Source organism: Moschus berezovskii, chromosome 15 (assembly GCF_049115385.1).
Source record: "Moschus berezovskii isolate FMDL1 chromosome 15, NW_MosBer_1.0, whole genome shotgun sequence".
Classification (NCBI taxonomy): Eukaryota; Metazoa; Chordata; class Mammalia; order Artiodactyla; family Moschidae; genus Moschus; species Moschus berezovskii.
In genome coordinates, this window is record NC_142474.1 from 31,084,243 (window position 1) to 31,144,961 (window position 60,719).

A 60,719-nucleotide genomic window follows, 5' to 3' on the forward strand; every position below is an offset into this window, starting at 1 on the left:
TCTGCCACTTCCCAAACTTCCCTGCTGGTGCAGTGGAGTGGGATGAAGAGAGGCTGGTTACAGGAGTGTTTCCATGGCAAAGCTCTTCTTTATGCCCCTGTGGAGCAGTGGGTTTGCGTTTGGCCTCAGACCACCTGTATCAGAACAGAATGCAGGGAACTTGCTAAGAAGCTTATTCCCAGGCCTACCCCAAACCTGCTGGGCTGACTAATCTGTCTTTCTTACACAATTAATTCTGATGCTCATCTGAGTTTGGGAACCAGTGACTTAGAAATAATTCTGACCTAGACAGAACTAGCCTCTTATTTCTTAGATGAATAGACCTTTCAAAGTGTAGCTTATGTGGAATGTAGAGGTGATAATAAGAGCTACTATTTATTGAGCATTTACTATGTGCCAGGTAATTTTCTAAGTGCTTTATGTTCATTTCACTCTCAAAACAATCCCACTGAAGAGGTAATATGATTGTTTACCCATTTTACAGATGAAAAAGGTGAGGCCCAGGGAGTGTAAGTTCTGTTATACAATGTTGCACAGCTAGAAAGTGGCAGAGATAAGATCTGCACCCAGATCCACTCAGGTGGGGGCCTCAGAACCTGTCCTCTTACTGTTAAGCTAAAGTCAGGCTTTTATCTTCAACTGCCGCCCCACCCCCAACTCCAGCCTTATCCTAAAGTCCAAATCTGGTGGAAAAGGAAGAAGCAGGCACAAGTTGCCAAACTCAAGGGGATCTTCGCTAATGGAGAGGGATGCATGGGCTGGAGAAGCACAGGAACGGGACCCCAACCCAAGATGGGGAGCTTATTGGAAAAACCTCCTTAGAGGAGGATCTGACCGATGAGCAGGAGTTTGCCAGGCAGAATGGTGCTCTTACACAAAGACAGGGAGGCATATTCAGAGAAGTACCATGACAGACACGTGGTCCTGGGGCAGCACTTGATGACTTAGGCTTTCAAGTCTGGTTATGGAGTTGGACTGCACCCCAAGGACACCTGAAGTGTCCCTGAAGGGTGGGGGATGAGCATCACATTCAGAAAGCCTGGCCTATGGCATGGAGAGGCTGGACTGAAGTCGAAGAGTCTGCAGGCAGGAAGACCCTTGGCTCAGGGAGCAGGTGGGGCTGGGCTGGAGCAGCCACAATGAGAATGGGGCAGATGGACTGACTGGAGAAACACCTCTGAGACAGACCAGGTGGGGCTGAGCGACTGTGGAGAGGAAGGGAGGCAAGCAGAGGGCGTGTGAATGTTCCGGAAACCGGGAGTTCAAAGACACAGGAGAAAAGCAGGTAGGGGAGATGGGGAGGTCCTTTACAGGCACTTTGAGTCTGAGGGTTACTAGGAGGGGCATTCAGGAAGAAGGTGGGGATACTTGAGTGGGAGTCGTCAGGGTGGGCAGAGCTTCAAGGCTGATGATGGGTGAGGTCACCCACTGAGAGATGAAGTGAAGTGGGGGGAGACTTCACCCACACGGGGTGTCCCACCCAGACTAGACCTCTCCCTGCATAGTCTCACACCATTTCTCTCCCTACATTCTTGACTGGGGAAGCGTGGCGGAGATGGATGGGAGGGGGAGACATCACTTGTCCTGCGGCCTGTCCTCTGAGACTCACACCGTCATTTGGAGGAGATCTGTCGTCTTCTCTCTGGTGAACTTCCAGGTGTCTTGTACATGCTTGAGGCACTAAACATGAACTGGTGATTCTGGTGGTGTGGGGTCATGGGATGGAAGTTTCCAAGGGAGCAAACTCTGGGGACTCTCCTACCCCCACTGCACCCCCACACTCATACGTCTACCCTCCTGGGCTCCCCGGCAAGGGCACAGAGTCTCACTTACCATCAGTGAGCAAGTTGCCTCCTCGTCTTCATCTATACACAGACGAAGCACTAAATAGAGAAACAGGGTCTAAAGAGATCACAGACAAAGCCCTTCCCAGGAATGAATGGGAAGTGGAGTCAAACTGTGCAGTGCGTGTCCAGACAGACCTTAACTGGACACCTGTTTGAGGGCAACACAGACGTCTGTCTCCCAAGTCTGCACAATGCAGGTCGGAATTGCACACAATCATCTGAAGTGGAAAATGCAAAAGACCCGCACACAGTGGGCTCATTGTATGGTAGCTAGAAGAAGGGTTGGTGACTGTCTTCCTGGACCCAAACACCGCAGGGACTACTGTTGGGGGGATTCCCCCAACCTGGTCTCAGCTGGAGACTGGAGTGGGAGGCCCATGGACTAGGTAGCAAAGAGAGATGAGCTGTGGGGAGCTGGCACTGGCAACAAAAGGTATTTGCATCAGATAATGGGTAAAGTGTCTTGTTATTCCATTAAATTGTGTAGCAACGACTGCGGCAGACAGAAGGGAGTGTTGCAAACCCACAGGGTGGGCAGGAGCTGAGATCACTGATTAGCAATCAGACTGGGGGCTTCCAGGGGGCTGAGCAGCCTCAACAGAAGCTGCAGCAGGTGGCCCTTGGACAGAGGCGTACAGGCAGAGCTGGGCTTCATCCTAGACCCTCAAGACTGCTTCAAGGTTGGAGACCCAGCTGGAGGCAAAGTTGAGAAGTACATCCCTGGTACCACTGCACCAGCCATCAGGGGCAGGTCTCAGGGAAAGGGAAGAGCAAGCTCAGAGCCCCAGGCTGGACTGGACCAACATGTTCAAGGACAGGAACAAGCCCAGTGTGGCTGTAGCACGGTGGGCAGTGAATGGTCCCACCTCATGATGGAGAGGATGGAGGGACAGGGCACAATGAGCAGGGTTCTAGCAGCCCAGCCTCGGAGACTTTGCACTTGCTGCTCCCTCCTCCTGAACCTTCCGGTGACTACTCCTCTCTCTCGCCCCAGCAATCTTGCAGAGGTCTGCCTGTGGAGGGGTCAGTTGTAGAACTTGGGTTTGATTTTAAGCACCATGGTAGGCCCTGGAGGTTCAAAAGCAGGGAAGAGACATAATCCTATGTAGATTATTCAAAGGCCTTTTGGAGGCTGGTTGGAGATGGATTGCAGGGACCAAAGTTGCAGGAAGAGAATTGCTGAGAGGAGGATGGTACAGTGTCTGGGTGTGAGCAGATGGTGGGCAGTAAGAGTAGTCCTAGGGGAGGTGGAAAGAGGCAAATGGACCAGAACTGGGTTTTAAAGGTCAACAAGACTTTTAAATGGCAAAGGGTGTGAGGCAAAGAGGGGACAGGGATGATGGATGAAATGAGATTATGGATGTGGGTAAAGGGTTTATTTAGCATGGTACCTTGTACACAGTAAGTGCTCAGTAAACACTGCCCATTATAAGAGCCAAACGTTCTGCACCAAGCCTAGCCTGCCACACAAACCCTCTCTGCCCACTCTGCAGGTGGAGTCTCTGCTTGGTTTCCTGGGTTGGGTCAGATAACCTCTAAGAGAAGGAAGACTCCCTTCGCTGGCAGGGGTCAGGCACTCATGCTAAGTAGTAAGTGCAGTGCCCGTGTGAACACCAGGCAGGGGCTTCCCCGGGTCACTGGGCTTGACAGAGGCAGAGAAAGCCCTGGAAACCAAGTCTCCTGATCCTGGAAATCCCCTTTGGAATCTGGAAAGTCAATGACGCCCAGGCATGAATTCCCAGCACCACCTTCCCCCAGCATCCGCTGAGACACTGGCTCTGAAATCCATTTCCTGACTCTTCTCTGGACCGCAGTGGTTCTAGCAGCCCAGCCTCAGAGACTTTGCACTTGCTGCTCCCTCCTCCTGAACCTTCCCATGACTCCTCCTCTCTCTCACCCCAGCAACCTTGCAGAGGTCTGCCTGTGGAGGGGGCTGGCCTCACAGCCTGCAGGATTTCCCAGGATTGGGCAGCTGCTTGGGCAAACCCAAAGGTCGGGTCATTACCATTGCCTCATCCTCTTCCACAGCCCACTTGGAAGGACTCCCCAGCCCTATGCCAGGAGAGGCCAGCACAGCTGCTAGCACCCATTCTGTGGTGCCACCAGCCCCCACATGGACTGGCCCAGGACTGTGGGGGCGGAGCCACACAGGATAGACCCACCTTTCCTGCTGGGATGCAGCCCAGGCAGAATCCCCCTTTCTTCCTTCTTGCCCAGCTAGAATATGAGTCAGAGAAGGTCCCATTGACATTTTTCCTCTCTCCTCCTCCCCAGCCCACGAGGGCATGAGCAGGCACAGCCCTACATGGCAGGGAAGGGAGGTGGAGCCAGCTGGATTCAGTGCTCAACCTGTCTTGCCTGGTAAGGTCATCCAGGAGCTTCAACCCAGTGGGCAGTCCTTCCTTCTGTCTCTGAGGCTACTGCCTTATGCTGGCTCCAAACTCAGGATATGGGCTTTACACTTAACCCCAGAGCAGTCCCTGACTCACTCAGGGCCAAGTTCAGACAAGAGGCAATCAGGGGCTTAAGTGGCTGCCAGAGAAGGCCAGCCGCCTAGTTATTAAATATTAAGTGGCAAGAGCCTAGGAACGTATAATTGCAAATAAGACTTTGAAGCAGATGTTGCCAATGGCTTGGACCAGCACTCACAGTTTGGACCAACAGGGGATTGCAAGTCACTAAGCTTGGCTGATGGCAACTGCCCTGTGTTTACTGGGCACCTGCTGGGTGTCAGGCTCTGAACTGGATGCTGCAGGTAAAGGTTAACCAGACATGATCTCAGCTTCAAGGGGTTCCAGGTCTAGTAAGGAGACAATGCAAGCAAAGACCCACAGCCTCAGGTGGTAAGGGTTGGAGAATAGAGGAGAACCATTTCTCCAAATGGTGTAGGATACTTTCAAGCATTTGTTGAATACCTACTGTCTGCCAAATATTGTTGTAGGTTCTGGGAAATCAAGTATTAAATAAGTCAAACTTTTTCCTTCATGGCACTTAAAATTGAGTGGGAGCTTGCATTCCATGGATGAAAGAGCATGCACCATGAAGAAGAGGCAGAGGGGAACAAGCCCATGCAAAGATTTGGAGGCATGAAGATGTAAAATAGATTCAAGGCGAGTAGGGAGTTCAGAGCAGCTGGTTGCATGTGGGAGAGAGAGATGAGATGGTTAGTAGTTGGGGCCTGAAAAGCCGCCATGCCAAAGAGTTTGAGTCCTGGAGTTCAAAGTAAGTGAAGTGAGCTCCCTCAGGGACCATCCGTGGCTCCCAGGATCACTGGGATAGGACATAATCTGACCTTTGAAGCTGTCGTCTTGAGAAGAGTGGAGTGGAAGGAGACACCTCAGTGGACATCCTGGTGTGGGAAGTAGCTGCCTGGTTGGTGACCACTCCAGTTTCCACTGCCCGGCCTTCAGAGGAGCCCTGCCACTTGGCTCTCCCCACACCTGCAGCCTGTTACACCAGTTCCTGAAAGGCTGAAAACATAGCCTGGGAACATAGGCGCCTTTGTCTCAGTCCCTGCAGAAGGTGAAGGGGTAATATGAGCCCAAACCATTCAGGAGACAACTCCTTGCCAAAGGAAGATTCCAGTTCAACATCCCCAAGAATGTCCCAGTTGACTGGGCCTCTCTCTCCACGTCCCTACCCTGATCAGGGTAGAGTGGAGGTCTAGGTGGAAGAGATGAACCTTCAAAGTCATTCCCTGGCCATGATTCTATGCAAAGAAAGGCAAAAGAAGAATGACCTTTGAAGATGCTAATCCAAGAGGATTAGAGTTCTTGAATACACTTCTGAGAGTCTAGAGTTGCATAAGGCTGAGGTTCTAGAATTCAGCAGATTGAAAATTCTAGGATTCTAGGATCCTGTGATTCTAAGCTGCTAGCTTGATTAGGGAGAGGAAAAATTCAGCCATCATATCCTCTTAATAAAAATTATGCATCTGGAGAGAACCTCAAACTAACACTGAAGCCAAGGAGGCTTGTTTTCCCCCTTTCTGCCTTTAAATTGTCTTCTCACTCCTCCTTGGTGTCTGCTCATCTGCATACCCCCACCACAGTCCCTCCTCCAAGCCTGGCAGCCACACATTTGCCATCTGCATATAACCCAGTGATTAGCGCAGCCGAGCAGGAGAGGAGGGGTGTGAAACCCTTGCTGCCTGCCAGTCAGGCGGCCTGAAGTCGACCAGGCTGCAGGGAGTCACCCAGCTCCCTGAAAACGGCTGAGCAGGGGAGGAGAGACACACTCACGCAGACACACACACAGAGCAAAACACACCAAGAAAGGCCCCAGATACACAGACACACAGAGACAGAGACATGCACACCACACCTGGACATCTGCAGACAGCACACACACGTGAAGCACACACATGCAAACAAACCAAAGGAAGACACACAACCCTACAAGTGACACAATCCTGAATACACAGACATGCAAAGATTCAGAGGAAGACGCGTACGCACACATGGATATTTGCAGTACAACACACACATGCACACTCACATACACATCCATAGGGACATGGCCACAATAGCAAGACACACAGTGGCACTCACACGAACACCTGTGTACAGACAAGCACATGAAAACAAGTGGAAACAAATAGACGCATACTATATAGGTGGATACACGACCAGGAGGACACACTACCACGTTGTTAGTGAACTCGCCACCCTTCCCATCCCCTTCTCATCCCTCGCCTCTCCCTCTCATTCATGGGACATTATTGAAGGTATCCTATGCACACAGCCTGGCTCAGGGCCCTTGGGAGACTGCAGAGTTATGATGCATGAAGTGGTAGGGAGCAGTTCAGTTAGACTGTGGGAGCTCAGAGTAGCTGAAACACAAGTAGGCACTGAGTTTAAGAAACTGTTTCCAGAGCTGCAATGGGATTGCCCAGAAAGGTAGTGAGCTCCCCACTGCTAAAGGCAATCTAATGGAACAGAGAGATTTGCACATCAAATCAGAGAGGGAATGATGGGGGAGCTGAAGGCCTTTGAAATTCCTTCCAGATCTAATATTCTCTCCCAATTTCACCAGACTTAAAAATCAGTCATATTTTAAAATGTTTTAATCATATTCCCATTAGTAAAAACATTTTAAATATGCACCCTAATGTACATTTGTTTATTTTGTAAATGTGCTATATACTTTTAGACTAATATGTACTTCATAGAACAGACACGAAAATAGAAAAACTTGAACTAATAATATGAAAATACTTCTTATTATACACTGTAAAGGACAGGCAGAAATGGAGGGGGTGATGTAACATTTATGGAGTACCTCCTGTGTGCCAGACTTGTTATACATATTATTTCTTTAAATCTTCAAAATAGCCCTCTGAAAGGGCGCAGTACTTTTTCCTTTTTACAGATGAGAAACTGAACACGAGAGGCAAAGTCCCTTTCCTGAAGGCACGTCACCTGCAGCTGGCATGGTTTGAATGTGGACCCCAGCAGGCTGGCTCCGGAGTCCACTGCTCCCACATCATGCAGGCAAAGGGATGGGGCTTGCACAGAAGGAAAAGACCCCTTGGTTCTTGTGGACAACAGGCCCACAAGTTCAAAGGGCACCCCAATGATTTAGGCTTAAAACTGAACAACAGGTAGGATTCTCAGGCCACGGGCATGGATGGGCACCTGCTGCTCAAAGTGTGGTCTGTGGACAAACAACTACAGCTTCACCCGGGAGCTTGTTAGAAATATAAGCTCTCAGGTCCCATTGGGACCTACTGAGTCAGAATCTACATTTAACTGGGTTAAAATCTGGGAAGCCTTGGTGACGTTAAACTCCCCTGGTCTGTGATTCCGTCCACTGGAATGAGGAGAAACAAGTTTACCCTTGGTCGCTCTGGGGGCTTCCTTCTCAAGAGTTTGCTCAGTTCCAGAGTATTAGAGAGGTGGCTTCCAGGAATCGGTCTACACTGCTTTCCCTCTAGCTCCAAGTAAAAACTGAGGGCTTTGCCTTGCCTGTGAGACTGTGAGCCCCACTTCCTGTCCAAGCTTGCCTCCCCACCACTTCCTCTGCTATAGTGTCCTGGCTGCCCATGTCCTTGACCTTGCCACCCCAGGGCCTTTGCAATGGCTGCTCCTTTCATTTCATTGCTCTCCCTCTCACATCCACCAGGAAACTCCATTATCTGAGCAAGACCTTCACTGCCACCCTGCACAAGCTAGCAGCACCCCCTCCCACCATCAGTCTGTGTCCCTCACCCTGGTTCCTTTTTCTCGGCAGCTATCACTGTTCACATGACATGCAGTGTATTTCAAAACTCACACATGCATTTTTCCACCTCTCGCACTAGAATGTGAATGCCTCCAGCACCCAGCACACCCCAGCCCATGGTAGGTGCACCATAAATATCTATTGAATGAATGCAGGCCGTGGGTTGTCCCACCCCAATGGCCCCACTGGCTCAGCTGTGCTGTGGGGCTGCAGGATCTGTGAGGAGACCGGAGGCCTTGGTCAGCCTTCCTGGGGCCACCAGGAAGCCTGCCCTGAGGTCTTGCCCTGCCCCCACCATCCTGCTGGGGGAAGGGCAGCATCCTCTCCTGTCTGGGACCTGCCAGCAGCCAAGTCCAGTACATCTGTCTCCCTCCAGCCTCTCCCACTTTTCTCTGGCAATTTCTTCAGTTTCAGACTTTACAAAAACCAAGGCCTTACTCTGGGTGCCCTTCTGCCAAATCCCTACAACTCCTGTTTACTAAACCCCAATATTTGCTTGAAACTGGGGAGCAGAAACACTAGGAGAACAGCACAGACCAATATCTTCCAGTTTGGCCAGCCAGGCAGCTAGGGGGGGACTTTGGGCCACCCCATTTCTCTCTTTGCCCGCCAGTCCTCTTATGCATTCCATGGGGACTGTTACTACTTTCCTCCTGGTCAGGGAAGAGAGTAGATTGGGGATGAAATGAGGAGTAAAGGATTTAGTATTAGAAGATCGGGGTTCACCATCTGACCTCCACTGGCCCAGCAGTCTCCGCCTCTCCTGAAGCCTCAGTTTGTTCATCTGTACCAATGGGTAGACGTAAGTGGGACAAATTCCAGCCAGGTGAGGCTGACATCCAAGCCCAGTCTTTGCACAGCATGACTGTGAGGCTCCCCATGAGGTAAGAGGCCCAGGAGCTCTGGAAATGAGCTCTGGGGGTCCTCCATCCCACCACCCTCCTTGCTCCAGAAACATGGTACCAGCATGGCCACCTGCCACCTGAAGCCACAGTGCCAACTCCTCAGAAGCTAGGGGCAGAGAGAGTGGTATGGGTTGCTTTGGCTTCCCCTGAGAGCCAGGCCACTTCCCGCCTGGGGACAAATACTTCCTCTTGGGAATAGGAATGAGGCCAACTGGAGTCCTGGCCTCCCAGCCTGGGAAGGAAACCCAGGTTCAAGGAAGACATCTGTTTCTTGGGGAAACCCAGGCCAAGCAGGGGCAGGGACAGAGGAATCTGTGCCACCCGGTGGAGCCGCCAGCACCTTGTGGACAAAGCTGCTCCCTGCCTGGCTCCTTTCACTCTGCGGGCAGCCACTCTGTGCAGGCACGGCTCCAGGTGCTAGAGAGCAAACACAGAGTCAGGGTGGAGCTCGAATCGGGTCGGAGAATCTCCAGCAACCGAAGAGGGTGTCATATTTACATGCTACCAAGAAAAATAAGAAATGATAGGAGACTTTTAAAAAGAGTGGTCAGGACAGGCTTCTCTCAGGAGGGAACACCTGAGCAGAGGCAGAGTGAGGCTGCTGGCTGGGAAGAGCAGGTTCTAGGCACAGAGAGCAGCAAGTGCAAAGGTGGGCGCCTGCTGGGCGGATTCCTGGTTCAGAGAAGATGAGTATGGCTGGACTGGAGTGAGCTGGGGGAGAGGTGGTAGGTGAGATCAGAGAGGGGGCAGTGGGTGAGATCATGAGGGGCCTTTGCGGTTTATTCCTCTTTCCCTCCCTCACTCCCTTTTACCCATTAATCCTGACCTCAGCCTGTTTCCAGAAGAGGAAATGCAGGCTGAGATCCACCCAAGATCACATAGCTAGTGAGGGGCAGAGCCTGAGTTGAAAGCATGCTTCTCAGCCACTGACCAGTATTGTCCCATCACAACTGGAAAGTCAGACTCATCTGCCGATTCTTTATTTCATTCACCAGATACTTTCATTTCTACGACACATCAGCAGGCCTGGTGCTCATCACCAGGACCTGGAAGTCAGCAAGCCTCTTGGTGTGATGAAGACCCTGAGAGGGCACTCTGGGGCCTCCAAGCTCACAGCAAAGTAGAAGGCAGAATGTGCAGAGGTGAGGAGCAGGGGCTGGGGGATGATAACTCCTGGATCCAAAGCTTAACTCTGCAACTCACAGGCTGTGTGTTCTTACACAAGCGCCTTAACCTCTCTGAGCCTCAGTCTTCCCATCTGTGAAATGGGGATAAGAATCATGTTCACATAAGAGAATTGAGTGAGAAGCATGAGAGAATCCACTGAAATCCTTCAGGCCTGGGGCTTAGTAAACAGTTCTAATATTTTAGCTATTATTCATGGTATCATTGGGCTGAGTCAGCACTTGAACTGAGGTCCCCTAGTCATGCTGAGTCAATCAACTCTGTCCTGATGCCACCCTTGCACCCCTCAACACTGCAGGGGACCCTGCCGCCCAGAGGGTTGAGGGAGGTTAGGTTCTGCACAGTTGAGCTCAGCTCCAGACAGAGCCAGATCTCCAGAGCCTGAGAACAGTGTTTAGGGCCTGACAGTGCGTTCCCACCCCTGACGAGCTCAGGCGAGCTGCCTGCCTGCCTGCCAATCTGCTTAGTCGCTGACTTCCCCTGGAAAGCACTAATTACAGCGCGGCTCTCTCAGGCCCTGGCTCTGTGATCTGTCACAGCCCCTCAGCTTTGGGAGCACTACCTGCAGCCTCTGAACCAGTACTGTTACCCGCTCTGTTTTCCCCTAGGTGGGGAGGACAGAAAGCAGAAGGACAGACAGACTGCAAACCAGCCAATAGGAAAGCTGAGTCTGGGCTCATGAAACAGCCTGACCAGTCTATTCAGTGGTCCTACCAGTCTATCCACAGGACTGCAACATCAGCATCACCTGGGACCTTGTCAGAAATGCAAGTTCTCAGATCTTACCTGATACCTATCGAATCAGAAACTGGGATCCGTCGTTTAACAATCATTCCAGGTGAGGATGATACCTGGTCTGTGGCGGGAAGGTGGGGGCTGTGGCGAGGTGATTATAAAGTAGAGTGCATTGAAGCACAGGCTCAGAGAAACACTTCCTCAAATCCAGACTCTGCCGATGGATGTTTTAGATGTCTTTAGATTGTGGGCAGGTCACTTTTGTAATTGAATAGATATTTATTGATAACCTACTGTTCACTATTAAGGCCCTGGAGCCTCAGTGCTGGGAGAAAACTATAGCAATAGCCAATATCTTCCCGCAGATTAACTCATGTTCCTTACTAGAGACTTTTTAGGTCTGATTCCATCAGTTCCTGAATCTGGGAAAGTGAGGCAGAGACGGTCAGAGAACCTTGCCCCACAGCTGGTCGGAGGCAGCGCTGGGGGTTTCACCATAGTATATGCTCCCAAGGCTGGGTACTGGGCCCAGGGATAAGCTGACCCGTGGCTCATTAAGGAGACGGACAACGTGCAGGGCAGAGGCACAGTGCTGGCAGCTTGTGATGCCTGTGATGAACACGAAAGAAAGTAGAGAAGGAGGCAGAGCACACTGGGGCAGGGGAAGGGACTTTTAAAAGGATGGTCCAGCAAAGTGACCCCTCTAAGGCAGCTTAGAGGAATTCTTAGTACCTAGGTGTGGTTTGAATATGTCACAAAAAACTTGCCAGTAAAGCGCAGCAGGAGGCTTCTCAGGTGGCTCAGTTGTTAAAGAATCTGCCTGTAATGCAGGAGACCCTGGGTTTGATCCCTGCGTCTGGAAGATCCCCTGGAGAAGGAAATGGCAATCCACTCCAGTATTCTTGCCTGGGAAATCCCAAGGACAGAGGAGACTGGCGGGCTATGATCCATTGGATCACAAAAAGAGGTGGCCATGACTTAGCAACAACAACAAAGCATAGTAGATGCTGAACAAATGGGAACTGCTATTATTTGGAGACGTGAGTTCAAATCCTAACTGGCTTGGTCGCTCACTAGCTGTCTGCCCCATGTCCGGAGTAAGTAACTCCATCCATTTGAACTGTAGTTTCCACAGCTATAAAATAGCTGCGTGACCCCTAGAGATGACCCACCTTCAGGTCAGAGAACAGGGGGGCACAGTGAGGACACTTTTTCCTTCAGCCCCCACCAGCTTCTCTCCAGCCCTTCAGCAGCTCCTCGCTGGGGCAGTTGGTTCCCTGGTCCAAGTTGCCCAGGAGTCCTTGCTGTTTTTATTTTTATTGTTCTGGCTCCACAGCTGAGGCCTCTAACTCCAAATGGCTCCTCTTGCCCAGAAAAATAGGTCGTTGGCAGCTTCGGCCTCCTGACAGGCCCCACACAAAGGCGGCTGGCGGGCCTGCCTGCTGACGCCAGCCCAGGGTGATGGGAAACGAGGGGCAGAGCCTGCAGGGCTGGCGCCTGGCAAAGCTGGGTCCCTGCAGGCTCCTGCAGGCCCTGGCAGAGTGACCCTGGTCCAGTCGCTTTCTGTCCCTGGCCTTGCTTCCTCACCTCTGGGGACACAGTGGAATTTCTGAGGCTTTGACAAGACGATCCCTGTAAACGGGCCTGGCACACACAGGGGCGCCATCACCCTACCAGCAGGGACAAACTCCACAAATGCTCCCACAGCAGCAGCTTTCACGTTTGTGCCACCATCAACCCCTTGACCAGGGTGGACCTTGTTGTTCCTGTTTCACAGATGAACAGACTGAGGCTCAAAAAATTTTTTTCCCCAAGTTGCATGAGTCAAATAGGCAAAGTCTTGGCTTCAAGACCCTGACCCTTGCCTCCTTGTACTCGTTCACATCTTCTTTCCACCAACGCTGGACAACAGGAGAGGCACATGGTCTGACCTCTGGCTGCTGAGTGGAGAACACACAGGTGGGGAGGACTGGACCCGAGTGGTAGAAGGAAGGGGCTCAGGAGTGCTTTGGCTCTGGATGTGGAAGGATGGTCCAGCGGGGGATGTGCTGACGTGTTACACCAGGGAGTTACAGAGTCAAGGACCAAAGCCTGATGGAGCTGCCTCTGGCTCCATCTCACATCTTTCAGGTCTTTGCCCAAATATCACCTGTTCTGAGGCCTCCCCTGATGCCCTCCCCTCTCATCATCAGTCCCGGGCCCCTACCTGCTTCATTTACCCCTGTAGCCTATCCCCCTCTGACAGACTAGCTACTTTACACACTGACTTGCCTGTCCTCACAAGACTGTTAACTCCTTGGGGGTGAGGTTCTTGTCTGTTTTTCTCAATTGCTGCATCCCTAGTGCCCAGACTAGTGCCTAGCACATAGAAGACACTTAATAAACATGGACGAGTGTGTGAATGAGTGGGAAAGGGGCAAAGCCATTTTGACTTTAATCTGGGGCAGCCCAGGATGCTTCCCATGGAGGGGGTTGATTCACCTCAATTATCTGCCATAATCTGCGTGACCTCAGGCAAACTGTCCCTCTACCTCAGTATATATCCAGATGCCCATTGGTCTCAGTGATCTCCCAGCCCTGGCAGTCAGCCAAGGGTGATTTTTATGTAGATGCCGATTCAGGAGAACAAGGCCCAGACCCCCTCCTGGTGAAGAAGGGAGGCTGTTGGGAAGCCCTGCTGGGTGCCCTGGCCGAAGGTGCTACATAAATAGCAGCTGGTTCCATTATTATCCTTCCCTAATCCGCAGGTTCCTAATCCCAGGCAGGTCTGTGTGTATGTGTGCACTGAACAGCAGAGCCTTCTGGAAGCCCAGGCCAGGAGGCTGCCTCATCTCTGACCTTCAGCAGCAGCCCCTGCCCCGACTCCCACCCAGATAGATTCGGGTGATGGATTTACCCAGGAGCCCCACTTGTTACCTTCATGATTTCAGTCAGATGTGGCCTTGAACAGTTGGAGACTCCCTATCCTCAACTCAGATACTAGGAGGACCCCAGAACATCTCCGAGATTCCACACTCTCCTCCCTCCAGCCCACTTTCCACTTGTAGCCACAGTGGCCTTTTAAACACATAAATCAGACCATGGCGCTCCCCTGCTTAATAGTGCCAATTATTTCTTCCCTGCAGAATAAATGCAGGTGTTTTACCAAGGCCTGCGAGGTCACTCATTTGGACCAATCTTCCCCATCCTTTGCTCACTCCCCTCCAGCCAAGTTAGCCCCCGGGCCTTTATACGTGCTGGTCCCTCTTCCTGGAACAGCAAATCCCCAAATCCTCACCTTGCTGCCCTTTTTTTGTGATTCAGCTCCCAGTCTCAGGAGGACTTACCCTTATCCAAATCAGCGCACCCTTCTCACTGTGTAAGCTCGACCTTCTGTTGTTCATTAATAATTTCTGCTTGTCTACTTATCTGTCTCCCCACTAGAATGTAAATTCTTCGTGGACAGGGACATGGCGTAGGTCCCCGCTGCATTTCCTGCACCCAAAGAAAATCCCCTTACACTTCACATACTGCCCAGGCCTGTAGGTTCCTGAGGACTGCTGTCAAATGCTTGACTTATTTATCAAATGCCATGTGGCAGTTTTTAAATGTTGTACAAATACCAACTCATCTAATCCTCACTCCAGCCTTTTTAGGTTGATATTCCTGTTGGCTCAGGAAATGGAGCCACAGAAATAAGGTATTTTCTCAAGTCTACACAGCTCACAAGAGGTGGCTGGGAGGATTTGAACTGAGGCAGCACCCTGCCTTAGCACCACATCAAGACCAGGCATTTAACAGGGAGGCTGGGGTAGGGTCAGGGAGGGATGAGGGTGTCACTGTACAAAGATCTTTAACCTGGGAATCAGAAATTCAAATCTTGTTTCTACCCCAGGTCTTGCTGTGTGACCACGGGCAAGTCCATACCCTCTCTGGGCTTCAATTTCTCCTCAGTTTATAGGACTGGCCCTTCTCCCACCTTGCTTCATATCATCCTAAGGGCTTTTTGAAGCCAAATTGGTTATTGTTTATTTACAATTAGAGGGTCTTTGACTCCATTCCCTCCCCCAGTCTGGAGCCTTCTTCTGGTGATCAGAGCATTCTCACCCCCATCCCTGACCTGAGTGCTATTGAGAATACAGCTTTCCCTCAAAGAAGGGGACAGAAAGAGGAACTGAGAGAGGGAAAACGGCTGTTTTTTTTCTCACCAGCAGGCTCTGTCCTGCCTCCAGGCCTCTGGCTCCCGCTCTCCTCCCATCCCCTCATCTTCCTCACCTCCTGCCATCTTCCTGAAGCACAGGCCTTCAAGTTCCCCTGGCCCCGCACCTCTTCCTTGGCCTCTCCCCATCCCTGAAGCAGCCATCCTTGACAGAGAGGCACCTCCTTGACAGACAGGCATCTGGCGGGGAGAGCCCACCTCCCCAGAGAGGCCCGGACTCTTCCCCCCGGGTTTCCTGGCCACAGCCCCCCCTTCAGCTCCCTCTCCTCCCCGCGCCGCTTTTCCAGGCGGTACTGAAGTCCTTCCTACACACACGCTATTTTTGTACCATCACTCTCTCCTTCCTGCCCCCTTCCCCCTACCTTCACTTACTTCCTGCTTTTTCCTTCACCTCGGCCCAGATCTGAAAGGATAGGGGCCCTTCTGGCCCTCACCCACCCCGAGAGGGGCTTTGGCTCTGGGGCCCGGGGACAGGGCCGCAGAGGAGGGGCGAAAGGCAGACTTCCCCCTCCTCCACTCCCCGCGCTCCTGAGCCGCCTCCAGCCTCCCGGGGCGGGAAGCCGGGACTGGCCGCGGCCAGAGTCCAGAGGTGAGGGGCGGCCGGCCGCAACTTCCCTAGTCCACCTTAAGAGGACGATGTAGCCGGCCTGCGGCTCCGACCTTAGAAAAACAAGTTTGCGCAAAGTGCAGCGAGGGGCCCGGCCTCGGGGCAGCCCCGGCGACGTTTCCACCGTCTCATCCGCCGGGCGGCGCAGGTCCGAGCCCGGCTGGCCGAGGGAGGGCGCGAGGGGGAGGCGGTTCGGGGCCGGGGCCACCGCGCGGGCGTCTGAACTGGCACCCTGTCGGAGCCCGGGCTCGTCCGGTCCCGAGCCGAGCGGGGCGCCGGCGGCCGGGGCCACAGCCCGGGCCCGGGCGGGGAGGAGGGGGTGCCCGGCCCTGCGCGCCGCCCTCTCTCGCTCCCTCCCTCCCCGGGGCGCGCAGCTGGCGGGCGCTCGGCGGAGGTGCCCGCGGGGCCCGAGCCCCGCAGCCTCCGGCGAGGCCGGCGGGAGGAGGGGACGGGAAGGAGGGCGGGGGCCCCTGCCCAGACTGCGGGCCGGAGGAAGCGAGCCGCGGCGCCGCGAGGAGCCCGGGTGGGGCAGGTGGGCAGCGGCGGGGGCGGCCGGGCCCGCTGGCCCTCGCCCTGCCCTCGCGGTCCTCCCGCTCCCGCGCTGTCTGTCTCGCTCCGCGCGCCGCCTCGCTCACTCCGCGCGCGCTCCCTCTCTTTCTCCTCAGCGCTCGCCTCTCTGTGTCTCTGGCTCTCTGCCTGGCTCCCTCGGGTCTGTTTCCCTCTCCTGCCGGCTCTCTCGGGCCGTCGCTGGCTTCGTTTCTCGCGCGCTTGGGGTCTCTCCCCTTCTCCGTCTCTTGATCTCTCCGGGGTGGCGGGGCTCGGGGGAGGGGGCTTCCTCCGAAAACCGCGGCGCTGACGGCGCCTCCTAAGCCGCTCCAGGCGCCCGTTCCAGGGAGGGGGGAAGCCCGGCCGGGAGGAGAGGTGGGGGGAGAGGGGGAGCCTTAGTCATTTCCCCGCTCCAGCCCGCGCCCGCCCGAGCGCGCACTCACGGCCGCTCTCCCTCCTCGCTCCGCAGCCGCGGCCCATGGAGCCAGCCCGCCCGGCCCCCGGCCGCCTCAGGCCGCTGCTCTGCCTGCTGCTCGCCGCGTCCAGCGCCTGGACAGGTAAGCACCCGCTGCTGTCCCCAAATTGCCGGCCCAGGCCTCGCGGCCGGCCACTCGGAGCCACTCGGCTAATGTCGAGCAGTAATAGGGAGAGAGGTGCCTGTAACCAGGGTTACAGATGAGGAAACTGAGGCCCAGAGAGGGACAGCGACTTGCCCAAGGTCACACAGCCAAGGATGGAACCCAGTGTCTCTGGACTCTGACTGTGCGCTGGGCATCAGAACAGACCCAGAAGAGCTGGTTCACTGGTCCCTGCCCAATCTGATGGGGGAGGCGGGCTGTCAGTGGCTTTCCAAGCAAGGCACCCTGGCTCCTCTGGAATCTCTCTCCCAGGTCTTATGTTTTCCACATGTTTGACTTCAGGGTCTGAGGGAAGGGGATAGGGGCAGAGGTCCTCCCTGTACTGGCCAGGATGGAACAGAAACAGGCTATGACAATTGGGGAAGAGTGAGCTCTCCCTCTGGTGCGCAGAGTAAAACAGTGTTAGAATCGGAGAGAGAGAGGAAGGGAGGCCAGGGTAACTCTGGGGTGAGCGGCTGCGATCTGCAGATGCCGATGTGAAAACACAGCAGATTGTCCCCGTGGTGGCCAAAGCCTCTGGGTGGATGGTCGTGCTCCCAGCTGCTCTGTGGCCCCGCTCCTTCCTCCTGCCTTCCCCCGGTTTCCAGGCAGCTCGCTGCAGCTCAGGTGCTCAGTGGGGCTGTTACCTGTGGCTCTGAGCATGTCTTTTTGTTGGCCTACATCAAACACCTGGCTGTCTCCAGCAGGCGGGCTCTGAAGGCTACCGTGTGTTCGCCAAAGGGTGAGGTCACCATTCAGGAGCCCTGCTTCTTAAAGGGGTTTTGCAGCACCCTGAGTCTCCTGGGAGGGTGTGGAGGGCAGAGAAACTGTGTTAAAGGAGTTGTTGGGGGGGAGAATGGGATTTTGTTTCTGGCTGCTTGAAGCAGTGTTGTCAGCAGAGGGGTCTCTGCACCTCCCTCTCTTGAGGGAGGGAGGTAAAGATGAGCTCAGTACCCACCTCCCCCCTCCTTCTGCATTTGCCTAGAGACTGGTAACCATCTGATAGCGGTGAGAAAGGGAGAACTAGCGAAGAGTGGGTGGAGGGAGAGGTGGGGGTGGACAGCAGCTTCTTTCTGCCCCGCTGTTTCCACTGAACCCCCAGAACCCATGCAGGCACCCCACACACACCCCACCCTACCCCCACCCCCAGTATTTCAATTACAGTTGGGCCCTTGCTGGGCACGAGGAAGCCCTAATAGATTTCATGTCTCTCTGATGAACCAGTGGTGTCTCCGATCTACTCCTTCCCTCCTGAGCTGACCATTTACACCCTGTAAAAGTCTGAGGCCCTGCCCTGCCCTCCTTCATGGCCTGGGATGCACGAGATTCTCTCACAAGTGCTTCATTTCCCTGAAGTAGGGAACTGGGCCCAAGTTAATTTCTAAATGTCTGTTTGAGACCCTTCTCTAACCAGGACCCTGTGGTTCTGTCCCTGGGAAATTCAGGGTGATGCTGATTAACAAGTGGGCAGCTGCCTTTCCCAAGGCTGCCTGGGAGCACCAGCACCCTTCTCGTGAGGAAATTCTCCCCCTTTTGCTATAAAAACAATCTATAAAATGGTAAAGATTAGGCTGTAAAACTTCCGTTCCAATCCATTCAGCATCAATAGCCTGAAAAAGTGGGAGCAGCAGAGGGGCCAAGATTAACTTTGAAATAAATAAATCTTAGGAGGGAAGAATAAATTTCTTGGTTGAGGGTGGTGGGGAAGGGGTGTCACCCCCATAGCTCAAGCTTCTCAGCATCCTTCACTTGGTTCTAAAGGGTCCTGGTCACCCTTGACCCTGGCATGGAATTCACCTGGTTTGGCTGAAGAATGGGGCTTCAGACTCTTCCCTCAGGTCTCCAGGCATGGATTTTATGACAAAGCAGAAGAGAGGCAGGGCAGAAGAGCAGGAAGGTAGAAGGAGGCAGTTGTCCAATTTTCTAAGAAAATGGATTTGTTTGAGTGAGGAACTCAAATGTCAGGCTTGGGAAGGCGTCTTTGGATTCAATGACTACTAGTGTCTCCGCAGAACTGTCGGCCTAGGAGGAGTCACATGACTGCTATGGTTTCACATGATCGCTGTTTGGAGGGGGCTACTCATGTGAATTATCTTGGATAGGGGAGGCAGGGAAGAAGTTTCTAAAGATTGCTTTCAGCACAAATGTTGCAAAGAGAAGTTCTGAAAAGAGGCCAGTGAAGTCACCAACTTGTGTTCTTGGAGCCAGTGTTTCCTCAAACAACTTCACCAAGGGAGATTCTGAGGAGGCAAGCAGGGTGAGGGACCTGGACTGGGGGCACCTGGCAAGCTGGATTCTGCAGTGGCAGCAGCGGTGCCTGACACCGAGGCTGCAGGCTCCTCACTTGGCCCTTCTGGGTCTGAGGACCTCTGGGACCCCTGCTGGACAGACTTTAGATAAACTCCCATTCACTCCTTGCTCTGATTTGGAGAAGGCCAGGCCAAAGTGGGTGTCAGGCTTTGGGGAACAGCTGAGCGCTCTGGTGAACCTCTCACCCTTCGGAAGAGGGTAGCATGCTGGTGATTCCTCTGTACTTTCCTAAGTGGTGAAGTTCAACTCACTTCCTCTTTCACAAGAAGAAAAAGCGGGGTGGAGTGCCTTGGAACCAAGAGGGTCTGTGGAAGGTCCTTTAAGGTCTTGGTGTTCTCTGGGTACTTTCTTGCCATTAATTACTCCTTTACCAATCCCGTGGAAACTCGTGGTGTGATTCATTCCTTTACTTGCCATCACTTGGCATGTATGAAGTCCTAATGGGATCCATGTGTTGAGAGAAGGGAGGAGAACCAGCATTCCTTGAACGTTGCCTATATTCCTGGCTGAATCCTAAGTAGTGCCTTATCTGCCAGGTGATCTGCTATCTTATCAGTCAGCAAAGCAAAGCGTGAGTTGGCTATTATCCCCACTTTGCCGATGAGAAAAATAGAGTCCAGACTAGGTGAGTAACTTGTCCAAGGGGTAAGTGGTAGGCAACCTGGATTTTGAATCTTGGTCTTATGGCTGGGTAGCTTTAGAGGGGAGACGTTTAATGACTTAATCAAGGGTACCTTCCAATGGCATGAGAGGGTCCCTCTATCCAACTCAGATGGAGGTTTGTGAAAGGGTTCCTTCTGGGGCAGAAGTTTTTAACTGAGCCACAGTTGTTTCTCTGAAAGTGCCCTGAGGATGGGGACACTGGCAGCCCCTTGGTCCTCCTAAATGACAGCTCATGGGAGCAGTGTGGCTCCTGTCAGAGCCCCCGATCTGGGCTGCTGAGCTCTGGAGCCCCTAGAGCTGGAATCTTCCTCCCTGCATCTTCCTGGTGCCCTTTGCGACAGATGGAGAGGGGGTGTGTGAGAGGAAGGCAGTCTAAAACTGTTGTATGAATCCCACACGCATTCGCTCGCTGCTTCCAATGGCTCCGTGCGACAGATTATTTTCTTATTTGTAGTCCCGAACTGATGGAAGGTGCCCCCCCCACCCCCGCCTCTTTTTAATGCGTTCAGATTTCTGGTCTGTCAACACAGTTCTGATCATGTCACTCTCCTGCTCAAAACTGTTGAGTGGGTCCAAATTTTCTTAAAAAAAAACAAAAAACCTACAACAGGGCCTGGGCTCCCTCCCTGACAGGCCCTATTTCTAAGCCACATGTTTTCCAAAGAGCTGACCTGTTGAGATGCTGCCAGATGGCCAGACTTCCGCCCTGCAGCCAGAGATTTCCTGGCAGCTCAAGTGTATCAGCACCTGAGAGACCCTGAGATGGCCTCTACTTGTAGAAGCCCCAGCTGGACCGTTTTCACTCCAGGGTTCCCCAGACAGATGAATAAGAGGCATTGGGTTTGTTTAATGGCCTTTAACATAGGGCCTAACCCAGTTTGGTAAATGTGTGTCTGTGTTAGTTGCTTAGTCGTGTTTGACTCTTTGTGACCCCGTGGACGATAGCTCACCAGGCTCCTCTCTGTCCATGGTATTCTTCAGGCAAGAATACTGAAGTGGGTTGCCATTGCCTTCTCCAGGGGATCTTCCCAACCCAGGGATCAAACCCAGGACTTCCGCATTGCAGGCATACTTTACCAAAGTTTGGTTAATGTCTTTGTACGAATCCACAACCTCAGCTGAACTTTCTCATCTCTGTGCCTTTGCTTATGCTGTTCCTGCCACCCGAGATGCCATTTCCTATATGTCCCTATCATTACATGTCCGATCCTACTCAGCTTTCCCTTCGTGCTGCCTCTTGTTCCATGGATCTCTTCCTCCTCTGAACCCTCACCCCAGGATTTATCTGAGGCTACTTATTACTTTTCCCTTGTTAATTTTTTTAATCACATATCAGTGCATGTTTAACTCTGGTTGGCATAGTGGTTCTGCACTGTAGCTTCTCCACGCACAGACACAGCCTAGCCTACTTGGACAATTTATTGAGCCCGGTGGTTCAGTTTCTTCATCTGTAAAATGGAGATGACGTCAAAAACTGTATTTCAGGGACTAAGTTAACCCATGTTTAATGCTTGAAGCTGTGCCTGGCAGGCAGTAAGTACTTAGTACCAGCTCACCACACGTTACGTTCAGTTGTCGTTTCGTTCTGTTTGGGTTTCCTCATCTATGGGAGTGGGACGGCTGTTGGTAAAGCACCCTGCAAAAGTCCTTGCGCACAGAGCAGAGGCACTCACAAAACAAGAACTGTTGCAAGTGAACATGAGCATCACGTTTTTCCCTGTGGCTTTTGTTCAGTCAGGGAAGACAAGTTGAGCAGAGACTGGCTGGTGTGACTGAATAGTTCCTGGGACTCAGCACCCGCCGTGGGCCCAGCCTGCCTCTAGGTGTCTCTGTCTCAATCCACAGGGCTGGAATTGTGGATTCCCAGACCTGGAAAGCCGGAGGAGGCCTGAGAGAGCTGCCGTCAGTCAGCACCTCTTTGTGCGGCCAGGAAAACTGCAGCCCTGAGAGAGGTTAGGCCTGGCTGGGCTCACACAGCAGATCCCTGGCAAGGCTTGCGTGGCACACCAAGCCCCCTGTCATTCAGGCCAAGGCTCTTTAAAACTGAGCTGGGTTGGAAGTTTCCATCACTAAAGCTAGAAATCTGACAGACTGCCACATTCCATGGAAAATACCAAAGTGATAATAAAGGGACCCATCATTCCAGGCCCCTTACTGGGCTCAGCACTTGGCGCGTAAGTTCCCAGTGGTGTGTACAGTTGCCCTGGGTGATGTCATCAAATCCATCTGACCAGTGAGGAAACTAGGCTCAGAGAGGCAGAGCAACTTGCTCAAGGTCACACAGTAAGTGTTAAGAGTCAAGATGACCACAGCGCCTATGATGTTCACTCACTCGGCGTCCCTCCACCCTGACCGGCAGAGAGACTGAGATGCAGGGGTGCTGCTCGCCTGCCCTCTTGGCACTCCTCGCATATATTTGTCAGTCAGTCCATCCTTCTGGGAGGCAGAGACAGCGGCTGTTCCCAAGATGTGTTTCCATCCCATACCGAAGAAGGAAGCCTCTATTTTCACAGCTGAAACTGCTTTCCTGTTAACTTGGGTGTTCCTGGGACAGATCTTTTGATGACGCCCTCCACAAGGTGGATTTTCCCTGCCAGGTGTCCTGCCAGGCCCTCAGTCCAGAGAGATACAAAACAGCTGAGGTGGAAGTTGGCGGTTATACAGAATTGGTTCTTTGTGTCTGTAAGATTTCCTGGCACATCCATTTGGGGGCACAGAATGTGAGATGGCTGCAGATTAAGCCAGGAGCTGGGGGAGATCAGGTGTGCGGACCAGGGGGAGCTTGGGAACCAGGAGTGAGAGACGAGCCTGCAGGCAGGAGGGCCAGAGCATGTGGATGACAATGTCAGCCTACGGTATCCTTCAGAAGTGGCAGCCGGAAGGCCGGAAGGAAGTCATGTACGGTGTGCTGGGCACTAGCTGAGCTGGGAATCTCTGCTGCCTCTTCCTTATCTTTTTATTTTAGAAAATCTCAAACATTTGTGAGATGAGGAATGGTGTGAGGAACCTCAGCTTCAATACTCATCTGCCATTCGTGTTTCACCTGCTCCTCATTTTTCTGGGAAAAGTGGGAGGAGGGAGGATGGGTAAAGACTGCTAGACATGAGGCATCATTTCATCTATTGATTCTTGAATATGTAGACATGAGGCATCATTTCATCCATCGGTACTTGAACATGTGCCATTGTCTAATCCTTATAATGAGCCAAAATGTATGAAGTCCGTCATCCTCCTTTTACAGATAAGGAAACTGAAGATCCCCAAAGCTAAGTTGGGCTCCTCCCAAGGTCACGTGGCCAGTGAGAGTTAAATAAAGCTAAATCCAAGCCTCGGTTTACTCTTAATCACTTTTCTGTCCTTACTGTAGTCATTTTACTTATAAATATCCATTCGCCACCTCATGCGACGAGTTGACTCACTGGAAAAGACTCTGATGCTGGGAAAGGTTGGGGGCGGGAGGAGAAGGGGACGACGGAGAATGAGATGGCTGGATGGCATCACCGACTCTGTGGACATGAGGTTGAGTGTACTCCGGGAGTTGGTGATGGACAGGGAGGCCTGGTGTGCTGTGATTCATGGGGTCGCGGAGAGTCGGACACGGCTGAGCGACTGATCTGATCTGATCTGATCTGATCCATTCAACAAGTATTTTTGAGCATCTATGTGCCAGGGATGGCTCTAGGTGCTAGGAATACAACTGCAGACAGACAAAAACACCTGCTCTGATGGAGCTGACATTCCAGTGAGAAAGGAAAAACAGACCCAAATAAACGTTGTGTCAGGTGGAGACAAGTGCCATGAAGAGAGCTAAAGCAGGTCAAGAGAATAGAAGGTTGAGTGGGGATGGGGTGGGGGTACTCTTCAAAGAGCAGAGGCCTGGGTAAAACCGAGGGAGCAACCAAGGGAATATCAGGTTCATTAGACCGCACAGAAGGAGTAGCAAGTGCAAAGGTCCTGAGGCTGGGATGGGTTAGCTGTGTTCCAAGAATAGCCAGTGAGGCTGGACTTAAGGGAGATAGGCAGTGTGGGAGTTCAGAGAGGTCAGGGTCAGACCAAGTAGGATCTAGTTCACTGAGCACTTGACATTGAACATGTGAGGTCATGTGATAGGATGATTAGTCTACACCTCATCTCATTTAATTCTCATCACTGCTCTGTGAGATGGGAACTATTGTTATTTGGGCGATGAAGAAACAGATATTCAAAGAGGTGAAGTGACTTGCCTAAGGTCACACAGCTTATAAGTACAGAGCTAGATTTGAATTCAGACCCCTAAACGCTACAGCATCCTCATCACTGCTGTCTTGTTTCCCCTCTTACCTGCTTCAATCTCTACCCATAGCACCTGGAGTGAATCAAATCCTCTTGGTCTTTCTCTAAACTTTTCAGCGATTCCCGTCAAATAAAATCAAACTCCTTACTACGATCCCTGAGACATGGCATTTTCTGGAACACATCCATCTCTCCAGCCCCAACTAGTACCACACTCATCTTCCTACAAGGGCTTCGGCCACAGCAGTCTTCTTTCTGGGCCTCACGTGTGCTGGCTACTTTCCTACCTCGGGGCCTTTGCACTTGCTCTTATCTCCTACCAGAGCACCTTCCCTGGCCTTTGCTGCCTTCAGCTGCCATCTCACCTCCTCAGAGATGCCTTTCCCAGCTGCCCCATTCTAAAACTGGTTCTGCTTGTTATTCTCTTTCGTGGTGCTAAGTGTATTTTCACTCCTAGCCATTTTTATGTTTGTTTCATTATTTCACCCCTGTCTCTCCCACTAGAATATAAACTATCTGAGAGTAGGGACTATGTCTTATTCACTGCTGGACCTCTGGGACCTTATACTGGGCCTGCTAAAAGTAGGCAGATTAATGTATATTGTTTGAATGAAGAAAGATCCTCATTTTTTAAAAGGGAGCTCAGAACCTTGAGGTCACACAGGCCGTAATCCTGGTCAGAAAACAGACCTGTGCCCTAACCTTTACACAGTTCTGCTTCTGTAAGGGAACCATGACTACAAATCCCTGTCCATTGTGTGAAATAGCTCAGTTGGTAAAGAATCCACTTGCAATGCAGAAGACCCCGGTTCAATTCCTGGGTCAGGAAGATCCCCTGGAAAAGGAAAGGCTACCCACTCCAGTATTCTGGCCTAGAGAATTTCATGGACTGTATAGTCCATGGGGTCACAAAGAGTCAGACTTGACTGAGTGTCTTTCACTTCACTTCAAGATAATTAGGAAGCACAAAGTATCAGTGCCATCTCGGATGGAAGTAAGGGGCCAGAAACCCTAGAATTGGTACCTAAATTCTCGCTATACTGAACAGCTTGCCCCAGTGTAAACTCCATGGTGAACAGCAGATTAACCATGAAACATGATGCAGTTCATGCTATACTTGCTTGGCTGGGATTCGGCTTGGAGGGCCTGATTCAGTGCCAGCCTTCCCCGAGGGTCTTTCATCATACCAACCCATGTGATGCAGTGGGTAAGGATGTGGGTGGAGTCGGACTGCTCTGCAGCCTTGTGACTTGACCAAGTGGCTGTATCTCTCCGAGCCTCAATCTTCCCCTCTGTGAAGTGGGGGTAGGACAGCCTTTGTTGCTGAGGAGGGTGATAAGGCCTGTTGTGCTCCTGGTAATACCCGTGCTCAATGCCTGTTAGCCATCGTTACTATTACTGTTATCACCGTACAGTCATCATTTTCTGGTTGGGGCTCTAAAGAGCAGGTGGAGGCCCTGCTCTTTCACTTACCAACCAGGACTTGGAACCCACCATGCTGTCCCTCTGAGCCTCAGCTTCCTCTTCTGTGAAGCAGGGGCTCAGCTTGGCTGCTGCCCTGCTTGTTCCTTCCAGCTCAGATGCCCCAGCCAGGATGCCTCTCTCACCCTCCATCTTCATGGTACCCCTGACCCTCTGTCTAGCGGGGAAGGCAATGGTGAGGCATCCACCTTGGAACACATTCCTGAGTGAATCCAGGTGAATGTGCCGCTTCTTGGCTGTGTGCTCTGTGTGTCTTTCCCTGCTCTGAGCCTCAGTTTCCTCATCTGTAAAATGGAAATGCTACCAGTCTTTCCTCTTGCACAGAGACCTTTGAGGGTTAAGGGAATGAAGAGCTGTGGAAAGTGCTTTTGTGAACTGCGAGAAGCACTATAAAAGGCATCAGTGAATAGTGTCAACTTGGGGAAAAATCTTGTCCGGAGACTGTCTGCTGTTGGTCGCAGAATGTGCTGAAACCTTGGCAAATGTCATTTAATAAATGCGTGTCGCTTTAAGGGGGCCTTTATCTCAACTGGGAAAATGTGTGTGTGTCCTTGGCAGCCTGAGAATCCAGAAGCCTGAGCCGGAGGGGACCCGGTCACAGAGGGAAGAGATTGCATGTGTCTGACGCCCCTTCCTGCCTCGTCGGGTCTCAGCTTCCTCATATGGAGGAAGGGGCTGGTGACAGCAGTTGCATCACTAGGTTGTGACAGTTAAATCAATGAGGGCTTCCTGTTATCGCTGTGTTGTATCCATGAGAGTGTGGCCGGGAAGCACCAGGGCTTGTCCTGGAGGAACAGCTGGGCCTGGAGGTTTGGGGTTGAAAGGACACACCGGAGTCCTCAGCCTCTCCAGGCTTCACTCCTGGGCCTCAGTTTCTCCTTCTGCAAAATGGGGAAGTAGGGGAAATGTCCTTAGGCTGTCAGGAAAGTGCGTGGTGGGTGTTACTGCCCCCGCCTGCTCTCCCAGCCTCTCCTGGCCCCACCAGGCCTGGAGAATGCAGAGGGTGCTTACAGCACGCATAGAGGGGTAGTTCTTTCCCTGCTGCTTTGAAAACAGGGCTCTACTGAGAGCATTTCTTCATTACATCCAGGTCATGTCTAAACCCAGCAAATACTCACCAGGGCCTCTGGCCCTCCCAGCCTCCTGCCAACAGTGCACACTGCCTGTGCATGGGTTCTGCTCCAGGTGATCTTGTGTAGACATTGAGGCAGAGCCGGTTCTGCCTCAGAGAGAATCTTTAGCTTCTTAGACTTAAGGCTGCAATCGTCTGTCTTCCTCTTCATCCTTAAATATCCACTGCCGTGGTAACGCCCTGCACTGAGCACTTCCTCTGTGCCAGGCACAGCACTGAGCTCTTCACACACATTAGCCTGTTTCATCCTAGAATAGCCCTAGTGTTATTGTTATTATTATCATCATCATCATCCTCATTCTATAGATGAGAAACCAGAGTTCCAAGGGGGTTAAGACACTTTCTGGGGTCTCATGCATGGCAGAATTAGAATCTAAACTAGAACATACATTTAGCAAATACCAGTCACTGGTATAAACCTGGAGGACACTGCAGGGAACAAAACTGAGTCCCTCTCAAAGGATTTATAAGTCTAGGTGGGGATTTAGATGCTGATGAAGTGGACATGAGTTTGAGTGAACTCCGGGAGTTGGTGATGGACAGGGAGGCCTGGTGTGCTGTGATTCATGGGGTTGTGGAGAGTCGGACACGACTGAGCGACTGAACTGAACTGAACTGACCTGAACTGAAATTGGCAAATGCTTGTAATATGTTGGGTGGTGGGTGATATGTATTGTAGAAAAATAAAGCAGAGCAAGGGACATTGAGGCTGGTAGTGCTTTATACACAGTGCCAAGGAAGCTTCTCAGGCCTGAAGAAGGTGAGGGATCCAGCATGCAAGTGTCTAGGGGATGAGCGTGCCAGCCAGAGAGAGTGGCAAGTGCAAAGGCCCTGAGGTGAGTTGAGAATCCAGCACGGTTGCGAGCAAGGCTGCAGGAAGGATCCTGGGTCTCACTGTGAGAACAATGAAGGCTGCAGGAGGGTTTTGCACAAAGGAATGATCATGTTACCTTAGGTTTTATGGACTCCTCTGGCTGCAGGGAGCATACATCACAGAGAGGTAAGGTGGAGCAGGGAGGCTGGTTTGAAAGCTGAGATAAGGATCTAGGTGAAGGACGGTGGCACAGTAGAGCTGGGAAGAAGAGGTCAGAGTCTGGCCAGATCTTGGAAGGAGAGCCAACTGCTCTGCTAATAGCTGGCTGTGGGTCAGGAGAAAGATGGGAGTTGGGGAAACGTACAGATCTCAGGCCAGCTCTTCCAACCACTGAACGTCTGGCCTTGAGAGAAAGACAGTGGTACCCACCCCTTGTTTACAGGTGAGAAAGTGGAAGCTTTGAGAAAAGTGACTCTGCTAAGTCACCCAGCTAGGGCTGATATATGCATCTTCTGGCCCCAGCACCCAAGCTTCAGACTGTCTTGGCACCTTAAGAGTTTACCTGCTACATGGAGGGGGATGCCAGGGTCTGCCCTTTACCTGAATATGGACAGTGTCCAGTTCTCTGAGTTGCCTGGAGTGGCAATGGAGGAGAGAGTACCCTGATCCCAGTGGACCCGCTCCCATATTATTCACAAAGCCATGTGTATCTTCATTTGTGCTGGTCCCAAGGCAGGTGCTAATTTCCGCTGCAGCATCTGGGGCATCTCCACCTAACAGGTACCAGTAGGCTGTTCCCAGTGATGGCCTGCTTCTTAGATGGCAACTGAAGCCATCCTTTAGGGTCCTAGGTAGCTCAGTCCTGGGCTAACCCTTCCCCAGTGTGCTCACAGCTATTATGTCCCACGGACTCTGCCCTGGTCCCTCAATTGTGCCAAGCCCTTTTCTCTCCTCCACACCCATGCCACATGGTTCTCCCTTCTTGAATGCCTTTCCTTCCCCCTAGCCTTTGTCAGCTTTCAAGACTCAGCTCAGGGACCACCACCTCCAGGAAGTCTTCTCAGATCTCTTCCAACACCCTGTCCCCAAGCCTCTCCTTACTGATCACCCTGCACATGATCATTGCCTATGTTCAAGACTGCCCCACAAGAGTGAGAACCCATCTGACTTGGCTGTGTCCTGTGGCATCCAGGACACGACCTGGCTGTAGAGTGAGGCTTGAAAGGGTGTAAGTGAATCAGCCTGACTCCAGAGGAAAGTCAGCGCCTAGCTGCAGCTGGTACTCATGGGTCAGAGCCCCAGGCTCCCCCTTGGGAACTGCAGAGTCTACCCAGTCATTACCCATGCAATCCCCTGCTGAATGCATCCTGGGAGCCGCCTGCCCCACCCAGGGTCATGAGCTCCAGCAGGGCAGTTCCAGGATGGCCTCTTCACCACTGTGCCCTGCGCTAGTGCCTAGTAAGTAGGTACTCAGTAAAGGTTTGAGCCTCCCGTCAAGGGCAGGACCCTGTGCCAGGGGCCAGACTTGAGGGGGCATCTCCGCCGCCCTCCTTCCTCTTTCACTACCCTGCGTATGCCAGGCACGTTCACAGCTGGGCACTCACACACACAGTGTACATGACAGTGGTCCCCACACACACTGTGGCCCCTTCTCACTTAGTCAGCACACACAACCTCACATTCTCACTCATGTACACCATTCCCATTGCACACATGCTCTCCCTGCACACATACGCACACACTCGTGCACACACCGCACTTCTCTCTTCCTCTGTGTGTACCCACATGCTCACACCCCTCCCAGACATCTATCTGTTCACACCTTGGGCACAGACACACACCAGCAGGTTCACACTTACATTCAGATACCCTCCTGTGCACAGTACACGCCCCTGCCTGGCCCTGGTCCCCGGTCCCCTTCTGACACACTCCTGAGCTGCACCAGAGCATATTCCTGCACATGTGAGCATCTTGTACACGAGCTGATGTGTGTATGCACCCCTGCACCCACCCATGCACACATGTGTGAATACTTGTGCTTGGCACACCCATGCATGCATGTGTACATCTCTCTTTCCTGTGTGCGTACTCCCATCCACCCTCCTCACTACACACTCGTACACAGACATCAACTCGTAACCCAGAAATGCCTAAAGCAGTGCCTAATGAGGTGCTGCTGTGTTGAGGGGGTGGTAAACCAGCACTCCCCACCCCCAAGGATGGCCAGTAACAATCAAAGCCAGGAAGGGGGATGCTAAGACAGATAGGGCCAGGGTGGGTATTTTCTTGCGATACTGAGCCCCAGGTGCTGCCAAAGCTTCCGCCATAGCCTCCCAGACCGCAGGCTCCTTGGGTTTGTGGAAATCTGAGGGGTGGCCTCCAGCCTGTCCCTAAAGCCCCTGCTCTGGTGACCCACTGTCCAGGCCCAGGCTCCCATGCAAGGGGCAGTGACGCCCACCAGGAAAGGCCGGCTCTTGGGAAATGTGTTTCAGCTTTGCCTCTGCGTCCTGATGAGGCAGGAGGAATCACACCCGAGATCACAGTGGCCCTGTTTCCCTCCTGGCAAGTTTTAGTTCTAAGTTGATTTGTTTTTTCCATTAGAAAAGCATCCATGCTTGTTCCTTCACTTCTGATTAAATTGTTTTTATCTTTTTCTTAATCTCAAAAACTACACATGAATGTTGTTTAAAAAAAAAAATCAAAGATGTTTTTCCAAGTCCAGAGATCAGTTCTCAGTCCCCATCTTATTTTGTCCCTTACACCCTCCTTGGTCTATTCGTGGAAGACCAGGGAGGTTGGAGCAGGTTATGGGGAAGGGACAGGAGATAGGGTCAAAGATGCCAGCAGGAGTCCCTTGTCTAAAGGGTTGGGGCTCGTTCCAAATGGAAGCTTTGGAGTTATTTCTATAAAGTCTATCTTATCCACTTGTGTGCAAGCTCCATAAGGCCAGGACAACCATTGCACAGCCCTGAGGTGAGGGCCTGGAGCACAGCAGATTCTCATCATTCATCACTATCTGCCCCTGTCCTATGAGCTCGCTGCTCGGTGTCCCTGTGGACATGGAGTTCCTCTTACAACAAATACATGGGGCAGTTCCACCCACTGTGATGACTTCCTCCAATAGATAACTTACATGTTTTGTTTCATTACTTACTATTTTTCCAAAAGTGACAAGTTTGTTCACTGCAAAAAAAAAAAAAGAGAGGAAGACTTCAGTATATTATTTACTATAAAATAGAAAACACGCCCATCCTGGTGCTCACTCAGCACTCGTCCCATTTCCCAGTTGTAGCTAACCTCAGTGTCATGATGGTTAGCGCTCTAGGCCTTTTCTCAAGACGCTTTGATCAGTGAGTCTACAGATATTTATTGAGCATCTACCCTATGCCAAGCACTATATTGGGAGCTAGGGGAAAAGTGGAGAATAAAATAGATAGTTCTTAGGAAGGCTCATTCAAATAATAAATATTCATACCCATGTAACATACATATTACATGTATAGGTTTTTCTTATTACAGGTGGGATACTGTAAATATTCTTTAATAGCTATCCAGTTTAAAAAATCTGAAACTACCCAAAATAGAAGGAATAAAAAAAAAAGCCCGTTAGATTCGTGATCCAAAGAGAGTTGCGTTTTATAGCCTTGTGTAGTACCTTGCAGTTGTTTGTTTATATATAGTTTTAGTTTATTTTACAAAGTCATGATCATACTGAAAGCAGTTTTCCTGCTTCTCTATTGTACAAGTAATGCAAACAGAAAACATAAAAGCAGAATCCCTTGAAAGTCTGCTACTTACAATTAGTCATGTTAGTCTTTAAATCAGATATACATTTTTTTCAAAATTAGAAGTTTTAAGATCGCATTAAAAACGTCACTTAGTAACTGACTCTGATCTTGTCATCTATTTCTGTGTCCATAATTATAATCCTTATATGTAGGTGTGGTCATCATAAGTTCATCATCTTGGGATCAACAGTCTTTTTCTTGGAAATTAGAATATTTGCAATTTTTTATTTTTTATACAAACACCTGAATGAATGATGCAAAATATTTTCAAATATCCTTAGTAATATGAGTATGATTTTACATTGTTTTTATTCACTCATTTTTTAGCAAAGTCCAAATGCAGTTATCTTTGATGGTATTCTATGAGATCATTATTTTGTTTTTATACTTTTGCTTTCTCTAAATGCTTTGCAATGGACAGGTTTTATTTGCTAATCACAATATTATTTAAAATTTTGCCTTGCAAAAATGTCCAGATTACCAGTTTCACAGTTACTGTTTTTTGATGGCTGCTTGTAATTCCATCTAGAGAACAGGCCACAGTTCCTTTAACCATCTCTGTCACTGAGCACTTGAGTTTTTTCCCAACTTTTACAAGATCGTTCCATGGGGACCCCACTCCATATTTGGGGTCGCATCCTTGTGGAACAGCCTTCACACCTGTGCACCTCCTGCCACACTGTTTTCCTGAAAGGATGGCCCACCCTCCAGTCCCACGAGCACCGTGGGAGGATGCCTGCCCAGCTGCCCTCCTCTCCCCTAGACGGTTCAGGCTGCTGAACCATTGCCAGGAGGGTGGGAGAGAGAGGGAAATGGATTTGTCAGTGATGCCAGCATGATGACCCCAGGCCCAGAACTGCGGGAGTGATTTTTAACAAGCCCAGTTCCCAGAACAGAACCTGCAGAGAAAAAGAAAAGCAAGCAAGTGAGGGGAAGACTCTGCTGGGAAAAAACACACCGAGATTAAAATAATATTTGGCACTTACGTCGCACTTTTAAAATTCTTCAAACGCTTTATAAACACTGGCTAATTAATTGAACCTCCTAAATCTGGCTGCAGTTGGTGGAGAGAGCTTGAGAAGAGCTAAAAAAAAAAAGTGGGGGGGACAGCCCTCCACAATGCCAGATTTTATTGTCGCCTCCCTGAGTGTGACTGCAGGCCTCCGGGTGCAGCACAAGAATAACCCTGTCCCAGCCATGCTTCGGGCTCCGCACCCCGTGTCCTGCTCATGGTCCCTTGCCAGCTGCTGACTCACAGCCCCGTGCAGTGGTATTGATGAGGATAATAATAACCACCACTGATTACGTGCATCTATGGTCCAGGCCCAGTCCCAGGCTCCAGGCTCGGCGTCTTCCAGACCTGCCTCTAGCAGCCCCTTTAACAGATGAGGAAAGAGGCTCAGAGAGAGGATTTGCCCGGGAGCAAGTGAAATGCCTCCTTCCTTCATTTTTGTGTTCATTCAGAGTGTGTTTATCAAGGGCCCAGTGTGTGCCAGGCAGTGTCCTAGGCAGGGGGGGGTCAGAAACACTTCCTTGTGGATCCTGTCTCCTGCCTGGGGAGAAATGTCAATCCAGAGAAAGTCAAGTATAATGTACCTTTGATAATGATGGGAACAGAAACTAAAGTTTACTCAGCACATGTGCTGCAGGCACTTATATCCAACCATTTCCTCATGACTGTCCTGGGGGATGGGTGTCAGGAGTGGGTGATGGAGTCCCACAAGGGCAGATGTTGAGCTGGCTGGGAGGGGACTGCACTCTCACCCAGGCCTGCTGGCCCCAGCACCTGTACATATTCCAAGCTGCGTTTCTAGTGTTGTCTGTGGTGTGAATGTGGACCCACTGGGAACGTTCCCAGATGGACGCTGTTGGCAGCTGCTAATGAGGCCTGGAATGTCTCAGGGTGCCTGCCTGTCTCCCATATACCTGGCCACCCGTTTCACCCCAAGCCCCTGCCCTCTGTGGATTCTGGTTTCTTCCGTGCACCATGAGGGTTGGTCTGCCCTTAGGCTGCCACTCTGCATCTTTGATAACCAGCCATGAGAACTGGGCAATCCCTGACATGGAAGTCAGAGCTGGGACCATGGGCAGAGGGATGAGAAGCTTGTCCTGTGGTCCAGGCTTGCCCACAGTGAAAGCAGACAGGAGTCTGTGACTGGACAGATTCACATGGTCACTCTCCTGCTCAACCAGAGGTGAGGGCCTGTTTAGGGCATCAGCTACAACCCTCTCTGAGGTACAAAGCAAGGTGGCCTAGGTCAGGACAGGACAGGATCACATCAGGTCAGTGGAGCAACCAGGCAGAGGCCATTTGGCCCATCTGCACCTCTGCCAGGTTGCCGTCCCCCGTGTCTGTCTTATTCTCTTTTCTCCCTGCATCCCAGTCTCTCACTCCCTCTCTGTCTGCCCCTCCCTCTGCCTGTCTCTCTCTCTCTCTGTGTGTGTGTGTGTGTGTGTGTGTTTCTCCAGGGTCTTCATGATCTGTCCTTTCTCCCCACCCCCACCTTGTTTAGAATCAGGGCCCCAGCTGCACCTCACTCTGAGCAGCCACAGCACCTCCTACAGCATCTTCACCCGGCCTGTCCATCTTCCTTCTGTGTCCCCCTTCCCCCAACCTCCTCTACTGGGAATCCCTGATCGTGTACCCCAGTCCTCTTCAATCTGGGGCTCAGCTCCCCCCACCACCACTAATCTCCTGGACTTCTTCCACCTGTCCATCCCAGGAGCCCTTGAGGCCTGACCTGGACCCAGCCCCTGTGTGTCCCAGCATCCAGCCTGGGCCTGGCCTGCAGGAGCATCAGTGAGGGCTGGTGGAAGTGAAGTTCATTTATTCACTGTGCGCAGCTTGGTGCTCAGTGGCTTCTGTGCGTCATCTTACCCTCTTTTCAGAACACACAGCAGGCTCTGGGTGTTCTGCCCTTCTCGTGGGTAAGGTAACTGAGACTGACGCAATGGATAAGCTCCGGTCATGGGTGAATAAAAAGTGAGCCAGGTCTCAAACCAGTTCTGGTGGCTCCAGACACTCGACCCTTCTTTTTGACCCTGTTCTGGCCTAGGCATATTGTTTATTCCTACCAGAGATCCATGGAGACAGGCCCATAGTAACTGACAGGCGAGACCAAGGCCCAGAAGGCAGTGACTCACTCCACGCAGTGCCTGGCAGCATCCAGCACACTCGCAGGCCTCCCTGTAGGATCTTCATGGTTGCCTGAGTGATGGCCAGGGTCACTCAGCAGGACTGAGCCAGGACTAACACCCAAGTCCGTGTACCCAAGTACTTCACTAGTCCATGGCCTACATGGGACCCAACTGCCGAGTATAGTCTCTGCCCAGGGCCTGCTTTCTGAGCCAGACCTGAAACAGAATAGAGCCCCTCACACACACCGTGCTGCCACCCACTTCTGAACCTTTGCCCAGGCTGTGCCCCTTTCTTTATTCCTGGTAAATCCAGACTTGAATTCAGAGCCCAGTTCAGACATGACTTCCACAGATGGCTCAGGTACTCAGACTTACTATCTGCCACATTTTTAGTCTCTCTGTGCTTCTGTTTTCTCCTTTGCAGTAGAGTCTCAAGTTACAGGTTCATTGTGAGGGTCACATGTGATATATGTGCAGTGGGCTGAGTTCAAGGCCAGTTCATGGTGTGCTCAGTCACTGAAAGCTGTGGTTGATAAACACTTGAGAAAACCTACAGGATCATGTGAGGATGAATAAATAACTGCATTGTGTTTTCCTCCAGGAGCGGCAGGTGACGGGGAGCTGCAGGTGATTCAGCCTGAGAGGTCAGTGTCTGTTGCAGCAGGAGAGATGGCCACTCTGCACTGCACCGTGACCTCCCTGAGCCCTGTGGGACCCATCAAGTGGTTCAGGGGAACTGGGCCAGGCCGGGAGTTCATCTACAGTCAAAAAGAAGCCCCCTTCCCCAGAGTTACAAGTGTTTCAGACAACACAAAGAGAAACAACATGGACTTTTCCATCCGCATCAGTAACATCACCCCGGCAGACACTGGTGTCTACTACTGTGTGAAGTTCCGGAGAGGAGAACATGGTGACACGGAGCTTAAGTCTGGACCAGGCACTCATCTCACTGTGAGTGGTGAGTATGGCCTGCGTCTCCTTTGTCCCCTGGTCCTTGATAACATGGCAACAGGAATGCCCTTCACTCTGTGAACCAAAAAAAAAAAGCAATCAGATGCAGCGGTGTATGCTTATATCATGATCTAGACATGATGTAATTTCACTCCCTTCTACAGATCAGAGAAGTTGAGGCCTGTGGGGGGTCATGCCACTTGCTCAAGGAGCCACAGCTGGTAAAGGTGGGAAAATTCTAGAACCCCAGTCTGCCTGACTCCTCATCTCTTGTCTTTTCCATCCCATCCAGCTCTTTGGTTCCAGAGATGAGGGAACTGAAAGTCTGAGTGACTGTCCCTGTCACAGGTCAGATCCTACCACCTGCCTCCAGAGAGTACTGCCTTCAATGTGGCTGAGTATTCCATTTATTCAGCACTTAGGGTGCACCTACTGTGTGCCAGGCCCTGCTCTGGATGCTCTGGAGCAGCAGTGAACAAGGCAAACAAGAGCTCTTCTCCCATGAAGCTTATGTTCTCCTCCCTCCCAAAGAGGAGAAATCCATCCAGGGCAGGGATGGGAGAAGTGTTTATATCTTCTTCAGAAACTACACACTGAGAAGAAATTTTTAGGGCAGAGGCTCAGTGTTTACTCTGATGGCCCTGCTTGGAGGAGATGTCCAGAGGTTGGGTGTTTCTTGGGGAATCTGTTGAGAAAACCCTTCACTGAAGGCTCCCAGCAGAGCTGGGTCATTTCAGAAGATGTTCCCCATGTGGGTGACTTAGGGGCAGTCCCATTAAGGTAGCAAAGATGCTCATTTAGGGTTTTCTGCCAGAGGCCCAGGATCCTCTTTCTAACTTCTGAATCCTGAACCATCAGCGTAGGAAGGACCTTTAGACGCCATCCTCCAAACCCCCCATGTATGCATGGGGGCCTGAGGTCAAGAGGTGACAGGGACCCAGACCACAGTCACATGGTCAGTGAGGGGATCCTTCCAGAACCCCATCTGATTCTCGGCCAGTCCCCTTCCTGCACCAACAATGAAACTGGTTTCTTGGAAGAGCCTGCTACAAGGAGGGAACAAAATAAAAACCCCTTAATTTGAACCATTGGTCAGGGGACCTTTTCATAGGTTTCCCAAAGGTTCATAATGCCCCTTACATGTAGGCCCTGAGACCCAAGGTGATTGAGAACCTCTTCCTACTTTTGTTTTAACCATAAATCCCTCATTCCAAGTCATCACCTCGAGCTGCCCAGTATTTCAACAGCTGCAAAACACTTGGCATAAGGAGACATCATCTACCAGTCTTTTGTTAACAAATAAACAAGTTGTTCCCAAACTTAGCCATTAAAACAGAAGTACAGTGGATAACCTTATCTATACATTACTCAGATGGGAGATGCCCACTGTAAGTGGCATTGCTAGTTCAGACAGTATGTGGGTTTAAATTTGGGTAGACATTGCCCCAAATTTCTTTCTTCGATGTGATAACAATTGATTCTCCCTACAACTCCTGGACATAGAAAAGGAAGGTGGCTTTTCCTGATTTTGCAGATACTATTTAATTTCCCAGATGATGGGCTCCTTGCCCACCAATCACAGTCAGTAAGTGGCCCCCCCACCACTCAGATCTGCTGCCTCCCAGGAGGCTGCTCTGCCTCTTCCCCAGGCCACCTGCCCAGATGATTCCCTGGGTGAGAACAGAGGGAGGGGAAGGGAGCAGCCTGTCAGATGCGGAATCTTCCTCATGGCTTTTACTCCTTATAACCCGTGTCTGAGGGAGGGGTTCATCTGTTGTCCTTTTATAGATGAGGACACCGAGGCTCAAGGAGGGGATGTGGCTGGTGAGCAAGTAGGAGAGCCAAGATTGAACCCAAAGCAGCCTGACTCACAGCCCTGTTCTCTGCATACCTCACCGTGCTTGTCAAAGTGGGGAGAAAATTCCAGCCTTGTCCTCTTAAAATCCTGTGTTGTTCTATTCTTCAGTATGAAGTATAAAAAAAGATTCCTGTGTGAGAGGCAGGACTACCTTTATAACCAATTCAGACAGATACTACAATATGTCGTGATTTTCCTAAAAAACACAGGTAGGAGCATCAGGAGTCATTTCTGCCCATTGTTGTAATGTTGCCCCTTCACCAGGCTCCTGTGGAGCAGGTCCGGGACGGGTGGTGTGGACAGTGTCCAGAGGGGCCACTGCGACCCCAGCAGCACCGGGCACGCCCATTCCTGGCTCTGTGGACTGAGGATGAGGAGGGGCAGGTGTCCCCTAGAAGATGGTGGGGCCCGTGTGAGCAAGAGTTCCCAGTCTAGACTCAGGTGTCCGGAGCCCATGTCTTCCCTTGTTCCAGGGTCCCCAGGGCTGGGCCCTCAGAGGCTACTTGAATTCAAGAATCTGAGGGAAAAGGCGGGGTGGTGGTCAGTGTGGGGGCTCCTGAAGGTGAGCACTTGCTCTGCTGATGGACCTGAAAGCTTGGACTTGACAGGAAATAGCAGGACACAGTCGGGGGTGAGAGGAGACAGACCTTCCTTTCTCTCAGCCTCCGTTTTCTCATCTGTATGATGGTGGTCATCGTGTCTTTCAGGAGAGCTGGGAGGATTTGAGGAGCTCTGTCTAAATCACCAGCACAGGATAGGGACTCCTAACTAAAGGTGTTATTTCCAGGCTGAGACCCAGTTTCCTGTGCTGGGCTCCCACTTCCTCACCTATAGAAAGAGGATGATCACAAAGCCTTTGCAGGGTGTTCCAAGAGTTCAGTGACCTGGTGACGGGAGAGCCCCTTGGGAAGTGATGGTGCTGGCCTCTCAGGCTGTGTGGTCTTGGGCACATCTCAGATCCCCCTGCTCCTCAGTGTACGCATCTGTGAAATGGTGGTAATCACACCACTTCAAGGGTCTTTGATGACTGGAGAGGGTCTAGGAAGCCCTGGATAGGGTGGGTTAGGCTGTTCCTGAGCTCAGTGCACAGTGGTCGAGCCCCCTGCCTGGGCCCCCACCCCAGCTCTGCCCCGTTCTGGCTCTGTGACCTCTGATGAGTCCCTCCCCACCTTGGGGCTCAGTGTCCGTGTCCCCGAGCAGCTGCAGGGACTGAATGAGGACAACGTCAAGAACTTAGAGCAGAGCCGAGCACGTGGAACAGGTTCCACCAACGCGAGCGCTGATGTCCCAGAGCCAAAGGACCGTGAAAAAGTCACTTTCCCTCCAGGACTAAGTGTAATGGGTTGGGGTGGAACTAGGTGACTTTCAACCTCAACTGCTCATTGGAATCACCTGGGAGATGGTGACAAGATCCAAGGACCCTGGCTCCACCCTAGAAAATCTAGTTTAAGTCCGCAGATGTGGCCTGGGCAGCTGAGTGTCTTAACTCCTGCAGAGGATGCTGGTGCCTAGCCAGGGCAGAGGAGCCCCTGAGCTACGTGTTCTCTGAGGTCACAGAGGGAGAGCTGTGGTTTTTCTCTGAAAAAGGTAGGTTCCACTTTGTGCCTGGGTAGTAAGAACAGATCTTTTGGGTGTTAGTACTTCAGAATAGCCTGTGATGGTGACAACTCTTAGGAGGCCCAAGAAAGTCAGCCTGAGTGGGTTGGTAGGGACACCCCTCACTTCCAACAGAACTCACCCAGGCTGAGAGGGGCTTCCTGCCCACTCAGACCACCTGTTCAGACCTGAACTTCATCGCTAGGGAAACCTTCCCATCTTTAAACATGTGTGTGTGTCTAAACAGGTGCTGGAATCCCCAGCAACTCTCCATGCTCAGCCCAGATCCTCCTGCCTCAACAACCACAGAGCCACTGACGAAATCTGTCCTCCCTCCTTTCAAAATGCTTCCAGCTCTGAAAAGAGCTGATCTGTAGGAAAACACCTGTGATCCCCTTGTGTGTTTTGAAAGCCAGTTTCCCCAACTTTTTTCCTGAGGGGGTATTTTTGAAAAGAGGGAGAGGATCATAACTTGGTGGTTTTCTACTCCTTTATTCATGTGAGTCTTTCATGGCAACTTCAGGGAACAAGGTTTAAGACTTTTCTTGGTTTTTTCCACAATACTTTTGTTTTGCCTTTCTACTGCCTAGAGAATAAATACCTAGGAATGACCTAGGTATGACCTGGTATGATCTGGTCAGACCTAGGAATGACCAGATATGATGACAATCTTGGGTATTATTGTTTAAGCACCTACTGTATGCCAGGCTCTCTGTTTTATATACACCCTCACTCATCTTACCAGGTGGTGCTTTATCCGCTTTGTCTAGAGTCACTGAGGCTTAAGAGTAAAGATCAGAGATGCTAAAATCAGTCAGGCCCACGTGCAGTGAGATGAACTCTGATACTTACTCTCTGGGTGTTCTTGGCCTCATACCATAATGCATCTTCCTGGGCCTCATCCTGTAAATGGGGCCACACTCAGCCCTCCCTCTCAGAGTTGGTGGAGGGATTAAAGAGCTGAAGTTCCTAGAGGGATCAGCCCAGTGTCAGGCTCCCAAGAAACTCTTGATAAGTGGTAACTAATCACAGCATCTGCTCCCTTTACATTCAGGATGCTGATGTTTTTATGACTTGACTTACTCAAGTCACACCTCTTTACCATGGCCTCAAAATGTTTGATGAGTTTTAGGAAGCAAGTTAAATATTTACAAATGTAGATATTTATATAGTTGCTATCTGCCAACTTTTACAGGAGGTGTTAGGTAGTAATGGGCAATATGGAGACGCCCCACAGGACCTTTCTAAAGGGAGAAACTGCCCTCACTTTTGACTTGCTGATTTGTGTGTATTTTCAGGACACAAAAAGTGCTTCTGCTGCTTCATAATCCTGTTTCTGTGTGTCTTCTGATTTAATAACAAGAAATTAACCACCGTTAGTTTCTCAGCACTTGGCGGCCTTTGTTTCAACCCAAAACTGATCTAGGAGAAGAACCCAGATTCAGAAAAGTATCTGTTTGCTCCCTTTCTTTCAAATTTAAGGATTGGTACACATTAGTCTTACTGGAATATTTGTGGAAAGAGTGAAAACTATGGAGTAAATTCATAGGTACCTGGGGGCAGCTCTGGGTATAAGTATAGTCTGGGTTAAAGAGAAATCTGTGTTTATTTAGTTTGGTGAAGCATATTGTGTTTTACTCATGGCAAAAATGCTTCCACTGACTGTTTAACTCTCACTGGACCCCCAGGAGGAATAATGCCTGCTGTCCCACTTCATAGATGAGGAGCCAGGAAGTACCACGGTCACACCTCTCGTTGGATGGCTAGCCTAGTTAAGGTTCCGTGTGGTCCCACCGTGCCCTTGCTTCCCTTGCATTCACTTCTGAAAATGCTTTCTCTGAACTTAAGTTTTCTAGGAGAGCCCAGCTAGGAATAGCAAATAGGAAGAATGTCTGAGACCAATCAGTACTTTTTGTTCCTGAGCCCAGACTGGTGGGAAATCACCTTGCAGAGGAAAGAAGGTGGACTTTGCACTCAGACCTGGAATTCCATACCCCTGACTCAGTCACCCCGGGGAACCTGTGTGTCTTCTTTAAGATGAGGATGATGACAGTGTCCTCCCAGAACTATTTGAAGAATTAAAATAATAATATATGTGATAGTTCCTAACTATGTTACATATTTTTCATTAGTGATGATAATCACAATGGTTTTCAGTGTTTATAAATGTTCCTTTCGTAGCCAAGCCCTCTCCGCCCATGGTATCCGGCCCTACAGTGAGGGCTACACCTGAGCAGACAGTGAGCTTCACCTGCACATCCCACGGCTTCTCCCCCAGAAACATCTCCCTGAAATGGTTCAAAAATGGCAATGAGCTCTCAGCCTCCCAGACCAGCGTGGACCCAGAGGATGACAACGTTTCCTACAGCATCAACAGCACAACTAAAGTGCTGCTGGCCCCGGGAGATGTTCACTCCCAGGTCATCTGCGAGGTGGCCCACGTCACCCTGCAGGGGGGCCCTCCTCTCCGTGGGACTGCCAACTTGTCTGAGACCATCCGAGGTAGATGCCCCTCATGTCATCCCAAGCCCATACCTGCCCCCAAGACCCCAACCTGCTCCTTCCCCCTGATTTTTGTTCCAGGCCTTGAATTGCCTGGAATCTACTTCCTGACAATCCTGCCCAGTCACCAGGCTTCTAGATGAGCTGGTCACTTATTACTGTTTTCATGGCAGCTGCCAGGTGGATGCCTGTCATGTGCCAAGCACTGTGCTAATAGTTTACCAATAGCTTCTTCAACTACTGAGCATCTACTGTAAGTCAGGCCCCTATGTGTTTAGTGATTTCATTTATTTTGCTGCAGTTATTATATTTCAACTGCATACTAGGGCTGTGCTTATAGATTGCACACATGGTTAGCCTAATAGGAGCCCAGCCTTTGAGCACCTGCTGTGTGCCCTGCACTGTGCTTAGTGATTTCATTCATATGCAGAGACAGCCTCAGTGCTTGGGCACCTACTGCATGCCTGGCTCCATCCTGGGTGACTCCCTTGCTGTGCTGGGAGCTGTTTTCCAGCCCCTCTCCCATGGTGATCTGTCTGTTCCATAAGGTCAGAACTTCTTCCTGTGCTGTTTCAGTTCCACCCACCCTGGAGATTACCGGATACCCCCCAGCGGGGAACCAGGTGAACGTCACCTGTCAGGTGAACAAGTTCTACCCCCAGCACCTACAGCTGACCTGGTTGGAGAATGGAAATGTGTCCCGAACAGAAGCAGCCTCAATCCTCGTAGAGAACAAGGACGGGACCTTTAACCAGACGAGCTGGCTCCTGGTGAACTCCTCTGCCCACAGGGAGGCTGTGGTGCTCACCTGCCAGGTGGAGCATGACGGGCAGCCGGCGGTCTCCAAAAACCATACCCTGGAGTTCTCTGCTCCCCAGAAGGACCAGGACACAGGTCAAACCCCTGGTGAGGTCACCACTGCAACTGACCTAGCTGTTTATCTTTTTTTTTTTTAATATTAAAGGTAGTAATTCATACTTTTTATAGAACAATCTAGAAGTCAATAGATATAAAATAGAACTTTAAAGTGAGTTCCCACCTCCAAGAGTGACCACTGGTAAGAGTGTGGCATATTCCTTATAGATCTTTTGACATAAATATCCTTGAAGGAAAGAAAGTAGGGAAGGAGAGGGATTGTCCTGCTCATGGTGTATTCTCTCCCTTTCTTCTACTAACAGTTTCTGTGTTCACCATTTCCTGCTCGCCCACCTCCCTCACTTTGCTCTTTGTGACCTCAGCCTACTCTCCCAGGCTGCCCCACTGGAATGGGGTTGGGGGCTTCAGGCTGTCTGCAGCTTATCTCAAGTGTGATCAGTGCTGCAGTAACTGCCCTTGTACATATTCTGTTACATGCACAGCTATTTCTATGGTACGATTTCCAGGGAATGTTGCTAGGCCCAAGTGCATGCCTGTTTAAGATGATGGCGATGCTGCCACCCTCCTGGGAGAATGAAAGGTGTCAGGGTATCATTGTCTCAGCCCCTGTCCAACTTGTTGTTGGCATATCTCCCTTTCTTCAAAATGACACTGCCTGGTTGGCATTTTGGTGCCACTGTGGAATGTTGCATCACCTGTACCCCTGTACATAGCAAACCCTTTGAATGGATTAGAATAGAGGCCGTTTCCTTCCTTCATGCATCCTGAAATGGACAGCTCTAAAGAAGCCTTAGGGTCTGTCAAGTTGCCCTTCGATGCCACCACGAACCCTGCCCTGGGAGACAAGATGTGTGGATCCACTCTGGCTGTCCGTCTCACTGGGGAACTTGAACAAGTCGGTGCCTGTCTCTGGGTTGCTCCACCTGCCCCTGGCAGTGTTGAAGGCGGTGACCCTGGTGACCTCTCAGCTTTGAGTCTCAGCTGCTGGGACCATGGCTGTCTCAGCCTTGTGGCTTCGGGGCTGGGTAGGTAGTTGACACCCAAGAAGTACTTTTAGAAAGGATGAAAGAGTGAGTGGTTGATTGGTTAGTGAGGTATTCCTCAGAGCTATTCAATGAAGTAGAGATTACTCTCGGCCTCAATAACGTAAGAGGGAGCTAGTGTGTGAAGGGGTTTCAATGACCTGCTCAAGGTCGCACAACGAGGGCATTGATTTGAACCTACAGTTCTGTGGCTCAGAGCCCTGCTCCTGACTGCACACTGTGTCCTCCTGTGGGATCCCCTACCTGTGTCTGGTGCCAGCCCCTGCACTGTCTCCATGTCAAGTGTCCTGGGCTCAGCCCTCCTGGGCCTGGGTCCCAGGCATGGACCAGGGCACTGCCTCGGGGCTCTGCATGTCCAATGGCAGGTCACCCTCCTCACAACCCTTCCCCCTGTGGTGTGTGATGCCCCAGCTGCAATTAGGAGATCCAGGCAGACCTGTTTCCCCAGGTGGCTGCTCCATGGCTCACTCAGGTGAGGAGGAACATATGTCTATTCCTCAGGAGGGCAATTCCACCCACACCCTGCAGCCAGGTTTCCTCCAAGGCTGGCAGCAATGTTTCCCTCCTGGCACCTCGGCACAGTTTTTGCACTGCCTGTGGGTGACCCACAAGGGGATGTGTGTGCAGATGCATGAACATGCCCACAGGGCCGAAACATCTGAGCCAGATGTTCTCAGTTAATGATGCCTGCCTCATGGTGAAAAGGGGCAGTGGCTTTTCCTTTTCTTTGTTTTAAATTTTCCTACATGAAGCTTCTATTGTGTGTGGTCCTAGGCCCTAATGGCAACAACTGGAACAGCATCTTCATCGTGGTGGGCGTGGTATGTGCCTTGCTGGTGGCCCTGCTGATCGCAGCCCTCTACCTCCTCCGAATCAGACAGAAGAAAGGTGGGTGGGTTCCCTGGTTCCTCCCCAAGAGTTTACCCCTGGGCTGTCCTTCCCAGATAGGGAGGGGCCTCTGCTTTGGGCTACACGTAGTTTAAGTCATAACAACGTCCAGTTACTCCCAGTAACGAGAAGTCCAGGGGTACCATTGCCTTGGCTGTGCAGCCCCTTCACCAGGCTGAAATCTGGGTGGGCCTCCTACCCTGCAGCATCACTGCTCCAGGCCTCACAGTCTCACAGAACCACTGCTGATGTGGGAGTCAGGGAGATACCAGGGTGGCAAAAAGGTCTCAAGGAGGAAACGGTACTTCCCAGGAGCCCCTGGCAGACTTCTGCTTTCCCCTTACCTGTCCAGATTACATGCCCAGCCCGCTGGCAGGAGAATGGAAGGGAGTGGGGAGAATACCACCACCCACCTCCAAGGTTGTTGGGAGAATTAAATGAGTAACTGTGGGTACAGCGTTAGCAAGATGCCTGGCACAATAGCAAGTTCTCGATGTTAGCTCCTGTAATCAGTATTGTACATGAGACTGGAAACATGAACCACCTCCCTGGAAAGCTCCCCTCATAGTGGCAAGGTGTGTGGCCTTTGACTGCAGCAGGAGGGTATAAGTTCAAATCCAGGACATTGTGCCCTGTTTACACACTCATGTGTGCGTGTGTGTGTATGTGTGTGTCTGTGTAGTTGTTTCTGTCGCCAGGCCTCTTGACTTTGGAGTCAGATGAACCAGGGTTCCAGATCCTTGTTTTATGCTCTAAACAATCAGTTTGACCTCCATAAGCCTCAGTTTCCTCACCTGTAAAATGGACGTGGCAGTGCCTGCCTCGAAGGATAGTTATGAAACAAATAAGCTCATGTGCAACAACAGCGCTGACACGTTGTCAGACCTAAAAAAATGCATGTCCTCTTTCCCACTCTTGAAGACTATTTTAAGCCAGTGTTTCTGAAACCTTTTTGGCTACAAGTGATAGAAATACATTTCATGTCTCAACCCAATGCACACACACCCCATCTATAAAATTGGAACTCTGATATTTTCCTTTTTGTCATATTTTGTACTATATTCTCTTAAAAATGCTGTTTGTGACCCAGCACCACGTGCTGTAGCCGGCAGCGTGCCAAATGCGGGCAGAGTGCCAAATGTGTCTCTGCACCCGGACCTCCAGGCAGAGCTTGACAGGCTTTCTGTGCCTCAGCCACATACCCCTCCTGCACCCCCTCTCCGCTGGCCCCCAAGTTTCCCTCCCCGCTGGACTGCCTGGAGGACTCAGTCCTGAGACACCGCCTGAACCTCAAACTCACATCTGGGAGGGCTGGCATCTCTAGAATCTAGAAGAGGTTCTTCCACGTGATCTGCAGGGTGGTTTCCCTAACATTCCTGGAGCCACCGCACAGGCAGGACTCCTTGGATGGGGAAACAGGGTCTCTTGACCACCTTGGAAGACAAGCCAGCCCTTGGATGGAGCACTCATAGTGTCTGTTCATAAAGCCCCAGCCCCCTTTGGAGCTTTATCCCTGGTCACCATGTTAGGCTCTAGCACATAGGAGCTCATTTCCGTGGGCTCGGGCAGCAGCCATCCAGTGTTCTGGAGAAGAAATGGGGGTTGGAGAGCTGCAGATGCTGGTGAAGGCCACCCAGCCCTGAATGGTGGGCCTGCTTGGGTGCAGAGTCCAGGTCTCAAATGTAGACTTGAGTGACAGTGAGAGCTGGCCCTCAGGCAGCTCTTTTGATGTGTCAGGCACTGAAGTCACCATAGACCTCTAACTCCTCTTTATAGACGAGGAAACTGAGGCTCGGGAAGGTTACAGAACTGGATCAGGCCTCAGAGCTGCTGAGTGCTGGTGCCAGGATTCACACGACAGTGGCTGTCCAGGGGCCATGTTTGAGACCACGCTGCACTTCACCTCTGCCCTAGTGAGACACCGCCTCTCCCTCGTCAATCCCCGGCGGTGTCTACCATCCTCTGCCTCATACTCATAGTGACATATCCTGATTTCAGCTCTATCATTTACCCGTTGTGTGACCTTAGGGAGTCATCCAGTGTCCTTGGTGTGAAATGGAGATGATCAGTGTCCCATCATTGGACTCCCTGAGATGACTCGTGTCCCAGCACTTGGCAGCCCATCAACCTCCATTCAAATGTTAGATGCTGAGCTGCTGCATCTAATGGGTACCACTCACCTAAAAATCCAATACCTGCCCAGGCACCAAGCATTCATCTGGCAGTGAGAATTCTTACAGTGTGGCAGCCTCCAGCCTGCTAATATGTGATACAGAGCACACTTGCCTGTGCATGTTGCTTTTTAATTACAATTTTACAGCAAAATCAGAGTCAAATGGTGGCGAACCCCAGTGGCTTCTCTGTGGGATGCCACACATCACAGGCTCGAAACCTCTGAGCCAGACAGACCCTTTCTTTCCTCCCATGATCCTTGTTGCAAAGGTGGTGAGATGAATGTCCAGCCCACCCTTGTAGACTTAAAGCACTGAGATCTAACCTTGGAGAGGGAGAATGACCTACCCAGGGTCACGCAGCATGTGAGTGGGTGGCAGAAGTGGAATTTGCACTTGCTCCCCCAGTGAGCAGTTCTGCCAGAACCTGTCTCCAGCAGTGAAGGGCCCTGATGGGCACCCAGTCTTGCTGTAGGGTTTCAGGTAATGTGTGTGATGGATGAAAGTGAGGCTCAGCCAGAGATAGGGCAGCTGGCCTTCTCAGGCTGAAGGCTGCTTTGGGATCTGACCTTTGGCAATTCCCAGAAGTGGGAAAGCTGGCAAGCCCAGCTCTTCCTGCTGAAAGATAATGGACCACCCACCCCACTGGGGTGGGCATGGGGTTTCCTGTGGTTTGGAGGATATGATTTCAACAATTCGTCCCAACACCCCTGTGGGCAAGCCTCTGTACCCTCGAAAAAGTAATTAGAAAAGTGTGTTTCTAAGTTGAATAACTGGCTTTTTTTTTTTTTCTTTCCTCTTTCAGCCAAGGGCTCCACTTCTTCTACAAGGTAAGGACGTCACTGGGCTGGAATGCTTTTGCACTTATTTGGTTGTTTGCCCCCAAAACTGCCGAGCAGAATCCACACCCACTGACCCTCACTCCTGTGCCAGTCAGACTTCCTGTTTCTTTCCTTTGTAAGCTCCTCTCACCAGATCTGTCTTTAATTATGCCTCAAATTAGGGGATTTCAGAACACAGAGGCACTGATTTCCTGCCTGGTGCCCACAGACAGTGAGACCCTTATCAAATCCTGTTTGGACTGTGGCAGAAACTCCTGCACATGCCATCCCCAAATCTAATTGTATACTTTACTCTTTCCTTTGTTCATTAAGTATTTATGGAGGACTTTGACACAGGTAGCCTGGGCAGTGCCAGGGTAGGTGGGTATGACAGATGCACCTGTGCCTCCTGAAAACTGTGCCTTGGTCATAGGCTAAACCAATGACATTACATCATGGAAGGTACATTAGTTGGTTGATTTAACATTTATAGTGATTTTTGCTGAGTCCCTGCTGTATGCTAATTCTGTTCTGAATGAACAAGACTCAGTCTGGACCTTCATGAAGCTCAGACGCCAGTGAGAGAAGCAGGCAGTAAGCGTGGAGGTGAAACAGTCTGTAATGTCATGTCAGGTGGTGACAAATTAAACACAGCAAGGGGATGGAGATGGGGGCAAGGGCAGGGCCTCTTCTGAGGAGGGAATATGAGCAAGGACCTGAAGCTAAGGAGCTGTGAGGGGGCACAGGCTGGGCAAGAGAGCAGGCAAGGCGAAGGCTCCAGGTGGGCTGGGAGGAGAGGGGAGGCCAGCAGTTGGGGCAGAAGGAGCGAGGGGACAGGAAGGGATGGGGTCAGAAGGTGCAGCCCATGTGTCTTAGCTGCAGCCCACGCAGCAGATGGGTGACTAATCCAGACTCTGCAGCTTTGGGGAAGCACTCCCCCCACCAACACTCACCCCAGCAGAGTAGAGGCCGCACCCCATCACCTACCACGTGAATGTGCCTGTGTGGAAATGTGAACATCGACTCTAAGTATGATAAATACAAACTATAAACTGCTTCATGTTCGTTCAGGACAGGTTTTGCCATCACATGGGTTTTGCAGATCTTTTGATTCTTTTAGCACTCTGTGGATTTCAGAATTGCAAAACAGAACTGAGGATGCGGAGTGGAAGCCAGTGTCTAGGGGCTGTGGCTGTTAGGACTCCAGATTTTACTCCCAGTTGGACGAGGGGGCATAAGAGGGAGCTGATCCGACTTTGTTTTCAAGGTACCACTCTGACCACCATGTGAGGACCAAGCTGTAGGAGGGAGGGTGGGTGGAGGCAGAGAGGCCATGAGGAGGCTGCTGCAGTGGTCCAAGCGGATGGCTGTGGCCTGGATGGGTTTAGAAATGGACAGATTCTGGATATATTTTGGAATTAGAGCCAAGGGGACTTGCTGACAGATTGTAGGGTCAGGGACAACCCCACAGTTGGGGGAAGGGAGGGCTATATCCTGTGTTGGGGGGTCACTGGTGACAGGTATGGTGGGGGGCAATACCAGGCCTGTGGTTGCACACAGCAGGAGCACCTAACCCATCTGAGGAGTCTTGGGAAGCATTGGGCCTTCCTGCTGTACCAGGGGTCTGTGGTACCCTTGGGAGAAAGCCTTGCTTTCTGCTCTGACCTCTACAGGTGGCTTCCTGCTCTGAGCCCTGGCCAGCCTCCCAGCCTCCTGGTCCCCAAACAAACAGAGCCACCATTCCAGCAAAGCCAGGCTCCTCACGCCCGCAGGGAAATGTGTTTCCTGTTACCATGCCTTCACCTGCCATACTTCCCACACCAAGTACACTCTTTCCCAAGAGCAAGACTTGGCTTTCATCCTTTGCCTGGAACCCCTCAGTGGTTCCCTGTGGCCCTCTGGACAGTCCAGATGCTCTCCTGAGGCCCCCAAGCCCCTTACAGTGCAGCCCTGCTGAGCTGGACAGTTTCACTTTACCACTCCCAGGGCTCGAATTCCATGGCTCAGCCTCGGCCCCCACCTACTCCCTCACGCTGCATTCTCCTTCTCCTTACCCTTGTGCTCCCCTCCGCTGCTCCTGAATCACCCAGGGTCTGCACAACTCCAGGGTCTGGCAGTCACAGCAGGTTCTGGACAGCACCCCTTGGAGTGGTATGACATGGAAGCTAGTGTGGGTGACCCTCCTTTTACTTGGCTACCTCCTGCTCTTCCTTCTGGGCTCAGCGAGGACATTACCTCCTCCAGGGACAGAAGCTTCTCCTGGGAGTTCTCCTGATGCCCCTGGATTGACAGCACAGTGTATTCAAGCTGTCTCTGCACTTGTCCCTGTAGTGTGACCTACCCCTCTTCAAGGCAGGGTGGGTTACCTCCCTCATGTTCATTGCTGATTGCTGCTGAACTTGGTACTGTGCCTGGAATGGAATAGGCGCTCAGTAAAGGTTTGTTGAATGAATAAATGCTACCCCAAACCATTCCAGTAATCCCTGATCTCTAACCTCATGAATCCCTAAAACTATCCCTGTCAGTGGCTTCACAGCCCCAAATATGAAAGGAGCTCTCTTTTTTGTTTCATTCTTACTGTTGTCACTATTTTTATATGTCTTATCTGCCCAATTATACAATACATTTCTGGAAGAAAAGGGCTGTGTCAATTATAATAATAACAACAGCATCAGCAGCTAATGTTTATTGAGCATTCACTGTATTCTAGGCATAGACCTATGATTTTACCTATATTAGCCCATTGGTGATTTGATTATCACAAAAATCCTGTGGTTTACTATTATCCCAATTTAATTCAACAGAGGTTCTCAAACTTGAGTGTGTAGCAGAATCCCTGGGAGGGCTTGTTAAAACGCAGATTACTGGCCCCTTCCCTTGAGTTTCGGATGCAGAATTTATATTTCTAACAAGTTCTCAGGTGGTGCTGACTCTGTTGTTTCTAAGCCAGACTTTGAGAACCCCTGCTTTAGATGCTTGTTATTGTCCCTATACGTGGTTAAGGAAGCTGAGGCTCAGAGAAGTGTTGTGACCTTCCCAAGGACCCACAACTAGCAAGTGCGGAACCATGAGTCAACCCAGGTTTCTCTGACGCTGAAGCTGAGGCTCTTCATCACTGATCCAGTGCTTCTTCCTGCCTGTTTCTTCTTCCCCAGAGAAGCCAACCGTTTTCTGCCTGGTTTTTTTATTTTTTGAGCATGATCCTACCCAGGGAGCCATGAGATCACTTGCTCCCTTTGATCTCTCTAAACCAAAGCGCTAGCTAGTGAACGGTACTGGTGCTTTTCCATGCAGCTGCCAGCTTCAGCTCGACTGGCTGGGATCAGACACTTTCCAGAGAATGTTGGCGTGGGTAATAACCCAGCTTCCTGGGAAGGGGAGGGGCAGTGGCAAGAGTTGGGGGTGCCTCTGCTTTGAACTCAAAGGGCCCATCAGGTTGCATGGCCAGTGGGAGGATTGGCTATTTCTAACTCCCTGGGTTAGGAACATAGAGGAAAACATTGTAATCTTCCCCAGCTCAGATGAGAGGAAGATGTGGCTCTGCTCCCTTAATTGGGCACTGGGGTTCATTCGGTTGGCCATTTGTTCACTTGTCAGACATTCACTGCATTTATTCTTAGAATAGTTAAGGCTTCCCTGATTCTTTCATTTATTCATCTGGATTGAGTGCCAGGCCTTAAGCTGAGGGGATTGCAAAAAGGAATAAAAAAGACACTAGCCCTGATCTGTGGCACTTTTGATCTGACTGGAAGATGTCGTTCATTCATTCAACAAACATCTCTAGTGTGCTGATGATGCACCGGCCCATTACTAGGTTCCGGTGGTAAACGACATGAACCGAGTCCCTGCTCGCATGGAGCTCGTGGTCCACAGGGAGGCAAGTTACCATAGCTGGGAGGTTAATGCGTGGCGTGCTGCAGGTGCTGACTAATGCACAGGCTCACAGTAGAGCGGGAGGGGCTGCAGTGGGTGGTCAGGGAAGGCCATCCAAGGAGGGGACATTTAGATGACAGCTGAGGGGCAAGAAGGCTCTAGCCTTGGGACCATCAGGGGCAAGAGTGGTCCAGGCAGAGGGAATGGCCAGTGCCAAAACCCCAAGGCAGGAGCAGCTGGACGTGTCCATGGACCAGGGAAGAGGCAGAACGGGGGAGAGGCAGGGGGGCGCGGGAGCGGTGGGAAGTGAGCGAGGGCGGAGATAGAGGACTAGAGCACATCACGTGGGCGGAGCAGTCAGGACACAGAGATGCATTTCATGGTGTGGCGGAAAGGAGCCGAGGGTTTTGAGCAGAAAAGTGACATGCCATCATGTATGCATTTTACGTGTGGAGAGTGGAGTGTGGGGGGCGTGGGGGCAGAAATAGAGCAGAGACACCTGGGAGGAAGCTCCTCAGAAATTTGAAACCTGGATGGTGGCGATGATGGTGTTTGGTATGTATTTTGGAAGCAAAGTCGACAAGCCTTGCGGTGGATTAGACACGAGTTGTAAAGGAGGAGGAAGGAGAATCGGGGGGCGGTTCCCATTTCTTTAGCTGAGCACAAGGATGAGTAATAGCGATGCCATTCACTGAGACGGGAGAGACCCAAGGAGAGATAGACATGACAAAATGGATAACTGCTTCCGATCTATAATTATCGCTCTGAGAGAGGAGCCCAGTGTTCTGAGAATGGATTTTGGGATAGTGAAGGTTTCCCTGAGAAATGACCATTTGAAACAACTCCGGGGGAAGAGAAGGAGTGAATCAGAGGAAGAGGCAAGGTGGATTGAGTGTGCAAAGGCACACTGATTGGCATTCATTCCAAGTCACTTTGAGCACCTGTACCCATGTGGTGAGGAAGCATGGCAGACAGACAGACATACAAACCCGATGGGAAAATATGCAAGGAGTTTGAAACTGTCCTGGAGGGACAGCCCAGCCAGCTTAGCACTGTCCGAAGCCGTCCCAAATATGTGACAACATATTTGTCTTGAAGGATGAACAAAGGTTAACCAAGAGGAAAAGTAATTCAGGAGGTCCTTCAAGGCTGTTGACATGTAAAGTGCGTCACATTGAGTAGCCCTTGAGAAATATTGGGTGGGTGGATGGGGATGAGGGAGTGAATGAGTCTGGGTTGGTGGGTGGGGGCAGGCGTGGTGGTCAGCCAGGGCCAGACTCCATGGGACTTACCAGCAGGTTGAGGTGTTGGACTTGAACCAGAGTCAGTGGGGAACCAGGCAGGTTGGAAGCAGGAGGGGCATGGATGGAGCCGAGTGAGCAGTCGTCTCCAGACAGCGTCCCTGCTCCCAGAGGGCTGTTGCTGTGGCCACGTGGGGCCCGTCATGCCCCAGAACTGCTTTCTGAGCCAAGCACTCATGCCAAATCCATTAATAACCCCGCTGCCAAGCCCCATTGCTCATTTCTGACATGAGCCAGGCTAACGTCCCCAGAGTGGCTGGCTTGAGAATTTACACAACTGCCGAATCAGTGGCTCCGGTTTACTCACCACCTTGACTGTGACCCTGCAGTGAGCCAAGCCACAGCCTCCAATTACAGAATCAAGTGCGTGAACGGCTTCTTTGATTAATCAGAACACATAGCCCTCCGCTTTTCTTTTCTTAATGATAAGACTTAGGTGTATAGAATATAGAACATTAGGAAAACATGGGAAGCTAAAAAGAAGGAAAAGTACCACCCCAAGACCACTGCTGTTAGCGTTTTACTATGTTTCCTTCCAGTGTTTTCCACACATTTTTCGTAATTGAGATCATTCCACAGAGAATTTTATGCTTATCATTTTGATGTAATCATTTGTAATAAAAAAAAAAAGAAAGCCTCCTCATAAACCTCTTGTCTTTATCTACAAAATCTATCCTGATTTCCTTAACTGGTCCCAATTGGTGGAGCTGTGAGATGTAAACCTCCCTCTGCCATCTCCTTCTGTGGTAAATGCCTTAGTGCATAAAGCTTTTTCTATATTTTGAATACCAATACCTCCCAAATGTGCAATTATGAGTCAAAAGATAAGGACACCTTCCAAGCTCTTGACTTTGACAAGCTGTTTGCAGAGAGCATTATGCCGGTCAGCCCCTCCACCAGCAGTGCATGAACCTGCCAGTCTCACCGCACCTTCCCCAGCACCGAGTATTACAGTTTTTAAAGATCCTTGATGATAAAGTAGGTCAAACAAACAAACAAAAAACGTAGTGCATTGTTGAAAAGTCCTTTGGTCCAAACATGTGATCAGCAGTTGTGTTTCTGTTGGGAACGGCTCATCCATGTCCTCCACCCGTATAGGAAGTGGAACCTAAATGTTATTCTTATCCATGTGCATGAGAACTAGAGATAGTGAGGGTATTTTTATCTGTGCGTCTCTTTCCTTTTTAGGCTGCACGAGCCCGAGAAGAACACCAGAGAAACAACTCAGGTACAGTCCTTGGTGAGATGCCCTTCCTGGGAGATCGGTGGTGTGATTTCCTTGCATCAACAGGAATTGCAGATCCTGTTCTAAATTAAGACTTCTTCACCAGGGTGGGTGGGTACCGGGGGTGGAGGATCCTTACATTCATTCCTGAGTCCTCCCCCCTCCCCCTCCCCCCATCCTTCCACCCACCCCACACATACACTGCCACCACACACACACCCCATCCCCCGCCCCGGCTCCAGCCTGGAGAGTCTGTCCCAGCCTCTCTCAGTGCCAATCACCACACAACTTGGAAGGGCACCATCCACCATGTGTTCTGTGTAAATGGTGCTTCTGGAGTCGGGCTTAGTGTTCATCACACTGTCCGGCCTCCATGCCTGTGCCTGGCCAGTCCCTCTACCAGGAGCACTCTTGCAGCCCTGTGTCTCACATGGGGGAACACACAGCACTGCACTGCCTTTGCTGATGGGAACACCCCATGTCATTGATCACCTCATGCCACGGCACATGCCCCTGGAGCTGGCAATTCCACCCCAGCATTATTGAAGAGTCTTTGCAGTCACCATGGTTGGTGGCCTGTTTCTGAAAACTCTAGCCCTGTCTGTACTGGCTGATGCTATCAGACCTTGGGAAGCAGAGGGCTCCTCAGTGTCTTATAAGGAGACAGGCCCAGCCCTGAACCTGGAATGAGAAAAGCCAGCTGTCCTTGACATTTCCCTGGCAATTGTCATCGCTGTAGCTGTAATTCGTTGAAGAGAGCCAGGCTGGCAAAATGCACAGTGTTTGTAGGCCAAAACTCTCCCGACTCAGTGCCAACTTCCCCTCCCCCACCAGCGACCATAGGCACAAGCTCAAGCGATGATTAGAAATACAAGACAATTTCCAATCATGGGGCAGGAAGGCTTTTTCCCCAGTCATTCTACTTTCTGGAACTTTAAAAGTCAAAGTTCTTTCTGGAATTGTCCAGGGAAAGAATGATGGTGAAAAGGGCTGGTCACTGAATCCTGTACAGAATTTACAGTCAGTCGGGACTTACTGAACACCTACTATGTGCCAGGCGCTGGGCAGTGAGCAGGGCTCCAGGACTCCCAGCCCAGCGCCAGCCCTTACTGCTGGCATGGGTTTCCCAGAGAGAAGTGACCAAGCATGCAGGGTGGAGGACAGGGGCTGTGTGGTTGGACCAGCTTTAGAGGCCAGCAGACCTTGACTGTTTTCTAGCTGTGTGACTTTGACCCAGTTATTTCACCTCCCTTGCTATAAGGTTCTTCACCGTAAAGTGGGGTAAATATGTCTTACAAGCAGGGTTGTGATAGCACCTAAATCAGGTGATCCACATGAGAGCAGGGTACCCATCAGCTGTCAGGGTCTGAGGTTATTGTGTGTCAGGTGGGATCACTCCCCTCCACGTCCACAGTTAAGCTGCTAGGCACAAAGAAGCAAAGTGTGTCTTTCATGGTGGGTAATTTCAGGATGGCAGTTGTGAGTAATAGGACTGGCACATAGGAGCCGCTCAGGTTTGCCAGGTGGTAGATGATTGCTGACGTGTGCTGAACATCCATGCACCTGGCATGAGCCAGGCTCTGTCCTGAGAGCGTTACCTGGACCACCTCATCAGATCCTTCCAGTGACCATGGCAACAGATACTATTATTAGACCTACTTTAAAGATGGGGAAACTAAGGCCCAGAGAGGCTAAGTGAACTGCCCAGTCCGTCCGCCAGAGAGAACAGAACCAGGATTCACACTCTGACTTCTGCCTACGAAAACTTTGCCTCCTGTTAACTGCTGGCCTCATTCTCACAAACTCCCATCCTCTCTCCCCCAGTCCCCAGCTTCACCTAGAGTGGGGCTGGAAGTTGCCATCCATTTATTCATCAACCGCTCATTCATTCGTCATTTAACAGTGATTGGTTTTTTCTGTGCCAGTCTTGATTTTTGCATCATAACAAAGGCCTAGTGAATACCTGTTGAATAAATGAGTAACTAAAGGAATGTTCCCACTCACTGGGGGTCAGCATCTACTCACACCCCTGGACAGGCACAGACAGTCCTAGCTCGGGGGTGGGTGCTGTGATGGAGAAGCACAGAGGAAGTGCGGAGTCATGGTCCTGGACCCAGCTGAGAGGAAGGTCTTAGGATGAAATTGACAGGGTGCGTTGGGTTTCATTACAAGGAAAAGGGGGGCTGGACACTCTCAGCAGAGGAAAGAGCATCAGGGAAGGCAGGCAAGAACTGCAGGAGGGGTGACATTGAGGCAGGGCTATGAAGTGACCACACTGACATTTAGGAAGAGCCTTGAGGCTATATGAGAGGCTGATTGAAAGGGCAAGGCTGGAGACAGGTGACGAAGAGGGGACATGAATTAAGGCTGAGCCAGTGGAGGCCAAGGGGAGACAGAGCATCCGGACTTGGTCCCAGTGGTGACTGGCAGGAGCTCCAGAATGACCTTCTCTCTATCTCATTTAGATCCAAGACAACAATGACATCACATATGCAGACCTGAACCTGCCCAAGGGGAAGAAGTCAACCCCCAAGGCCAATGAACCGAACAACCACACGGAGTATGCCAGCATTCAGGCCCGCCCACCACCCGTATCTGAGGACACCCTCACCTACGCTGACCTGGACATGGTCCACCTCAACCGGACCCCCAAGCAACCAGCCCCCAAGCCTGAGCCATCCTACTCGGAGTATGCCAGTGTCCAGGTTCCGAGGAAGTGAACAGGGCCGTGGTCATCTCTAGGGTCTGTCCCCATGAGCCTTCCTGTCCCACACGGAGCAGCCGTGGTGAGGACAACCAGCCCAGTTCCTGGGGGGCTAGGGTGGCAGAGGCCCTGGGACCCAGGAGTGAGGGTAGCTCTTGTCTCCTCAACCCAGTAGGCTCACCAGCATTTCCAGGGTAGCCATGACCCCTCCAACATGGCCACACGTGAAGGCTGGTATTGCCAGACCAGGCGGGGAGCTGGCCTGGGAGCTGGCCAGAGCCACTGTGGGTGCGAGAACTCTCATGCCTCTGTTCATCAACTGTGGGTCCTGGTCATGGTCTTGGAGACCCCTGATTGCCTCCTTGACGCTCCGCAGCGTGATCTTCCAGAGTGAGGGGGGAGAAAACATGCCTCCCCCTCCCCCCGGCACCGCCAGCTGGGGCTTTGGGGAAAGCTGTCCCCTTTAGATTGAACTGCCTGTCCATGGGGAAGCTGGACCCGCCTCCTGAGACCTGGTGCAGTGGCTGCCAGCAGTCCTGGCCTCCCCCGACCTAGAGTGACCGGCCACAGTGCTGGGGAGGAGAGGCCCCTCTGAGGAACTCCTCCACCACCAAGGACTGAGGGACAGAAACACCCTTCCTCCTCACAGCCCTCGAGACCTGGAGGACCCGTCATCCTGACTGTGACACTCCATGTGGCCCCACCTCTCCTTTCCAGACCTGAGCTCGCTTCCTCCAGCAAGCACTAACTCACAACATCTCGCTGTGGACGCCTGTAAATTATTGAGAAACGTGAAATGTGCAATCTTGAAACTGAGGTGTTAGAAAATTTGATCTGTGGTGTTTTGTTCTGTTTTTTTTTTTTTTTTTTCCTTAAAACAACAGCAGCGTTATCTTGGCTCTTTGTCATGTGTTGATGTGCGTGGTTGGTCTTGCACAGTCTGAGGCTGAACGGTCAGTTGTCCTGGAGAGAATCACTCATGGCAGAAACTGAGTTCCTCCCGGTCCCAGAGCCCTGAGGGTGGGGCAGACGGTTCCAGGTTGGCTGCTCCATGGAGACACTTAGCCTTCCCTCCACGTGGCTGGTTCTTCTGCTTCCCGAGCCCCCAGTGTGGTAAGTCTGAACCTGCCCCTACTTCTCCAGGCTGCCTCCTCCTCCACGAGGTCTGGTCAAGACCTCATGCCTCAGTCTGCTTACCTGTAAAGAGCAGGGAGGAAGACGCTGTCCCTCCCCTCCAGCTCTCACAAGCACTTTAGGGCCATGCAGGGTAGGAAGCTGTGCCTGGCTGTACCCCCTCCACCCCCCGCCACTCCAACTCTCTGAAGACAGAATCTTCCATTTCTGTTCCCAAACCCTATTAGGATCAAACTGGAATAAATCAAAGACAGCCAGGAGGCCTGGACATCTGTGAAGCCAGGAATGACCCACCGTCTGTCCCTCTGTCTCAAGAGGTTGGGCAGAAGCTCTGACCCCATTACCCTCAGAACCCTGGCCCTTCCAATTCAGTGTGGCAGCCCAGCTGGGCCCAGGGCAAGCAGGTGTCACAAGCCCTGTTTATTCAGTTTTCCCATGTAACTGATCCACTCTCAAAGCTGAGATGCTAATCTTCACTGCCCCCTGGGTCCAGCCATTGGATGCCCAAGGGAGTCCTGGCACAGGCTGTCAGAGCCAGAAGCTGAGCCATCCTGCCCATCAGCAGGTCCTCCAGGTGGAACCCTGGGAGGCCAGCACAGACCTGCCTCTCTGGGGAACAGTGATTTGTATTACACGATGGCATCCAGGAACTGGCTGAGCCAACAGGCCATGTGAGCAGCTTTGGCCCCACGAGCCGGAGTTACTCTGACATCTGGGAGCTCAGTGTCCCAGCCACCTGGCTCGAGCTACTTCCAAATTCCACAAGGTTGGCTTGTAAACCCTGGTCTCCCTCTCTTTTACCCAGAGAGAGCACACGTGTGTGAGCATACACAAGCACACACACAGAATTTTAGAAGAATGTTTGCTTGGTGCCACTTTAATTTTATTTTGAATTTTGGAAGAGGAGTAAGGAATGAGGCCAAGGAAGTCATGTAGTTTAGACTTAACCTGGCAGCCTGGAGATTCCCATACCTTGTGTATCGAATCCCAGGAAAAGGAAGCGGTCCAAACAACAGTACGGAAGGAGCATGGTTTCGGGAGTTTATTTTCAGACTGTGGGGAAGGAAACAGGCCCCATTTTGTATATAGTTGCAACTTAAACTTTTTGGCTTGCAAAATATTTTTGTAATAAAGATTTCTGGGTAACAACAGCCCCTTTGGATGTTGAGTATCCTTGTCTCCGTGAGTTTGTCCTGTCCACATGAGCTTGGGAGAAGATTGCCTGGGCCCCAGGGCTTGAAGCAGCCTCAGCATTTGGGCCTCTCTCTGATGCTGGGAGGGATTGGGGGCAGGAGGAGAAGGGGACGACAGAGAATGAGATGGCATCACCGACTCGATGGACATGAGTTTGAGTGAACTCCGGGAGTTGGTGATGGACAGGGAGGCCTGACGTGCTGTGATTCATGGGGTCGCAAAGAGTCAGACACGACTGAGCGACTGAACTGAACTGGGGCTTTCCAGGTAAAGAATCCACCTGCCAATGCAGGAGACACAGGTTCGATCCCTGGGTCAGGAAGATCCCCTGGAGAAGGAAATGGCAACCCACTCCAGTATTCTTGCCTGGAGAATTCCATGGACAAAGGAACCTGGCAAGCTACAGTCCATGGGGCCGCAGAGTCAGATATGACTGAGCAAGCACACGTGTACACTTGAGTTTTATAGACGCAAAGACTTCATTTCCCCTGTTTCATAGGGAGTCAGTGTAAGTCAGCCCACAACACCTGCTTGAGCAAAATTCCAACAGAAAACCAAGTTTGAACCCCAGATCTGCCACTTTGTAGCTTTGTGAACAAACCACTCACCTCACTGAGACTCAGGGCAGTCGTCAGCACAACAGGGGCAGTAATGCCCTTCCAGTGTTAGTGTGGGCGTTAAAGGGTTGGCACACGGCAGGCCTTCGCTGAGCATTGGCTCTTTCCTTTCTGCCCTAAACACTGCACAGAGGGGACTGGTTGCCCCCATTACCTGTAAGACTTTGGACAAATGGGTTACTCTCTTGGGCCTCCACTTTCTTCCTCTACCAAATGAGGAGCTAATGCTGTCCTAGACTATCCCTGCCAGGTAATTCATGTCTAGTGCTCGTAGGTGCTCAATAAATGCTGATGTACCCTCCATAGAATATTAGCTATATGAATGACAATTATATAATGATGTCAATGTAACATTTATAGTCAGTGCTTACTGTGTGTTCCACTGTACACTGATTAACCCTTTCATACCTCACAAGTCCAGGTAAATAATAGCACTGACCTCATTTTATAGACAAGGCACAGAGAGGTGATGTAACTGATATAGGGTCACACAGCTAATAAGTGACATTGCTGAGACTCAAACTCCAGCTGCCAGCTTCAGAGACCAACTTCTAGCTACTGAGTTAATAGCATCACATTACATATTAGCACTGACTATGCAAAATTCAGTTCAGTTCAGTTCAGTCGCTCAGTCATGTCCGACTCTCCGCGACCCCACGAATCACAGCACGCCAGGCCTCCCTGTCCATCACTAACTCCCGGAGTTCACCCAAACTCATGTCCACAGAGTCGGTGATGCCATCCAGCCATCTCATTCTCTGTCGTCCCCTTCTCCTCCCGCCCCCAACCTTTCCCAGATAGCATATTAAAAAGCAGAGACATTACTTTGCCAACCAAGGTCCGTCTAGTCAAGGCTATGGTTTTTCCCGTGGTCATGTATGGATATGAGAGTTGGACTGTGAAGAAAGCTGATCGCCAAAGAATTGATGCTTTTGAACTGTGGTGTTGGAGAAGACTCTTGAGAGTCCCTTGTACTGCAAGGAGATCCAACCAGTCTATTCTAAAGGAGATCAATCCTGGGTGTTCATTGGAAGGACTGATGCTAAAGCTGAAACTCCAATACTTTGGCCACCTCATGCGACGAGTTGACTCACTGGAAAAGACTCTGATGCAAAATTACTAGCAATTATAAAAGCCAATACCTGCTATGGTAAGTAATATGCCAGTGCTTTGTAATTATTAACTCATTTAATCCCCCAACCATCATGTGAGGTAGGAACTCTTTTATCCCTATGTTCAGTTCAGTTCAGTTCAGTCTTTCAGTCATGACCGACTCTTTGTGACCCCATGAATCACAGCACACCAGGCCTCCCTATCCATCACCAACTCCCGGAGTTCACTCAAACTCATGTCCATCGAGTCGGTGATGCCATCCAGCTATCTCATTCTCTGTCGTCCCCGTCTCCTCCCACCCCCAATCCCTCCTAGCATCAGACTCTTTTCCAGTGAGTCAACTCATCGCATGAGGTGGCCAAAGTATTGGAGTTTCAGCTTTAGCATCAGT

The 60,719-nt window shown here is 51.2% G+C and overlaps 1 protein-coding gene across 11 annotated transcripts; it reads left to right on the forward strand.

The window, feature by feature from the left end:
- Nucleotides 1-15,487: 15,487 nt before the first annotated feature.
- Nucleotides 15,488-58,555, forward strand: SIRPA (signal regulatory protein alpha). 11 transcript variants are annotated; one of them, XR_016039153.1, is made up of 10 exons: nucleotides 15,693-15,847; nucleotides 16,715-16,802; nucleotides 35,063-35,419; nucleotides 41,024-41,368; nucleotides 41,945-42,274; nucleotides 44,062-44,175; nucleotides 47,152-47,176; nucleotides 53,530-53,581; nucleotides 56,032-57,383; nucleotides 57,632-58,555. XR_016039153.1 is itself a non-coding variant. In XM_088843934.1 (9 exons), exons 2-9 carry the CDS (start codon nucleotides 16,724-16,726, stop codon nucleotides 56,284-56,286), a joined length of 1,557 nt encoding a protein of 518 aa, XP_088700060.1. In that variant the 5' UTR covers nucleotides 15,488-15,681; nucleotides 16,715-16,723; the 3' UTR covers nucleotides 56,287-58,555. The 11 variants fall into 11 exon arrangements, 10 of the variants coding, with proteins under 10 accessions (XP_088700060.1, XP_088700059.1, XP_088700062.1 ...); XM_088843934.1 differs by lacking the exon at nucleotides 15,693-15,847 and adding an exon at nucleotides 15,488-15,681 and having other exon boundaries at nucleotides 56,032-58,555; XM_088843933.1 differs by having other exon boundaries at nucleotides 56,032-58,555.
- The last annotated feature ends 2,164 nt before the right edge of the window (nucleotides 58,556-60,719 follow it).

Coding starts and splice junctions, on each gene's coding strand:
- SIRPA (XM_088843934.1), top strand. CDS start 16,724: ATGGAGCCAGCCCGCCCGGCCCCCGGCCGCCTCAGGCCGCTGCTCTGC. Junction 35,420..41,023: donor CACTCATCTCACTGTGAGTG/GTGAGTATGGCC, acceptor AATGGTTTTCAG/TGTTTATAAATGTTCCTTTC. Junction 42,275..44,061: donor GGACACAGGTCAAACCCCTG/GTGAGGTCACCA, acceptor GTGTGGTCCTAG/GCCCTAATGGCAACAACTGG.